Genomic DNA, 72,089 nt, shown 5'->3' with positions numbered 1-72,089 from the left:
TTTCATAATAAATCCATGAAGAGATCCTAAACTCCTTGCTCTGAAACCATGTAGAATTTAGGATCTCATGAAAGGAACTTTAGATCAACAAGAAAGAAGAAGAGAGAATGAGAAGAGAAGAAGAACGTGGAAGGAGAGAGTTTGGATTAAGGAAGAAGAGGGTTGCAGCAAAAATAAAAATGAGGGCTGGACGAATTTGTGGAAAGAGAGGAGAGTGCCTCAATGCCCTACCTCTTAGCCAATGCCTTTATTTATAGTTTTACAATGCCCTTAGGGCTACAACTTGATAAAACAAAAGACATAAAAGGAACACATATTTACACATCTATGCCATCTTTATGGAAAGTACCATATTTTACACATATGCCACTCCTTTGACGTGTGGGCTTCTTGTCTTGAGCTCGTGGGCTTGAGCCCACTTTCCAACAAAAACCCATCCAAAAACTAAACCTCACAACCCGAGTTCTTGCATCTGCCAATAGTGAACCCACAACTGTCACTCAAGCTCTCACCAATCCCAAATGGCGTCAGACTATGTCTGATGAGTATGATGCTCTTGTTCGGAATGGTACATGAGACTTTGTTCCCTCAGATCCCTCGCAGAATCTGGTTGGTTGCAAATGGATTTTTCATACTAAATATCTTTCTGATGGTTCTATTGACAGGTACAAAGCTCGTTTAGTTGTCAAAGGGTTTCACCAACACCCTAGAGTTGATTATCATGAAACATTCAGTCTTGTTGCCAAGCCTACCACTATTCGCATTGTTCTTAGCCTTGCAGTAAGTCGTGGTTGGTCACTTCGCCAACTTGATGTCAATAATGCATTTCTCCAAGGCACTCTATCTGAGTATATATTTATGACACAACCACCGGGTTTCATTGATCGTGACAATCCAAATTATATTTGCAAATTTCGCAAGGCTCTCTACAGTCTTAAGTAAGCACCTCGTGCTTGGTATCATGAGTTGGGCCAATTTCTCACTATCTCGGGCTTCACCAACTCTCATGCAGACTCATCTCTATTTATCTCACACGCAGGGTCAGTTGTGTTGTATATTCTGGTTTATGTTGATGACATTATTATTACAGGAAACAATGATCAAGCTATGGCGACATTCATTCACCTACTTACTCAGAGATTCTCACTCAAGGATCTTGGCACCTTGACTTATTTTCTCGGTATTGAAGTGGTTCCTCATTCTCAAGGCTTTCTTCTGTCTCAACGTCGGTATATCTGTGATCTCCTTTCTCGCATACACATGACCAATGCAAAGCCTGTCACTACACCCCTTGCCACATCATCTACACTCACACTTCAGTCTGGCAAGACACTCTCTGATGCATCTGAATATCGAACTATTGTTGGAAGTATGCAATATTTGTCTATCACTAGCCCTGATATTGCTTATGTGGCAAATAAGTTATCTTGGTGTATGCATTGCCTCACTACTTATCATTGGGATGTTGTCAAGCTTTTGTTACGATATCTCTTTGGGAATCTGGATCATGGTATTGTCTTACATCGACAATCTTCTTTGTCCCTTCATGTGTTCTCTGATACTGATTGGGCAGGTAACAAAGATGATTTCACTTCAATCGGTGCCTATATTGTTTACCTCGATCGCAATCCTATCTCTTGGAGTTCTAAGAAGCAACGATCTGTGGCTCGATCCTCTACCGAGGCGGAATATCGATCTGTTGCAACCACTGCAGCCAAGATTCATTGGATTTCTTTCTTCTCACTGACCTTGGAGTTTTTCTTCCACAACAACCGGTCCTTTATTGTGATAACATAGGTGCTATCAATTTATGCTCCAATCAAGTTTTTCACTAGCGAATGAAACATGTAGCTTTGGTTATCACTTTATTCGAGAACACGTTCAGAGTAGTGCTCTTCGGGTGACTCATGTATCATCTACTGATCAATTAGCAGATGCTCTTACTAAACTGCTTCCCCGAACACGATTTCTCCTCTTGAAGACAAAGATTGGAATCTCCTCTCGGAGCTACATCTTGCGGGGGCATAATAGAGATCAAGATTATCAGGATAAGAGAAATTGAGATTGTCTCAACTTGTAACTCTACAGTCATGTACACTTGTAACTCTACAATCATGTAAATCCTATTCATCATTCTGTAACTATAAATACATGTATCGATAAAAGTTATACCATTGGGAAATTATTCTTTTAACTGCTTCAATAGGTAGCAGTCAGCTACGGTCACAACGACTGCTTTCGAGAAAGATTTTGAGCCTCTTGAATCCTTGGCGAAATCGAAGAAGACGGAGTGGAAGAGAGGAAGGTTTGAGAAAATTATGGTTCAGGCCCAAAATTTCTCATTAAGTAACGAGCCGGCTCATAAGCCATTGAACCGAATCGTGGTTCACTTGAGCTCAGCTTGTTTACTTAAACGACCCTAAACCTCTACTCGAATTCGGTTCGAGTTAGGGATTTATCTAGCCAGGACCGAGGTAAGCTTGAACTACTCATGAACTGGCTCGGTATGATGCCACCCCTATTCGTGACATAGATGCTTAATCTAATTACTAAATAACCATAATACCTTGCCACTAACATCTCTTCTGCAATCTTTTTTTGAAAAGAAAAGGAGAGTTTTATTTTGTTGTTTTCTTTTCTACAGGAAGCAATATTAAAAAGAGTAAATAATAGAGTTGTCTGCTGCCAACTTCATGAACAACTAGCATGATTTTGAAGGCGGCTGTTGTGGACTCAATAGCACACCGAGTCACACAACGAAGAAGACAACAACAAATCACTCAATAGGATTTAATTCTTATATTTCTTTGAGTAGGATTTATTTCTAATATTGTTTTAAGTAGGATTTATTTCTTATATTGTTTTAAGTAGGAGTTATTTCTAATTACTTTTTATGTAAGGGCATTATGGGGAATTATTGTAACCCTAACCCTAAAACTCCCTATTTAAGGGATAGGTATGAATGAAATAGGTAAGCTTTGAGATTTTAGAATAACATAGTCTAAATAGGTTGGGATCACTTCTTGATCCCGAGTTTAGGGTTTACTCCAAAAATCCAACCTATTATTCACCCTCCATTGCCATCCATCTTCACCCAAATTCATCCACCATCATCCCTACTAAGAAAAGGAGCTTCCTGCCCCTTTTCCGAGCCCAAAGAGGAGGTCTATCCTCCTTCTCGGCAGCAGCAGCAAGAGAGGCCCAATTCCTCCCTTACCAAGCAGCAAAGTGAGGATTTTTATCCTCAAATCTTGAGCAATTCCTGGTGCAATGTGGGAGCTGATCATAGCATCAAAGAAGAGGTATTAATCTATCCCAAACTCGTGTTTCAAGTTATTTAAGAAAGAAAGATTGCATTCTTAGCTAGAACAGCAACAAAGAGGGCCAAACCCTCTTTGCCGTGACCAAGAAAAGAGAGCACCTTGCTCTAGCAAGGTCAGCATTGTTGTGGGGTCTTCTACCTAGCACAACAACTCCGTAGGACCCTCAAAAGAGGATCTTTCCTCCTGGCCAAGCATTGGTTAAGGAGAAATACTCTTACACAGACCCTTGAAGTGAGGTGAGTAAATTCTGAGTGCTGGATTCACAAATCTCACGCCGTGTTACTCGATCCATGACCCGGGACCGTAACAACTTGGTATCAGAGCAGGGTAACATGGGGGATAATATCAACAATGAAGAAATCCAAATCAGGATACAAAAGATAGAAGATAGCCTTGAAACAGCACAACCAGTGTTGGGAAAGGTTTGTGGTTTGGAAGAAGAGATGAGCCGAATCATTAGCATGCTACAGGAGTTCAGGACAGAGAGACATCAGAGTCCAGAGGTGAGAGAGATTGCTCAACCATATCACAGAAGAGGGGAGCAGTGGCCTGGGTGCACTGCTGTCCAAGCACCTCAGCATGGAGGCACAATCCCAAGGTACACCAAGTTAGAGTTTCCCTCTTTCAATGGTTCTGTGGATCCCGTAATTTGGTTGCATAGATGTAAAAAAAAAATTTTGAACCAAGGGACTATTGAATGGGATAAGGTGCAACTAGCCTCTTTCCATATGACAGATGAAGCCATGTTATGGGTGACTCAAGTAGAGAAAGAGAGACCGGGAATGACTTGGGGAGAATTTAAAAATCTATGCACAGTTAGATTTGGGCCTCCCGCCAACCGCAACCCCTTGGGAGAGTTAGTCCTATTGAGACAAAATGGTTCAGTGGAACACTATCAAAAACTCTTCCAGGAAAAGTTGGCTCATGCTGGACAGATGGTATTGGTTGACCAGTAGGTCTCCTTATTCACAGCAGGTCTCAATGAGTATTTACGACTAGAGGTAGAACTCCTTATGCCCACGGATCTAGCTCATGCCATGAATATGGCCCGAGCAATCGAACAACGACAACAGTTGCAGCAACGTAAGCCGGGTTGGTCGAGTGAAAGGAACACTTCCTCCACGTGGCAAGGGCGCCGCTATAATTCATCTCAGGGAGCATCTACAGCAGCACCATCCAGACACACTCCGACTACGACTCAGGTAGCCGATCCCCGCCCTGGTAATTCCCTACCGAGCTTTATAAAAAAATTAACGAGTGCGGAGATGGCAGAAAGGCGGTCTAAAAATCTCTGTTATAACTGCGATGAGCAGTATCGGGTCGGACACCAATGTAAACGATTATTTTGGCTCGAGATGGAGGATTCAGAGGAACCAGAGGATATTATCGAGGAGGAACCACCAGAGATATCCTTGCATGCTATTACTAGACAGAAATCGCCTACTACAATGCAAGTCCGAGCTCATGTCATCGACCGAGAACTGGTGGGACTAATCGACTCGGGGAGTACATACAATTTTCTGAGTTTGACAGCCGCACAGCATCTCCAGCTCCAGATACACACTCATCTGACAGCCACCGTCTCAGTGGCCAATGGCGAGAAGGTCCCTAGCTATGGGATTAGTAAGGCGGTAACTTTTTTCATTGGATTTACTTCATTTAATGCGGAATTTTTTGTTATTCCCCTAGCGGGATTTGATATGGTTTTAGGCATTAAATGGTTACAAACATTGGGGCCCATTCTGTGGGACTTTTCGGCTTTAACCATGAGCTTTGATTTCGCCGAAAGTCGGGTGCTCTTACAGGGCTGTCAAGTGGACAGGGCCCACCGCATACACACTTTGCAGACACAGGATCAGCCTGACAGTACTAGTGATGGTCTGGTTGAGGAGTTCTATGACCTCTTCCAGGAGCCTTCGGGGTTGCCTCCCATGAGGCACTGTGACCACAGGATCTGTCTGAAACCAAGTTCTGAGGTAGTGGTCGTGCGACCATACCATTACCCACACCTTCAGAAGGACGAGATAGAGCGTCAGTGCCATGAGATGTTGAAACAAGGTCTTATTCGTCCCAGCCGCTCCCCATTCTCTTCACCCGTCTTACTTGTGAAGAAACATGATGGGACATGGAGGTTCTGCGTGGATTATCTGGAGTTGAACGTGCAGACAGTAAAAGACAAGTTCCCAATTCCGGTAGTGGATGAGCTTCTAGATGAGTTACATGGGTCGTGGTTATTCACTAAACTCGACCTCCGTTCGGGATACCATCAGGTCCGGATGCACCCCTCTGATATCGAGAAGACGGCGTTCCGCACGCACCATGGCCACTTTGAGTTCGTCGTCATGCCGTTCGGGTTATCCAATGCACCCTCCACTTTTCAAGCTTTGATGAACGAGGTATTTAGCCCCTATCTTCAAAATTTTGTTCTTGTATTTTTCGATGATATTTTGATATATAGCAAGTCGGTTGAGGAGCACTTGGCACACTTGAGGATTGTTTTCGACTTGTTAAGAGCACATCAACTCTTTTTGAAACACTCCAAGTGTTCTTTTGCGGCTTCACACGTGGGATATCTGGGACACATTATCTCACATGTGGGGGTTACGGTGGATCCCGAGAAGATCCGAGCTATTCACGAGTGGCCGCAACCACAGTCGTGTTTTGCATTACGGGGTTTTCTGGGTCTTGTGGGCTACTACCGTAAATTTATTCAGAACTATGGGCCAGTGGCAGCACCATTGACGAGTTTACTCAAGAAAAATTCCTTTATTTGGAATAAGGGGGCCACCACGTCGTTTGTGGCACTCAAAGCTGCCCTCGCATCCGCGCCAGTATTAAAACTTCCCAACTTTGACGAATTATTCGTGGTAGAGTGCGACGCTTCGGGCGTGGGCATGGGGGCCGTTTTACAGCAGCTGGCCATCCTATTGCTTATTTTAGTAGACAGTTGGCAGTCCGCCATCACAAACTGGCAGCCTATGAGCGCGAATTGATTGGGTTAGCCAAAGCGGTCTAACATTGGAGGCCTTATCTCTGGGGTCGGGACGCACGGATCACTATAGCCTTAAATTCTTACTAGAACAGCGTTTGACGACGTTGCCACAACAGCACTGGATCAGTAAGTTGTTGGGGTTTGACTTCTCGGTGGAGTATCGTGCGGGGAGATTAAATAAGGCGACAAATGCCTTGTCACGGTGTTTTGAAGATCAGCGGTCGGTCTATTCTATCAGCCAGCCGAGATTTCTCATTATGGACTTGGTGCGAGAAGCACATGCTACTAACCCTGCACTGCAGGAACTGCATCAGCAGATCTCAGAAGGGACAATGAATGTGAAGTGATCCATCCAGGATTCACTTATTTATTATAAGCATCGGATTTTCCTTCCACCTGAGTCCGAGTTGATTCCAGCTATTCTCTCGGCCTACCACGACAGTACACACGAGGGGATCCAGAAGACCTTGCATAGAATTCGAGCTGATTTTTACTGGCAAGCCATGAAAGCCTCTATTGCGACTTATGTTGGTGACTGTCAGGTATGCCAGCGCAACAAAGCCGAGCACTTGAGTCCAGCCGGTCTTCTCCAGCCTCTGGCCCTTCCAACGCAGGTTTGGGCCGACATTTCAATGGATTTTGTGGAAGGCCTACCCCAGTCAGCCGACAAATCCGTACTTTTCGTAGTGGTTGATCGATTCTCCAAGTACGGGCATTTTATACCGATGGCTCATCCGTATACAGCAACACGGGTTGCTCAGACTTTCCTGGAGTAGATAGTCCGCTTACATGGCATTCCAGAATCCATTGTGAGTGACAAAGATGCAGTTTTCACGAGCACCTTTTGGCGGGAACTGTTTCGCTTGAGTGGGACGAAATTGAAGTTCTCCTCCGCCTATCATCCACAGACAGACGGGCAGACTGAGGTGGTGAACCGCACCATCGATATGTATCTACGGTGCTTGGTGGGGGATCGTCCGCGGCAATGGGTTCAATGGCTTCCGTGGGCCAAATATTGTTACAACACTTCGTTCCACTCTGCATTGCAATCCACTCCTTTTCGGGTTATATATGGCTGGGATCCACCTCGCCTCCTCTCGTACAACCCAGGGTCCACCCGCGTGGACACGATTGATCAGGCACTCATAGACAGGGATCTACTGCTACAAAATATCACAGAACGGCTACGACGTGCCCAAGCTCGGATGAAGGATGTATACGACAGAGGCCACCGTGAGGTCTCTTTTGAGGTTGGAAAGTATGTGTGGCTACGGCTCCAGCCCTACCGTCAGCAGTCTCTAGCGGGACCTCCACGTCATAAGCTCTCACCCAGATTTTTTGGGCCGTTTCCCATTCTTTGACGCGTGGGACCACTCGCCTATCAACTCAAATTATCGAACACAACCAAAATTCACGATGTGTTTCATGTCTCTCTTTTGAAGCCGCATTCCAGAGCACAGCCTACATCCACTCCATTCCTACCACCAGTTGATCATGGTGAGGTTATTCTTAACCCATCTGCGGTGTTACGCGCACGACTGACCAATGATCATTGGGAGATTCTCGTTCAGTGGACGGACACTGACCCCGACGCTGCAACATGGGAACGTGTGGACATCTTCAAACAAGTCTACCCAGCTTTTGAGCTTGAGGACAAGCTCTTTCTCCATGGGGAGGCAGATGTTGTGGACTCAATAGCACACCGAGTCACACGACGAAGAAGACAACAACAACTCACTCAATAGGATTTAATTCTTATATTTCTTTGAGTAGGATTTATTTCTAATATTGTTTTAAGTAGGATCTATTTCTTATATTGTTTTAAGTAGGAGTTATTTCTAATTACTTTTTATGTAAGGACATTATGGGGAATTATTGTAACCCTAACCCTAAAACTCCCTATTTAAGGGATAGGTATGAATGAAATAGGTAAGCTTTGAGATTTTAGAATAACATAGTCTAAATAGGTTGGGATCACCTCTTGATCCCGAGTTTAGGGTTTACTCCAAAAATCCAACCTATCATTCACCCTCCATTGCCATCCATCTTCACCCAAATTCATCCACCATCATCCCTACTAAGAAAAGGAGCTTCCTGCCCCTTTTCCGAGCCCAAAGAGGAGGTCTATCCTCCTTCTCGGCAGCAGTAGCAAGAGAGGCCCAATTCCTCCCTTACCAAGCAGCAAAGTGAGGATTTTTATCCTCAAATCTTGAGCAATTCCTGGTGCAACGTGGGAGTTGATCATAGCATCAAAGAAGAGGTATTAATCTATCCCAAACTCGTGTTTCAAGTTATTTAAGAAAGAAGGATTGCATTCTTAGCTAGAACAGCAACAAAGAGGGCCAAACCCTCTTTGCCGTGACCAAGAAAAGAGAGCACCTTGCTCTAGCAAGGTCAGCAATGCTGTGGGGTCTTCTGCCTAGCACAACAACTCCGTAGGACCCTCAAAAGAGGATCTTTCCTCCTGGCCAAGCATTGGTTAAGGAGAAATACTCATACACAGACCCTTGACGTGAAGTGAGTAAATTCTGAGTGCTGGATTCACAAATCCCACGCCGTGTTACTCGATCCATGACCCGGGACCGTAACAGCGGCCTTAAATCTCATACCTTGATTGCCTTTTTTTTCTTCTCCTTTCACCTTCTGTAATTCGTCTTCCATTAATCTCTTTCACAACAACTCGTGGTTGTTTTCGACTCTACCTCTCTCTCAACTGCCCTCGTGGAATATATTTATGTTGTGTATGTTTTTGTGCCTTGAACAGCTTCGGCTTCAGTGTTTTAGCTATGTTCTTCACCGTTGGAAGATGTTGTAATGCTCGTCGCCTGATCGGTGAATTATGGGTTCGAGAGAAATTGAAGAGTTGGTACCGGTCACAATCGCACTTGTAAGAACGAAGGCTACTAAAGATGGTGAAAGGCTAGAAGAAGGAGGCGAATTCTGCACGCCCAAGTCGGAAGATCAGATGATCCGGCCAGTTCTAGTGTGTCCGCCGCTGTGACGGCCGTGGAAACCCCGAGGGTTGAAGTGGAAATCCTTCTCGCTACCCGGAGTTTCTTTTCTCGCTCCCAATGTGTCAAACAGAGTAACACCAAAGAAAGGTTTGAAAGAATGATTTTTCCGATATATTCTTCTCTCAAACGGAGGCTATTTAATATACACTTACAACCTAAAATTAGGTCCAATTTAGATCCTAAATTAGGGAAATAAATTGTTTCCTATAATTACGCTAATTATACAACTCACAATTTTACATTACAACTTTGCATACACTCCCCCTCAAGTTGGTGCATAGATGTCGATCATGCCCAACTTGTCAATTATACCATGAAATGCCTTCCCTGATACTGCCTTCGTGAGCATATCAGCCAGCTGACTCTCGGGTTGAATAAAAGGAAATTGTATAATATTTTCATCCAGGTTCTTCTTGATGAAATGACGGTCAACTTCAACATGTTTAGTGTGATCATGTTGAACAGGATTTTGTGCAATTGCGATGGTTGCCTTATTATCACAATGGAGATTCATAGGTTTAGCGTATTCAATCCCTAAGTCCCTCAATATATTCCTTATCCATAACAACACGCATACACCATAAGCCATGCCTCGAAATTCAACTTCAGCACTTAATCTTGATACTACCTTTTGTTTTTTTCTTTTCGAATTGACAAGATTTCCTTTCACAAAGTAAAGTAACCAAACGTAGATCTTCTGGTTGTCTAATCACCCGCCCAATTGAATTTGTATATCCTTCAATGTTAGAGATACCTTTTTTTTAGAATAACAAGCTTTTTCCTAGAGCACTCTTTAAGTATCTCAAGATCCGATGGACCGTTTCCATATGTTCTTCACTTGGTGCATACATGAACTGATTCACAATGCTCACTTCATACACGACATTTGGCCATGCGTGTGGCAGGTAGATTAATCTTCCAATTAATCGATGATAACACCCTTTGTCTACTGGGGTTTGATCTTGGAGAATTCTGGGCTTATGATTAATTTCCATGGGCAGCTCTACTGGTTTATAATGAAGCATTCCGATTTTGGCTAGAAGCAACACATATTTTTGTTGTGAAAGGAAGACTCCATGTTTCGATCTTGTAACCTCAATTCCCAAAAAATATTTGCGTTGTCCGAAATCCTTAATTTCAAATTTAGTGGCTAAATACTCTTGTAAACTTGCATTTTCGCATAGGTCATCTCCTATCAAGACCATATCATCAACATACACAATTAAAGCTATTATTTTTCCTTCTTTGTGTTTTATAAACAAAGTATGATCTAAGTTAATTTGCTTATAGCCAAACTCCTTCATCGTAGCTGAGAATCTCCCAAACCACACTCTAGGTGACTGTTTTAACCTATACAATGACTTTTTCAATTTACAGACTTCACCTTGACACAAAGAACTAATTTTAACTCCGGGTGGTAGCTCCATGTAATCTTCTTCTTCTTAGTCTCCTTTGAGAAAGACATTTTTAATATCAAATTGTTGTAGAGGCCAGTCTCAATTTGCTGCTATAGATATAAGAATGCAAATTGTATTGATCTTAGCTACTAGTGCAAAAGTATCATGTAGTCTATCCCATACCTTTGCGTATATCCATTTGCAACTAACCGAGCTTTATATCTTTAAATACTTCTATCCGATTTGAGTTTCACCGTGAACACCCATCGACAACAAATTGTCTTCACTCCTTTAGGATGTGGAACAAGTTCCCAAGTGGCATTCTTTTGTAGAACCTCCATCTCTTCATTCATCGTTTTTTTTCCATTTTGGATTAGCTAATGCATCCTACACATTACTAGGAATAGAAACCCTGGATAATTGATCAATAGTAAATGCATATGATTTAGTCAACCTATGGGAGGACACATAGTTGTTGATTGAGTATTTGGTCTTGGCTTCAAGATCAGGTTCATACTGTTTCTTTGGAACTCCCCTATTCAATCTTTGTGGTATCTAGGAGTTATATTTTCTGTAGGAACACATGTTTCATTAAACTCATCAAACACAGGATTCATATTTACCTGAGGAAGAACATTTTGGGTTGATTCTTCAATTGACGGTGCAAGCAGAGTCAACTATGAGGGTTCTTCAAGAGAAATTAATGATTCACTCTCGGCTTCATGGTTGTGATCAGTCTTGTTGCACATCATGATTGCCTGGTTGCTTAAAAAATTCATTCACCGCTTCTAACTCAATAAACTCAGCACATCCGCTATTCTCTTGTTGATTAAAAAATTCATTCACCTCTTCTAACTCTATAAACTCAGCTCTTCAGTTATTCTCTTGTTGAACATTCTCTTCACTTGAGCTCTCCCCCTGAAGAGAATTCTGAGAGACTCCCCCTAAGTAATAAGACGTTAATTCATGAAAAGAGGCATCTAGAGTCACATGGAGTTTTCGGGTGTGTGGATCATAACACCGATATCCTTTTTGAAAATCAGAATAGCCAACAAAAACACATCGTTTGGCACATGGATCAAGTTTATTTCACAAGACTTTTGGGATATGTACATATAAGGTACACCCACAACTCCGGGGGTTCAAGATTCAGAAAATGAGGAATTGAAATTAGGGAGTGCAGTTTTTTTTAGGAGTTTGAAAGTCTATAACTCGAGAAGGTGTTCAATTGATAAGGAAGGCAGTAGATTTGGTAGCTTCATCCTAATAAAATCGAGGCATGTTCATGCTAAAGAGGGAGGCACACACTACTTCCAAAAGTTGTCTATTCTTCCTCTGCTAATCCATTTTGTTGGGGAGTATAGGTGCATGAGGTCTGATGATGAATTCCATGACTGTTCATAAAATTACCGAGAGAAGCGTTGACAAACTCAGTACCATTGTCAAATGGCAAAACACAAATATGCTTTTGGTACTAAGTATGTACCATTTGGTGAAATTTTTGAAAAGCTAAACGCACAACTTTTTTTTCTAAGAGAGGATACCCAAGTTATTCTAGTGATTCGCCAATAAATGTCGCAAAGTAATGAGCACTAAAAATAGAGGGAACCTTCGTAGGACCCTAATCATCAGAATGAATAACCTCAAAAGGTTCGGAACTCTTATTCAAACTCGGTAAATAAGAGATACGGTGGATCTTAGCCAATTCACAAGTGTCACAATTAAAATCCAAATTATTCAAACCTGAAAAAAGTTGTGGACGCAATTTCCTAAGATAACCAAAGGAAAGATGACTGAGTCTTCGATACCATAACCATATAGTTGCTTGAGCATTGTCTTCACTACTAGTTTGATTTGCCTGACTGATTTTTTATCCCCAATTCTTTTTCAACTCCAAATAGTAAGAGTTTGCCCTGTCTAACACCATAACCAAGAATCTTTCAGGTTAGAATGTCCTGAAAGACACAAAATGAGGGCCAGAAAGTTACAATAGAAGCAAGAGTTGAAGTAATTTGGCTAACAGACAAAAGATTGTATTCAAGAGATGGAACAACAAGGATAATATTTAATTAAAGATTATTCAATAAGATAATTGATCCTTCCTTAGTAATAGGAGAAGTACTACCATTGGCAGTGGAAATAACAGATTGAGGAGAAGGTAGGACAAATTTTAACTGATTGGAATCCCTCGTCATGTGATTGGATATACCTATATCAATAGTCCAAGTTTTATTCTTAGAATATGCAGATAATACTGATGTTTTATTGATAATACCTGGAAGGGCAACATTTGCCAATAGGCAGCTGATTTTCTTCAGTGGATGTCATCATGGTTTTCCCTATAATATTTTTTTGAGGTTTTTTTTAGAAATCCCACCACTCCAGATAGCCAATAATCTAGTAACAACGTTGTTGCAAATGACCTTTTTTCCCCGTAGTGAATGCATACCCGATTGTTAGCTTTTCCATAGGGTTGAGTGTTTCGATTGTGTGATGATCCTTGTCGAGAGTGATCCATTTCAATTTTTTTTTTAGGTCCAATCCAGTCTAGGAACTGGTCCGGTCTGCCGCTGGGTTGACCTGATTTGGGTCTCTGATTTTGGTCCAGTCCGAGAACTGGTTCGGTCCATTGTCTATTTGCTGTGTTGACCCGATTTGGGTCTCTTATTCTGGTCGGGTCTGAGCCCAGGTCGCTTGGCAGAATAATAAAAAAAACGAGCCTAAGTTAACGAAAACGAAATTTTTTTTTCATACCTTCGTCTTCTTGCTTGAGACGATGCGGATTTTTCTTCGACAATCGGTGGTGAAGTCTGCTTGAAGGCCGAGTGGTGGCTCGGCTGTTCACGGTGATGTTCAGAATGCCGCCAGACTTCTCTGACGGTGGATTTGGTCACAAATATGACAACGAAGAATACGGTGTTCACGGAGATAAAGAGAGTCTTCGGCAACGACAGAGCATCTCTTCATTTCACGGCGACGACAGAGCATCTTCGGTTTTGTGGTACGGTCGTCGGCGACGTTCAAGCTGGTGGTGAGGTCGTCGGCGATGTTTGGAAGCTAGTTTAAACCAGCTCTTCATTCACGACAACTACAGAGCAAACCTACTCTGTGTTATGCACGTGATAACATTATTATTTTAATTATTTTTATTTAATTTACTTTATTTTATTTCAGTTAAATATAGGCCACAAGGGTATTTTGAAATATTTTATTTACTTGGGTATTTTTGTAATATTTTATCTTAAACCTTATAAGGGTGAACCCTATTTAAGGGGTAAGAGTAATGAGAAAGATAAACATTGATTTAGGTTAAACAGGGTTTTGAGTTCTCCTCAACAAGCTCAGGGGTGTGTGTTCTCCTCAAAGAACCTAGGGTTTTCAAGCTTCCCTTTGGCTTGATTTTTGTCTTTCTCTTCTTCTTCCCTACAAATCCAAGTGTTAGATCTTGGACCATAACAACTGGTATCAGAGCGGGAACACAATGAGCGATTTTACATCCCAAGAAAAATGGATTGACATGCCCGATCAATTGGAAGAAATACGTTCATGGTGTAGAGCATTTGACGAAAGACGGCATGCTTCTTCCATTAAAATTTCTGCAATAGAGACATCCGTTACCGCAGAAAAGGTCATACGACCTCAACTCATTTCTACAATAGAGAAACTCGCTGCCACAGTCGTTCGAGATGCTATCTCGGACAGGCAGGAGACGCAAGAAATCCGAGAGCCCTCTGTCTCTCTAATGGCTGGGACATTGTTACGGTCCCGGATCTGACACTTGGATTCTTTGGGAGGATCTGGAGTCTGCCAAAGGTTACGGGTCTTCCAAGCATTACCGTAGGGGTAGTAGGAAGACATGGGGAAGACGAAAACGAAAGATCAAGCCTAAGGGAAGCTTGAAAACCCTAGAGCTCATTGAGGAGAACTCTAAGCCTCTTTACGCTATGCGTGCATAACAGACATACGTAATTGGGGACGCAAATCCAAAATCGGAGTCTAATACATCAAATCCGAAATTGTCCAAAATCACATCGACACTAGACGATTTGGGTGTGACCTCAAATCCAAAATTGGGGACAATGGAAATCTCTGAGCAGGGATGTCGTGCGCAAAAATCCCGAGCAGGGCAATGGGACCAAGAAATTCCGAAATCAAACCAACCTTGCTCACGACAAGCAACACTCAGTCCTGATCAGGAGAAGGAAATTTTTACGGTGACTGTTTTGACCAGGAAATATTTTCGAGAGTCCTCTGTCTCAAAAAATCTCCAAGCAGCGAAGCCCCAAAGGGTTGTTGTTTGCCACCGGAGAAAAAGGAGACCCCGCCGGCTCTGTCAGACAAAATTCCGCTCAATCTCGCCCTCAGCAGCCCAACGGAAAACAAATTTCAATGCCTTTTGGGGTAAGTTTCCGAATTGCCATCGATTTTTAGGTCAAAATGAGTCTTTCATGGCGTTGATGTGGCTCCAAGGGGCTGAACAACAGCAACGCTGCTCTAAAATGGGGGACAGAGGTTCTCTGTTCCGTGAAGCAGAGAAATAGTGCACAAATTGATGGAATTCCGACTTATGTGTATGAATTCTGAAATGGAATTTTTTTGGGGATGCCGGAATTGATAGAAAAATTTTTATGGGTGCTGTTTTATTTTTCTACTACTGAGTACAGCAGCAGTGAGTCTATTCCTTATCAATTTGGCAAAGTTGGGCATAATTTTTTGGGTTCCATAATTGTTGCTCAAGCACTATTCGTGAAAATGTTTCAATTCAGTGGGAGTTCTGAATACGAGATTGAAGTGTTTATTTTTTTGGATGATATGGATGTTGCTCGTATAGATTCTGAGGTGCATTTACTTGAACTTGGTAATGAAAAACACTGTAACCAAACGACAACAAATTCCCTCCAAGAAAATTTCACCAAAGACTCTGAACTACATGTAGCTGCCTCACCGACTCGATCACCTCATAATGCTGACAAGAATTTCAGGCAAATGAAAGAAATGGGGCTCATCCCCAATACCGTTGCAGTGATAGATGGCCTATGCAAGGACGGTTTGATTCAAGAAGCTATGAAGTTATTTGGGTTAATGCGTAAAAAGGGTAAAATCCCAAAAATTGTAATCTATATGGTGGAAGGCTGCTGCAAGGCACTAAAGTTTGAAGATGAAAAAGGGGTTTTCAGGAAATTGAAGAACAATGGTATATCTCCTAATGCTTTCAGCTATACAGTTTTTGTTCAAAGATTGTGTAAAGGGAAGCAACTGGAAGATGGGATTGGGTTTTGCATTGAGATGTTGAAGGTTGGGCATTCACCAATTGTTGCTACTTATATTGGGTTGGTTGAAAAGAGATCAGAAGAAGCTCAATGTGTCATTCAGAGGTTGTGAGAGAAAGGGCAGAGGGCAGGGGCTCAAGTAGATAGATTGGTTAGATTATCAGTCTGGACTTTAGTTGTTGTTGTAGTGGCAATGCAAAAATGAACTCAAAAAAAAAAAAAATAGAAAACAGAAAACTTATAGGTCCATCTTTAGGCCAACAGCATAACAATGTTTGTTGGAAGAATGGAAGTTCTACCTATTGTTCCAACTCAATCCAATGCATTGCTGGATTGTACGACGCTATTTTGACACTACAGAACACAGTGCTGCCAACAGTGCCACTATTGAAAACAGTGCGGATAATTCTACGAGTAGTAGCAGCAGTGACTTATGGCGCACAATTATCTGTTGTTGTGGACACAACAGATACTCCTCTGCAAGTTGTAGCTAATTCTGGCCGGACAAGGACAGCAACACAAATACTTTTTGTTACTACTGCATGTCCCATTAGTGGAGCTCTTAAGCCCAAGAGGATGCTGACATTTAAAATTGATGCTGCTATTGCAGTGAAGATAAGGGCACCCCAGCAGCAATTACAAACTGAAACATATAATGCAGTTGAGCACCACCTGGAAAATTCTGACTTTAACCAAATGAGACAAGACTTGAATGTGCTTGTGCATGGGGGGAACATTGATGCTGCTCGTGGTGTATTTAATGGATTACCATCCATTGATTTCATCTCAATTGACACCATAGGTGGTAGAGGGGTTGTCTTTGGGAAAGATTGTCTTAATACCATTGATTTTGAGAAGTTGTTGGCAGATAGGGAGACTCTCAATGATGAAGGTTCTCTTGGCCATATTATGAATGTTATGCTGTTGACGGGAAAACTATTAAATTCTAGGTGGCGTCTGAACAACGTATCAGTGTTGTTGCTGTTTTGACACTGCAGACCATAGTGCCACTACTCAAAACAATGCTGATAGTCCTGAGGGTAGAACCAGTAGTGCCTTATGCAGTCCATGATGTTTTCTATTTGGGAGAGGCTCATGGGTTCTTCCACCAACAACAGTGTTGTTGTGCCAAGGACCCATTGCTACTAGACAGCCAAGGACACAGGCTGCTATTGTAGTGCAAAAAAATATTGCTGCTAGCTAGCCAGAAACCAGTTCTGAAAATTGTGGCAGTGCAACAACAATTGTTGCTAGACAGCCAGCAACCAGTGCTGAAAACGGTGACAATGCAACAAAACTTGCTACTAGACAACCAGAAACCACTGTTGAAAATAGTGATTTTTATGCTTCGCAGATGGGTTTTTCTAGAAATGGTGGAGAATATACTGTGGAGAATGATTTTTCATACTATGCATAGAACACAAATCAATTTTTGGACAGTCTCATGGACAACAATGTTGTTGGGCTCTACATAGGTTTTCAGAGGCTTATTCATTGTCTTCAACAAAGGGAGCTAATGGTCATCACCTTGTGGCAGCTGGGACAGTTGAAGCAATCCTTACTGTCCTTTTGATAGCAATAGCAATGCCATACATGGCAAGGATTGCCAACTTCCACGTTGCTGCTACATAAATTACCCCGAGCGCACTAGTTGCTCTTTGTGACTCTATTCAGCAGATTTCCCGCAATGTTGCTGCTGCCAACACAAGCCACCATATTGGTCTACGGCTGCAACAAAAACTTCAACAACGGAAGTATGTTGCTCTTTGTGCGAACTTTATCAGTAACGGATCCATAAATAAAGCTATTGGTTTTGCAACACAGGGGTTATTCACATCTTCACTAGAACTGTTTGGTTCAATGGAAACTCATGTCATTGGACAAGATGAGGTCACTTACCTACGTCTATTCAGTGCTTACACTCATGGTACTTTAGTCAAGAATGTTGAGCACTTTGCTGAACATGGACTGGATCATAAGACTGATGTTACCGGGGATATGTTGCGTTTTGCCAATGAGGCAACCGTTGGGGCAGATCACACAAGGGTTGTTCATATAAAAGCAGAAGTTACCAGTTTGATGCAGGTGATAGTTCAACTTGTTGTTCGGTTGCTTATCCGTATTGGGGTATGTTACAGCAAATTATGCTAGCAGTGTCGACAATAAAATAAAATAAAAATTGTTTCTCTGGTTGGATGCTCCAGTTTTTTAGTCCAAAGGGCTGACACAGATACCGCGGGTGCTACTTGAGAACAGGTGGATACGTCGGCACGGACAAGCAAACACTACCGTCGAGCTTGAGGACCAGCTCTTTCTCCCAGGGGTGTAATGTTATGCACGCAATAATATTATTATTTTAATTTTTTTCTTTAATTTACTTTATTTTATTTCAGTTAAAGAATTAATAGGCCAGAGGGGTATTTTTGGAATATTTTTTTACACAGGTATTTTTGCAATATTTTATTTTAAACCTTGTAAGGGTGAACCCTATTTAGGGGGTAAGAGTAATGAGAAAGACAAGCATTGATTTAGGTTAAACAGGATTTTGAGTTCTCCTCAACGAGCTCAACGGTGTGCGTTCTCCTCAAAGAACCTAGGGTTTTCAAGCTTCCCTTTGGCTTGTTTTGGTCTTTCTCTTCTTCTTCTCTACGAATCCATGTGTCAAATCTGGGACCATAACACTCTGGTTTTTTTTCGGCGACAGAGTTGCTGCTCTGCACTTCGACTACAAGACAAAGCTTCTTCTGCTCTGTTCTTCAGTTATGGGATAGCTTCTTTGTTCACGGCGACGGCAAAAGACTTTTCCCATTCTGATACCATGTCAAATAGAGTAACACCAAAGAAAGGTTTCAAAGAATGATTTTTCGATATATTTTTCTCTCAAACGGAGGCTATTTAACATACACTTACAACTTAAATTAGGTCCAATTTAGATCCTAAAATCAGGGAACGAATCAGGGAAACAAATCATTTCCTATAATTACGCTAATTATACAACTCATAATTTTACGTTACAGCTTTGCACACACAATAATCTCAGTTCTGTGTTTGTTGGACACTACTCGTCTCCAAAGAAGGTCAAAGCAAGTTGAAGACGGATTTGTTTTATTAGTGTTGAAGTATATGGCTCATACATGATGTTGGGGGGTATTTTTGTACAAGGGTATTTGTGTATTTTATACACAAATATGTCTAGGGTTTAGTATAAATACGCATTATGTAACCCTAATTGAAATTAGTGATAATTTACAGGCCGTCGCTCCGGTGGACGTAGGCACACTACCGAACCACCATAAAACTCTTTGCCGTCTTTGTTATTCCTTGATTTCTTCGTTAATCACATTGTTATAGCCAAGAAGTAAGAGATTTTTTGCACAACACTTGGTATCAGAAAAAGGGGGGAAAATTCAAGGCTCATCTTCTTCTCTGTGGTCAGACACACCTCCATCAGGGCAGTGTTGGCGTTAGTAGCACATTCAGACATGCAGTTGGAGCAGATAAATGTAAAGACAAATTTCCTTCATAATGACTTGGAGGAACAAATTTACATGGTATAACCAGAAGGGTTTAGTCACCCTAGAGAGGAACATTGGGTGTACAATTTGAAGAAATCACTTTATGGGATGAAGGAGTCTCCGAGGCAATGGTACAAGCGATTGGACTCTTACATGATCCGGATTGGCTACAAAAGGTGTGAGTATGATTTTTGTATTTATTTGAAAAGCCTTGATGATGATTCTTTTATTTTTCTGCTACTTTATGTGGATGATATGTTGATTGCTGCAAAGAGTATGAGTAAGGTCAACAAGTTGAAGATTTTATTGATCAGAGAATTTGACATGAAAGATTTAGGTGCGGCTAAGAAGATTCTTGGGATGGAGATTCGCAAGGACAGAACTTCTAGGAGATTATGACTATCTCAGAATAACTATGTTGAGAAGGTGTTGGACAGGTTCTGCATGGGTAATGCAAAACCAGTAAGTACAACTTTGGCGAATCATTTCAGATTGTCTACGGCTCAGTGCTCGCAGACAGATGATGAAGTTCATGACATGTCAAAGGTCTCATATGCCAGTGCAGTGGGTGTATAATGTATGCTATGGTTTGTAAAAGACCAGATTTGGCACAAACTATCAGCGTGATTAGCAAGTTTCTTTCAAATTCGGGTTGACAGCATTGGGATGCAGTCAAGTGGATTTTCAGATACTTGAGGGGTACTACAGACTATGGTATGATGTTTAGCAGACAACAGAGTGTTCCTTCGATTGTGGGATATGTAGATGCAAACTATGCAGGGGACTTGGATGACATGAGATCTACCACAGGTTATGTATTTACTTTTGTGGGAGGGTCTATTTGTTGGAAGTTCATGGTACAGTCTATAGTTGAACTATCTACTACTGAGTCAGAGTATATGGCAGTAGTTGAGGCTGCCAAGGAGGCTTTGTGGCTTACATGGTTGGTCAAGGAGTTGGGTGTCCAGCAAGGTGGAGTTCAGTTGCATTGTGATAGTCAGAGTGTCATTTATTTGGCCAAGAAACCAGGTATCATGCGAGGACCAAACACATAGAGGTGAGGTTTCACAGGTTCAGGGAATTGGTTTCATTAGGTGAACTACTACTTGAAAAAGTTCACACTTTTGAGAATGCAGCAGACATGTTGACAAAGCCGGTTACTATAGATAAGTTCAAGCATTGCTTGTAGGACTGGCATCAAATCGAGCCGGTTCGTGAGAGGCTCGAGCTTGGCTCGGTTCGATTCAATTTATCTAGATCTCGAACCGAGTTTGAGATCCAGATATAGCTCGTTTGAGTTAACGAGCCAAGCTCGACCGAACCATGGTTCGGTTCAAAAGCTCGCAAGTCGGCTCATTAATGGGCTCGACAATTAGGAACGGGAGAGAAAGCGAGGTGGGGGAGGGGGAAAATTCTTCCTCTACTCGTCAACGCCGAGCCCCTCCCATCCGTTGTTGTGGCCGCCTTTGTCGTTGTCGAAAACTGCCTCGTCGGCCGCCTTCGTCGCTGCTCGGTTTAACTTCTTTCTCCTCGTCTGCCTTTGCCTTTGTTTCCATTGCCGCCGCTTCTGTCACTACCGCCTCTGTAGTAGCCGTCATCCCCGATGAAAGTTCCTCGCCAGCACCGCTAGAGTTTTTCCCTCCAACGTCGTCCTCGGCAAAACCCAGAGGACCTAAGTTAAAAGGGAGAATTAATTTCACCACCCCCCTCCCCCTCCCCCCCCCCCCCCCCCCCCCCCCCGCGAGAAGACGAATTTGCACATGCGAGATCATAAACAAGCAAAAAAAAATTCTAGGGACTATTAATGGTTTTTTTAATAAATATTGAAAAAACATTTTTAGTAGAAATACGTTTCTAGGGACTATTAGTGCCTCATATTTTTTTGAAATATTTTTTTAATTAGAAATTCTTATTAAAAGATCATATAATTTTCTAAGTAAGATTATCCTGCCAAGATGGGTTAGAAAACCGTATAGAAATTTTTTGAATAAGTATTTGATAATTTATGCTGTAATACTTTTAGCATGACGCATTTTTCATAGCAATTTTGTGGTTGACATTTTATTTCATTAAAAATTTATCGATAAGTATAGTAATACATTAGATTGATTATTAATTTTTATTTATTTCCCTAGAAGAAGGCAATAAGAGGTCCATTTAACTTTCCTAAGAAAATTTTAAAAGATTTCTTGTAATTTTCTAGTAAGTCACTAATAGTAATAAGATTTTATTTAAAGTTTTTTTTGGAAATATGTATCCTAGGAAAAACAATTCTAGTTTTTTCCTAAAATATAAATTTTCAACCAAGGGCATTAAGGAGACCATAGTAAACTTATGGCCAAATTCAAAAATTACAAAATAAGCTAGACAACTTTTGGGGTAAAAAAGATTAATATTGGTACGTTGTAATTCATTATCGAGATTCAATCCCGAACCTCCCCTATCATTCTTTTTATAAATGTAGGTTAAACTCGAACTCAGCTAGAGGTTGAGCATGAATTCGGTTAAAATTATTAGGCTCGAGCTCGATTACAATTTTAGGTTTGAGGCTAGGGTCGGCTCGAGCTCGAGTTCAAAATATTTAAATCAAACTCGACTCGAACATAGGAAGGTTCGGGCTCAACTCAATTAAATGCCACCCTTATACCCAATTTTAAGTAGAGGTCATGCCTAACTTTATGTAGAGGTCATGCCCAATTTTATGTAGAGTTCATGCCCAACTTTATGTAAAACGTATGCATAATTTTATATAAAATTTATTTAACAAGTATTTTTGAAAAGTTTTAAATGTATGTTGGAGCTCAAACTCGAAACATATATTTTTTGAAAAGTTTTAAATGAATGTTGAAGCTCGAGCTCGGTTAAAATTATTGGGTTCAAGATCGATAACAAATTTAGGCTCAAGGCTAGGCTAGGCTCGATGCTTGGACTTGATAAATGTCTCGAGTTGCTAGATTAGAGATGACCCAACCTATTGTTCCAAGTGGAGTCCTAGGTTATGATTTTTTTTCCCTTAAGGGGTGAATATTCGCCAAGGTGGAGATTGTTGAAGTATATGGCTCATACATGAGGTTGAGGGGTATTTTTGTATAGGGGTATTTTTTTTCTTTTATACAGATACATTTAGGGTTTGGTAACCCTAATTGAAATTAGTGATAATTTACTGGTAGTCGCTCCGGTGGACTTTGGCACACTGCCGAACCATAATAAAACTCTTTGTTGTCTTCGTTATTTCTTGATTTCTTCATTAATCACATCGTTATAGCCACGAAGTAAGGGATTTTCGCACAATAATTAGTTATTATTTTTTTAATTATTGATTGTTTATCTTTGTAATGTTATTTCTTTGTACGAGTTCCACGGGAGAAGTGATCGGAATTGGTCCTTTTGAGTATTAAGATGAATAGAAGCAGAAGCACTGCAGCTCTTGAATGAAGTCCTAGTTTTTGTATTTACTGTTTTGAAATACCGTTGAGTCTCTTATTCAAATCTTGAAATATAGAAGACAAAAATACGGAGATTTGCGTAGTAACAACAGAGAGAAAAGTATGGAGAAGAAAAATGATGATGGCCCAGAAGAGGCAAATACCACAAAAGAGAACTGCATTACATTACAAACAAGCCAAGCAAATAGAATCCCTTCCATCAATAGTTCCAGGTTGCAGCTCATATCTAAGCTAATAAACATCTTCAACCCCACGAGATAAGAAGAGTAACACAAAACCACTACAATTCATGTCTGCTCTATAAGGGGGAAGGAAATGATCTCCGAAGTAAATAAAACTTTTTTTCAAGACGCATCTGGGATGGCACTGCTTCCATTGTCACTCTGGTCCAGCATCTGCATCACCTGGGACACACCTAAGGCCATTTCCTTCTGGATGGGACAAGCTTCGGGCAGATCAAATTTTCTCCTCTTCAATGAACCTAGTTTTCCTGGTGGCTGTGGGTCTACTGCATCAAGCATTGCCTCTAGCTCCGCCACCATGGACCTCTGTGCAGATCGAACCATATAATCCACTCCCTACAAGATTCACCCATGTATTTTTAATGATTTTAGCAATTAATTGCAATGATGAATAACAAGTGAAGCAATACATCATCTTAGACGTAACTCAAGGGTGAGCAAAACTAACCTCAATAGCATCCACAGTAAGGAGGAGAACAATGATCTTCTCTGAGAACCTTTGCCTTTCAACTGTATCGCTGGCAATTCTGCGGCGATAGGAGAAATTGTTAAAATGAGCTCGAAGCTCCTTCAACTTTGCTTTAGCTACTGCAAGCTCACGTAGCCCTCGAAGTGCTTGAGATCTGTGGACCAGATGAGCTCTGAAGTGGACTTGGATTATCAAAGCAGCATCTTGTCGAGACAGTTCCTTCTTCTTACCCTTGTCATTCTTGATGACTAAAGACCTCTTTTCAAAGATCTAACAACAGACAGTAACAAAGGATCAAACACCACTCATAACCATCCCTTATGCAAGTACATGTTACTGTGAAACAATAAGCAGTAATGTCAACCGTTCAACTTAAAGATGTAAATGAAAAAGCAGACACCTCAGCAGTCAGCTCGAAGAATAGTCACTAGTTTCCAAGTCTAGAAGAACTGCCAATCACATTTTTTATTCTTTGCGACTTTCTTGGTATGAACTGCTACTGTATATCAAACAAGTTTTAGCAAGTTGCTAGATTATGTACATGACCCTCTCGAGCACCTGCTTGATCGATCACTGCTGACGAAACATAAAACACTTTGGAAACTAATTACACTCATCATAGGTTGCAAATCATGGACCAAAAGAACGGCCTGTCCTGCTTCTCTCAGGGTTTGCTGTGCCAGAGATATTAGAATCCCAGTGGGTACATACAAGGTACATAAGTGTGATAATTTCATCCTATATAGCCAGGTGCCATCTTAAATTAGTACAGCCATTAATTCGGGGTTAAAAGGGGGTAGATTTAGTTAAGCTTCAATGGTAGCCTGAACATGAATCTAATCATGGAATAGGATTGCAATTCTTTTAAAGCAGATTTTAAACAGAAAATGTAGTGAGATCCTTTCAGAAAAATAGAAAAAAGAAAGAAAAAATGTATTCAGTGCGCTAGAGAAGTTCAAATGTGCATTACTCTTAAAATCAATTCTGACAACTCCTAGAAGAGTATCAACGAATGAACAAAATCAACACTGTAAAGCAGATAATACTAAAAGAAAATGGCAATTGCCAGCTCCAAAAAGACCCACACTGCGCAAATCTACGATTCCCAAAGACAAGGAAGAAAAAAATCACAAGAGAAACGAAAAGAAACCAGCTCCATTCTTTCTCCGGTACTGCTGTCAAAACATCATAAGTTCCAACACTAATAATATACCACTTAGGCTTCATGATCTCTTTACTGTAAAGAATTTGAGATGAAAAAAAAAAGAATAATGACCTCCCATCACAAAGATGCTTCATCACTGACTTCATTTCACCAATGGTAACACCCAGAAACATGTTAATTAGTCCTGTTGATTAAAGCCGTTGAATCAACGGGCTCAACTCAACCCCTTGCGTAAAATCAGCGACAGCGTTTAGTAGAAGACGACGACAGCAGACCTCTGAACCCGGACCAAATAACAGGGTTCGGGTTCGCAGGCAAGCCCTCTTTCTGGTTTAATAAATCGAACCGAAAATGATAAGTAAATCCGGGAAGTTAAAAAAACCATTTAAAGAGCGACTATATACCTGTTTAAGAGCGAGAGCAGCCGGATCAGCAGGTTCCTCAATCTCCACCAGGCGCGGTGACCCTTTCTTCTTCTTCGGCTTTTCGGCTGTGACGACTCCACAGGCAGGAGCCGTCGTGGACTTGAAAGTGTAGCTCTTGGAAATGGGAGCGTCCATTCCTCTCCCTTTGACCGCGCTCGTCCATTTAAAGCTCTTCTCGACCCCGCCGGTGAGCTTCCCGTCCTTGCCTTTGGCTTGTTTGATTTCCGCCAGCCACTTATACTTCTTCTCGACTCCACCATTTTGCGGCCCTTTGTACTCCGCAGTCCATTTGTACTTGCGATCTTCACTGCTGGCCTTCCTCGCGTTCAACGCCTGATCGAACCCTAGCTCAAGCGCCGAGACACGGTCGCTGAGGTACTGCAGATACAAGTCGGTGTCTCTGCGCTCCTGATACCTCTTCAATGCAGACAAAACCGGGGTTTTCTCGACCTGGATCAGATTGATCGCGGTTTCGAAGACTTCGAACGGGGAAGGAGGCGAGTAGATCAGATCAAATGGTTTAGGCTTGGGGTTTAGGAGATCAAGACTAAACCCTAACCCTAGCTCCTCTTCTTCAACCAAAAATGGCGAAGTGAATGGTAATAGAAGCGAAGGTTTCGATCCGTAAACCGCAGCTTGCCTATAGGTGTCAAATGAAGAAGGCTCGAAAAGATCCATCGTCTGAAACCTGCTCATAGCTCGCACAAGTGAGTAATGGTGAAGGAGCTGCTGCAGCAAGCGGGAGGAAGGGAGGGAAAACCAGGTTAAAAAGGGGGGAAAGATGGTAAAAAAAGGACGGGGCAAAGGCTAAAATAGGAAAGGAGAAAGTCGAAACCAGATAGGAGAAAGCAGATTGGCTCCAGGGAAAGCAAAAAACAGCGATTGCTTTCGGCGCTCTTCGTTATAAGAGCAGAGAGGACGAAAATATCCACGTCTGATACCAGTGGAAACTCGAAACCGAGAGTCACCACCATGTGCCCATGTGCAGATCTTCTCAGTTAAGTTTGTTTCGAAAGCTAATATCCCCGTTTATTGGAATTTTACCAAAATACCAATTTAAAAAAATTTATTTATGAAAACAACTACGATTTCAACTTATTTGCAAAATTACCGAACTTTGACCAGTTCAATGTACATGTAGACAGTCAAAAGCGACACGTAAGCTTTGACTGCTTACGTGTCGATACTTCATGAGTGTGGTATGGTAGTTGAACACATGGGCTACCATGTCATTATTTTTACACACATGTCATCTAACACGTCATTATCAATTTCCCTCATTGTCTTGTTATCTCTCGTCACGTCAACTTACTCCACGTAAGCCCTTTCGTTATATTTTTTTGTTATAATGTTTCTTCCTCGATCTTTCTCCTCTCCTCTCCTCTCGCCCTCACTCCTGTTACTACCGCTCAGCCACGACCGTCGCTCGGCCTCGGCTGCTGCCGCTCGGCCTCGCCATCGACGCCCCCCTCTCAACTGCTCTCTCTTCGTCCCAACCTCATCTCTCGTTCTTCTTCTTTGTTCATCCTCTCGCCGCCCCTTCTCTCAAAACCGAAGCCCTACTCACTTTCCAAATCCAAATTTGAATTTCAGAAGCCGATTTAGGAGGGTAATTTTTTAGGGTTTTTGTTAATTAAATTTAATTATTGTATTTAATTATAATGTTGATTTGAATTTAGGTGTTTAATTATTGTATTGATTTTTTTGTGATTTACTGTTTAATTTCTGATTTTATGTTAATGAAATTTCTGCCAATTTAAAATTATTGTAAAGTTTTGTAAGATTTTTAATTAAATAATATATATTTTTAATAATTTATTATTTTGTAAATAAGGTGATAAAAAATATACAAATAAATTATATTTTTAAACACTAAAATTTTTTTTTGTATATTTTTTAAATTTATAAATATTTTAAATGGATAATATATGGGTAAGACTTAAGAGTAAATTTTTTTCTATTTATAAATATTTTAAATGGATAATACATAGGTAAGACTTAAAAGTAAAATTTTTTTTATTTATAAATATTTTAAATCCATAGTAAATGGGTAAGAGTTAGATTATTTCTATTTATAAATATTTTAAATTTCTAATTATTATTATTTTGTAAATTAGGAGATAAAAAGTATACAAAATTGTATTTTTAAACTCTAAAATAACTTTTTTTATATTATTTTAAAATTTGAAATATTTTAAATCGATAATATATGGGTAAGACTTAAGAGTAAGATTTTTTAAATTTATAAATATTTTAAATCCATAATAAATGGGTAAGAGTTAGATTTTTTCTATTTATAAATATTTAAAATTTGTAAATATTATTATTTTGTAAATAAGGTGATAAAAAGTATACAAATAAATTGTATTTTTAAACTCTAAATTAATTTTTTTGTATTTTTTAATTTATAAATATTTTAAATCTAATTAATTTGCTTATTTTATTTTATTTTTTAAAATATGAAGAAATAAAAAGTGTAATGATTTTTTTAATTAATAAATATTTTAATTGATATTAAATGGTATTAAATAAGTAAGAGTTAATTTTTTAATTATTTTTTAATAGTTTATTATTTTAGATATAAGATAATAAAAAGTGTATTTGATTTTTTTAAAATTTATTCAAAATTTTATCATATAATGACATAACAGAGTACGTGCCACGATGTGCTAATCTATAGTATCGCATTGATGATGTAGCGACACGTAAGCAATCAAAGCTTACGTGTCACATTTGATTGTCTACATATACAATGAACCAGTCAAAGTTAGGTAATTTTGTAAATAAGTCTTGGTTTTTTATAAATAATTTTTTTAAACCGATATTTTGGTAAAAAACCCTCTAAAATATTGGAGATTCGATGAACCAGTCAAAGTTAGGTAATTTTGTAAATAAGTCTTGGTTTTTTATAAATAATTTTTTTAAACCGATATTTTGGTAAAAAACCCTCTAAAATATTGGAGATTCGATGAACCAGTCAAAGTTAGGTAATTTTGTAAATAAGTCTTGGTTTTTTATAAATAATTTTTTTAAACCGATATTTTGGTAAAAAACCCTCTAAAATATTGGAGATTCGATGAACCAGTCAAAGTTAGGTAATTTTGTAAATAAGTCTTGGTTTTTTATAAATAATTTTTTTAAACCGATATTTTGGTAAAAAACCCTCTAAAATATTGGAGATTCGATGAACCAGTCAAAGTTAGGTAATTTTGTAAATAAGTCTTGGTTTTTTATAAATAATTTTTTTAAACCGATATTTTGGTAAAAAACCCTCTAAAATATTGGAGATTCGATAAAGTGAGCACATCAGATTTCCACAATGAACCAGTTCACAGTTGTTTAATCATGGGTAGGACTGCGAATTATCCGAGTTAATTGCTCCAAATTTGAAGTCTACAGAAGGTGACGTGACTTTCGAAGGCCGCAGACAAAAGAGATCAGACTCCGACGGCTCTCTCCCTCGATTTTTACCGCGATCTGGGGTGAAGGGGCACCCAATGAGAAGATAAAACTTTCCACAGTGAGAAACAGTCTGGATAAGCATCTTGTAAGAAAATAGTGTAAGCTCGTAAGGGTAGAAGACAGAACGAGGACACGAAGAGGTCAGAGATTGGCCTAATCTTTTTGACGTACGGAGACAACACTCGGAAAAGCTACCAACACCTGGTTGGATCTGCAGTTTATAGTGGCAATCATGAGGAGAAAGCATTGCTGCAATTTCACCCTCGATAATCAATCTCATTGCTTCGATTGCCTGAATCACCAGTGGTCTAATGCTAAAACGGTACAGAATCTGGTCTAGTGTTCAGCCTTTGGCCCTTCAAGCGGTTTATAGTTTTTTTTTTTCACTTTCTAGTCCTAAAGAACGCAAATAGATCACCTTTTCGATTCTTTACTTTCTTTATGTACTAACTCATATAAACAAATAAGCAATGGAGGATTGATTCAAGTCTAAGCAAACTTAGGCTATTCTATTTACAAGTTTATTATTAAAATAAGAAAATATCTTAAAATGTTTGAGATAAGAAATAAATATAAACTTGAAATTTATAATTAAAAATAAAATTTTAAAGTGATTGTTAATTAAATAGATAATTGGATACGCTTACAACTACTTATATGGACTTGGATCATTGGTTTGTTAATCCGAACTCTGTGATTACAACATCCACAACAATGGAGATGGAAGAATTTTAAGCATTCACCTCCGTGTCACTCACCAAATCAAGGTCAGACAGAAGAGTCCAAGGGAAGAGCCGCAGCGTGTCCGGTTTAGAAGCTAACATTAGACAAATTTTGTCGGTTAATGCTTTACGGTTTGATCTCCCCTTCGTGTTATCTTCTCCCCGGCTGTTCTGTCAGAGGCCCGGGCCACGTCGAGGCCTGGAGCAGACAAGCGGATGGTGCGTTTTTAGTCGTCTTTGTATTTCTTTCTGGGAGGGTGAAGAGGTGATGGGGGTATTCTGGGCTATTTCCTAACCAGTGGAAGCTGTCCGCTTTACTGAGCTGAGACTGGTCGGTTCGGTCTGGTCCATACGTGACGAAAATCAGAAATTCGGAATTCAGAAGAATCAGAACAGAATTCGCTTTTTTTTTTTTATTTCTTCCTCTCATGTGTTCGCTTTCGTTTCATGGAAGGAATCGCATGACCGGCCCCGGCTTCGCGTTTGGTTTTCCCTCTCTACAGGAAACTGAAAAAGGATGGATGACTGGTACTCTCTTTCCTTTCTCTCTCGCTTTCCCCCTGTTTTTTATTCTTCTGCATCAAGTGCAGACGGATCTTCTCGCTACGCCTTGTTCGATGGGTTGATCTTCTTCGTCGTCTGGAACGTCAGTGCTTCGTGATTTCATCTTCTTTCCTGCTCTGGTTTCTTGTCTGTTCTTCTTTATTTCTCTGCTTCCGAACCCGGAAAGAAACAAGATACGAAGACTCCAAAGTCCCTTTTCATTGACGCTTACCTTATTGTTTGTTGTTTGTCTTTTTTTTTTTCTGCCCCTCATTTTCTTCTGGTGTGAACACTTCTGGGTATTTATTGAAGCCCATGGTTGGGCGCTCTATCTGGATTTCTCCGAATGTCACGTAAGTTTTCTTCTTAATTCCTCCTTGACCTGATTCTTCTTTTTGGTTCTCGCGTTTTGGTAGCATGGGCTGAATTTGGAGTGCTTGGCTGAAGGTTTCTGATATATCGGTACAGTTTCACGATGAAATGAAGATGGGTTGGGCGAATCTCCGTTATCCTGTTGTAGTTGAATCTATAACTTAAGTATCGTCGCTCCAATATAACATACAATGAAGTCTGTACGATGTTTCAACTGGTTTCTCTTTTATCTTCGTTTTTTTCTCCTTCCTTAATGCTGCCGTTATTATTTTTAACTTCTACCTCTACACGTGTAGCAAGGAAAACTGATAGTTATGCATAATTCAAATGGTGGAGGAAAATTGTTTGATTCTCTGCAAATTGCAGGAAAAAATGTAGTCTATTTCCGTTATCGATATCTTCATCTTTTGGTGATTTAGCTCTTGTTTAATTTTTGTTCATTTTTGAAAATTATCCTGCAGGAATGGGGCTTGAAATGCTGAGGGAAAGGTACGGGCCGACCTCTGTTCCCATGAAGGATCCAGATTTTATTAAGAGAAGTGATTTTTGGTCTGAATTGCATGAGAATATAATGCCGGAAGGAGGACCATCCAGTTTCAGCTCCATGCAAGCTAATGCGGGTTCTCTCAAAGAAGTTTTTAAGCGAACGATTCTCAACCATGAGGTTATATTCCGAAAACAGGTAGAAATTCTTGATGAGCGTCTGTCGTGGTGAACATTTCTCAGTGAAGTTGCAAATGGGTATTAAGGCTAAGATTTCTTCTTCAAATGCTTTAGGTTTATGAACTTCATCGACTCTACAAAGTACAACAGAGGTTGATGAAAGACCTCAGGTCCAAAGAGTTTCAAGCATGGCCAATGGATATGCAAAGAAATATAGAATCATCTGAAAAGGCAGCAGACATCTTCCGCATGTCTTGCTCTTCAATGGTAAAAGTAGCCTTGGCAAATCATTTCGAAGAGTGAGGACGGCTATCACATTTGACTTTAATAAAGCATGAAAATGTGCAGGTTGGGTCGGCTCTCAAGGACATTGGCAAGACTGCCAGGGAGTATGATGGCTCCTCTTTTCAAGTTCAGGAGAGACCATCTGTGAACCTGCAACTTCCAGCTGATGAATACATTGGTAATCCGGGTGCAGAATCACTCGATGATTGCTTCAAGTTAAAGGAATTTTTTGGTGGCAAAAATGGTACTGATGTGTATGAGATGAAGCTTCCAGTTGTTGATTCCAGTTGCAGCCTGGATAATACCATGAGAAACTTATCTCCTGAGAATATTGATTTGGATGTGGACGCCCCAGGCATCTTTGGTGGGGAAAACCGTGGGTCTCATGATCAAGCTGTCTTTGAGCCAACTTTCTCAGGCAGAACAAGAACTCTGCAGGAACATAAACAATTTAATCGTAATGATGGTGAGTATTCTATCTAAATATGTTCTCTCAAATTTTTATGTTTCTATTCTTTGAGTTTTCAAATGTTTTCAAAATGGCCACTTGGCTATTCCGTTTCATTTAATTTGATGACATACATCTTCCTCAAAAGTTGTGCTTTATCTGTATAAGCCTTGAAGCTGTATCAATTATTAAAAGATAATGTTGCTTGATAGCAGAGGATGTAGCATTGGTTCAAGGACAACATCTGGTACCTATTAATGAAAATTCTGGAGTTCAAGCCTGACTGGTGCCTTTAGTGTAAACCATCTCAAATTTTGGATGACATGGATCTATTCTGCTTTGGTGCCCATATTTGTTTCATCCAAATTCTGTAACTAGAATATCCTCCTGGTAATTGGATTGATGCTCTGTGATATCTTAGCTTTGAAGATAGTATCCCTGTGAGTATAAACAATACAGCCGAGAAAACACTGGAACATCTATCTTCAGAACTAATTAATGAAAAGTCTGGAATTCAAGCCTGACTGGTGCCTTCGTAAACAATCTCAAATTTTGGATGACATGGCTCTATTCTGCTTTGGTGCCGATATTTGTTTCATCCAAATTCTGTAATTAGAATATCCTTCTGGTAATTGGATTGATGCTCTGTGATATCTTAGCTTTGGAGACAGTATCCCTGTGAGTATAAACAATACAGCTGAGAAAACACTGGAACATATATCTTCAGAACTAATCAACGCATGGAAGTGTAATAGGGGCTTTGGGTTTCTTTTGCAGAATGCCATGAAGACAGCACTTCAATTGATATTTCTGCTAATAAAAAGAAATCTACATCCTACAAAGGTGTATCTATTGATCTGAATGAATGTCTGCCAGGCGGGCCGGTATTTGCTTCTGAAGAGCCTCTATCAGTCTTTACTTCTGCTGCCTTAGGCTCATCAGACTCCTATGAGCACCTGCATTATGGTAATTTCCATGCTTCTGAACAGAGTCCTAACCTGCTGAAAAAGATTTGGGCTTGTAATGAAGAGGAATTCGATCATATGGCTGCTAACTCACAACCTCAGAGGCATGTGGGGAAGGAATATTCACGGCTCAGTGTCTTTGGTGTGGGAGTGAAGCCAAGCGTTGAAAGGTATTCATCCGAAGTACATTTTGGCTCACAAGGAGTTAAAACTGAAAGGAACCTATCACTCGAACAGCTTAGTGACTGTCAACATGCAAATAGCCAATCAAATATCTCTTGCATTGATGTTTCCAACCAAACAGAAACACATGTATACTCATCCGTTGGAAGTACACAACTGCCACAAACAAAGAAGTCTTTGGTACCTAGAGAAACAAATTCGGAAAAAAGTGAAGAAGATACTGTATCTTCCTTCCAGCCTAGAGGGCATGTTGTTCTAGGGACTATCTCTAGTTCTTCAAACAATAAATTGGCTGAATTTGTTGAAGAACTCTGTCCAAGAGATGAATGTACTGAGGATTGTGTGTATATGGCAAAGGACTTGCAATCTGCAAGACATAAGCATGGGCAGGGGGATTCAAGATTCTCAGATAAGTCTAGAAATTCTCAACCAGAGCCACAGGTCACTGCTACTAGCTTAGATAAGCAAGAACAAGTTGTTGAAACATGTGATCATGCTTACTTACTGGAGGAAATGTGCAGTTACTCCCCATTGGATTCTTATGAGCAAAATGAACAGAGGGAGGAGGGTCCAATAGAAATAGATAGTACGGTCCGAAGAGCAGCAGAGTCACTTCTCCATATCTCACAAGAAAACTCTGCAACTTGTCTAAGTGGCATTGCTGTTGCAGGGCCAGTTGAGATGGACAGCCCCGGAAAATGCCAAGAGTATCAATGTTCTTGTGATTCTTATGAATCAATTGCATTGATGCTGGTGGAAAGCAACTATCAGGAGTACTTGTCATTGGCTAAGCCTGCAAAAGAGAAGATAACAGAGGAGACTACTTGTGTAGGTGTATCAAAATTAAGAAGAGGAATGCGAGCTAGGGATTTCCAGCGAGATGTGCTCCCAGGTATTGTATCTCTTTCAAGGCATGAAATATGTGAAGATTTGCATACAATAAATGAGGTGATTCAATCCACCGAGTCTAGAAGGAGCAAACCCCAGAGAGAAAACAGGGGAATGATCACAAGGAGCTGGCGATCAAGGGTTTATTGATTGTTCAAAGTGTAACTAAACTTCCCAGATCTGACAATTTGCAAATTGCAGAATGTCTGAGTTTTGAATTTGATCATTGTTATGATCGATGATAAGTTGCTTAACAAATTTTCTGTTGGTTGTCTATATTTAGGATATTTTATTACCAAAAATTTTCAAAAATTTACTTGCATTTCATGGTTGTTCATCAGTCACCACTAACAAGGGGCAGGCTTAGTTATGCTTCAGGTCTTAAGTATGGCAAATATATGTGAAAGGTTGCAGAAGGTACTAGAGACAAGTGGTAGTTGGCTTTACTTTGCCTAAGGGCGATCTTAACGTAGTCTTTACCATGAACCTTCTGCATTGCAATGATGTCTGGCCTCGTCGTAAACGTTTATTTGAACATTTGGAACCTGTACATTGTGTGAACTCCAGATTATTGTGTGAACCTGTACATATATTTACTGAGAATGCATCTTGACTAACTGACAGATTATCACATTTGACAGTCCTGTATGTTACATCCGTTTTAGTTGGCTACTACAGAAACTATCAATTCTATTATTCAAATTCGGAGAAAAAGTCGGCCGGCATAGGAAAGAAATGGTTGCTCTCGTATGTGTTTTTCGATATTCTCATCAGAAAAGCATACTTCTTTCTGGAGTAGTTAGCAATGGCTTCCCCTGTCTTAGTTGCTGGACTTCCCAATGTCTTAATGGGTTCTAGACATCTTATGTAGGACTGGCCAGAGGTCGGCATCTAGGGTACTCCTCATCACGCGGGAAGACGCTATCTAGCTTGGTCATTTTCACAAATGTATCACAGGTTGGTCCTCTTGAAGACGTAGCTGGTCAATCTACCTGCACCAAACAGATTTTATGTACCTCGAGGAGCAAGTTTTATGACACAAACATGCAAGGCATGGCAGTCTACATGTCAATCAAGTTCCCTCATTGCACCAGTGCCAACCCATTAGAAGCATGCGTAGTTGCAACCTTGAGTGTTGCGCGTAATCATCTTCATTCTTAGTTGACAAATCCATTAAACTATTGGAAGACATGCTTTGTGCAATTCGAAACCCACACATTAAAAGAAAAACAAATAAGAGTCAAGACCCATTTACAGTTGGATTAAGAAATCTGGAGTGAGGATGACAGACAGTGCCGCAAGGACGGGATGAGCGGATTGGATCGGTGGATCCCAGATAAAAATAAAGAAATGGAGAACACCAAATCCACTTCGGAGGAGGAAAGAAAGATAGCTAGGTGTATATTCGGTCGATGTCAGCAGTGCGGAAATGCCAAACGGAGGCCATGATGTAGACTCCAATGCCTGTTGAGTTTGGTTGAGTGGTGGATTAGATTCATGGGCGAGTGGAATAACTCCACATACACCCAGAGAAATCCAACTAAACTTTGGATTTCTGTCTGCCCTGTTACACGGCATAATGTTGACGAGGAAAATTGGGGAGAAGAAACAAACCTGCTTGTCTTTCATATTCATTTCCTGGTTCGCCGAAGCTTATCCGACTTGATTCAACATACGTGGGAGTCCCTTAACCCGTAGTCCAACCGTGCAGTCACGGTAACTTACGTTTATAAAAATGATACAAAACCCATCATCTTCCATCTCTTCTTCTGATCTTCGATGGGTTTTATTTAAAATTTCGGGATTTCCGAAGACTGCGTTTGGAATCGGACTGTTAACCTTAAAAAGAAGGTCTGGGTAGTGGATTGCATGAATGAAAACACCTTTTGACTTTAGCGGCATGTATTTGGCACTTGCAAAGACGATCGAGTAGGTGAAGATCATCTCATCCGCACAGGTGGTGTTCTGGGTTTTGTTTCATATCCGATGAAAGTGCTGTTCTGTGATGCTTTTCCTCCTTTCTGGTCTTGGGTGCCTGAGTTGGAGGTTCATGGCTGGTTTGAGCGACCAAATCAACAGTAAGCAGATGGGTATTACCTGTTTCTTCGGTTGCTCTTCGCTTCCTTCCCCGGAACTCTGCCCGGAATGCTCTGGGTTTGAGCGTTCTTCGTCTAGTGTGTTTCGCACAGTGATTTGTTGAGCTATGTTGAGTTTTCATTGCCGCGCCATGAAGGAAGCACCAGAGATATGTTTTCCTGTGGCTTCAAGGTGGGATTTCAAAGTCCAAGAAGCTGCTCAGAGCGGCTTAAGATCAGCACACGATCTCTTTAGCACAATCTCCAGGGAAAAACAGGGGGGAAACATCCGTGAATTTAGCGCTATTGCCGAAGGAGCTATTGCAGAATTTGAGAAACTGCTCTTCCTTCTCGATACCTCCTTGCCAAATTCTAAGAGAATTAGAAAAGGTCCTCTGCCCAAATCTCCAAACATCAATCCGAGGGATTTAATGGAAAATCCGAATCCCAAGCCCCCTGTTGCCCAAACCTCACAGCAGCATCCGCCCAAGTGCCCGACGCCCAGCTTGACACTCTCCAGCAGTTTCAATTTGTATCGCCACTCGCAGCCTCCAATGTTACCGCGCCGCTTCTCTGAAACGAATCTTGACGAGCCAACGAGTTCACTCTTGCGATTGGATAGCTGCGTCCTTCAGGCTTCAACAACAATTCCGTCCAGACAATCCTTCGTTTCTTCGATTAGTATGGATGGAAATAGTTATGACAGGCGGATGTTGCAGTACTCAACATCGTCAATTCAGACTGCCCCTGATGATTTCTCGATAAAATTTGGAGGAAAGGGCGAAGAGGATGGTACTAAATGCGCCGCCTCTGCTGGAGGATGTCACTGCTCAAAGCGAAGGCAAGGCCTCCCCCGATTTCCTCCAAGTCGTTGATCCATTTACTTTTACTCTTCTTTGCTATTGTTTTCTCAGTTTAGAAAATTCTGAAGATAATGAGGAGCAAAACAATTGATAGCTGTTCATTCTATCCTGGGCTTGTTGTAATTCTGATTGAGCTGTTTCTTTTGAGTAGCCATGGTTTTCTTTCACTTCCTTCCAGTTTGTCAATCTTCCTTGTACATTGTCAAGCAGGAAGCTCAGGATAAAAAGATCTGTTAGAGTTCCGGCCGTGAGTAGCAAATTATCAGATATACCTTCTGATAACTTCTCATGGAGGAAGTATGGGCAGAAACCCATCAAAGGCTCTCCTCACCCCAGGTAATACGACCACTTCCACCTCTTTTCTGTTAAAATATAATTCTTCTACCTTCAGAGAAAACTCTATTGAGATTGAAATCTGACACTGAGAACGAAATGTTTCTTATCTGAAGGAGCTATTACAAGTGCAGCAGCATGAGGGGCTGCCCTGCAAGAAAGCACGTCGAGCGTTGCTTGGATGATCCTACCATGTTGATAGTCACCTACGAAGGAGAGCACAACCACTCCAGAATTACATTCCCTATGCCCGGCATCGTAATCCAGCAATAGCAGGATCAAAGTATAAAAGAACCCCCCTTCTCCCTCTGTCCAAGCTTGGCAACTGCGGTTAATATCAGAAATCTGTTGAGCTCGGAATTCCTAGTACTTGTACAATTTAATGTTTACTCACCTGAAAAGCTAGTATTCCACAAACAGGATCGCTCCGAATATATAAAGTGCTGTAAATATCATGAACTCCAACCTTCAGCGAATATAAGTACTTCTGAAGTTTTCAGTCGAGTTGGAATGAACGAGTCTCATATTGTTGGTGTGCACCTCTGCAGATGTTTTCTTTAGCATATATCCTTGGGAGAAATGGAACAATGGGTGTATATGCTCTTACCGCATCTGGGTAGTGTCTGGTGATTGCTCTGAAAGGGTAAACGTCTTTCATGAAATGATCATCAGCCTAGGCTTTGATGATGGCGAACCAGACAGAAGGACACCTACAGATATGACTTTCTTTCTTGTGATCCTTACAAGTCCACTTGCAAACGACAAGAGCGGTCTTGCAGCTTTTTCCGTTCAGATATCCAAGTTGCTAGCAGAGTCTTTCACACTCTTACACAGAAGAATACAAGCTTCTCCTCCGACAAAGTCGATCGACCTTGGTTCAGTCAGCTGATTTTTGTGTTCGCAGAGATGGCCAGTGGTGCTCTCTAAATTGCCGCCCTGGGATTGAGAATATACACTCTTAAGCCGCTTTTATCCTTCCGAAATAATTAATATGTTTGTCAATTTTTACAGTATATTAAAGTTATATATATATTCAGAAACAACGATATGGGTGCGATAGGGAGAGAGATAGGACTAAAAAAATCAGCCTGGTTGAACCAATCGGAAACCGACACTACCGCACAAAAAGACTGCAATCGATATTTTTAACTTTTAGCTCTAAAAACAGATAATATTATGCAATTCAAATTACACACCATTGCAACTTGTTAGACTTTGTTTGGATTCTTCAATTGGATTCTACTATTTTTTTAAGTTCAGGGTTTAATGTTTTACTTAGTATACTCCTATTCAAACAAGGAGTTTCCGTCTATTTATATGCATATGTAGAGCCTAAGTTGTATGTTGGAAGACATCTCAAAGGGGCATAAAAGTAAATATTTCCCCATGTCAAGAAGGTGGCAAAGGAGTAATTTAAAGGTCTTCTCGTAAGGATGTCACAAGGGTGTAATTAAAGTAGATTATGTATGTCTACTTATGTCTTTTCTTGTTAAGAGCTTGTAACCCTAAAAGCATCATCGTTATTATAATTTTTTTCTCAACTATAAATAATGGCTCAAGGCATTCATTAAGTATCTCCACTTTTCTCCCAAACTCTCTCTCTCTCTCTCTCTCTCTCTCTCTCTCCATCTATTTAGCCATCTGTTATGGTCCCTGATCTGACACATGGATTCATAGGGAGGCATGGAGAGGAAGACAAAGATCAAGCCAAAGAGAAGTTTGCAAACCCTAGGTTCGTAAGGAGAACGCACACCCTTGAGCTCGTTGAGGAGAACTCAAAACCCTGTTGAACCTAAAATCAATGTTTGTCTTTCTCATTACTCTTACCCCTTAAATAGGGTTCACCCTTACAAGGTTTATGATAAAATATTATAAAAATAACTCTATAAATAAAATATTCCAAAAATACCCCTATAGCCTAAAACTGAATTAAAATAAAGAAAATTAACGACAAATAATTAAAATAATAATGTTATTGTTTGCATAACATTACACCCCCCCCTGGAAGAACGAGCTTGTCCTCAAACTCGGAAGTAGGGTTTGTATGCCGACGTCTCTACCTGTTCCCAAGTAGCATCCGCGAGAGCTATGTCTGCCCTCTGAAAGCCCAAAACTGAAGCATTCTCTCTAGAAACATTTTTTTTATGGTCGAATGTAGGAATGCATGCCAAATGTCGCTATATCTCCCCAAGCAACATCTCTGCCCTCCCTCGGTCCTGGACTGGTGTGAAACAACACCTCACGACGGCCCCCCATTGGCAAGGGTGCACTGCCTACACTTTGTCAGCATGGCAGCAACAACATCATGACCAATCCCCTGGGATTGAGAAGACTCAACAGCACTAACCCCCTCCCTTTGCTGCACCTTGAAACACTCGGAGGCCTACAACCATCACGAAAAACAGGAGCAACATGGTGACGATGTATGGTTGGTTGAGCCATTTCGTAGTGAAGTGCCAAGAGCATGATTGCTTCCCCCGTAGAACTAGCCAGGCCACACGTTTCCTGTAATTCAGACAAGCAGTCTGGTAACTGAACAGAACTAGGAAGCCCACTGCATGGTTTTTCCTCATCACCATCATCAACAGAAACCCCAGCTTGGCATGAATCCAACTAGCAATTCCTTCTAAAAAATCCAGACCGCACAAGCTACTGCTCACTATCCTGAATGACAGCAAATACCACAACATATGTACATTCCATGTTATTTGAGTTCTCTACCGCTGCTGTTGGAATCCATTTCGGATGAAATTGGTCATTAAATTCCACATTCAGAGGGAAGTGATGAAAGGAAACCACCACGCTGACTGCAAGAGCATCAACAAGTTGAAATGGCATCACCCTCTCACATAGAACCAAAGTCTCGTTAAGACAACCCTCTTGACAGAACCCATCAAAGATAACGGTAATAAAAAAATCCCCCCTACCATATTTTGCACCAATTTCAAAAACCCCAAACTGCTAAATAGGAAATTGCAGTATTCCCCCTGTCGTCCTGGCATTTCATCAAACCGCTGGCTGTCCTCTGCCAATTTGTTGATCACCTCTGAATTAGCTCCAACCTAACTATCTAGTGGAGCCCATTTCTGTACTAGAATAGCAGCAACACACAAATTTTTTTGGAAGAACCCAAGTGCTGCAAGATACCCCCGAATCCAGTGTCCCAACGTGATTGTTGTCCAACACGTTAATGTCCGTTGTGCAACCAAAGAAGCAACGGTAGACTCCTCTGCACCACTGGAATCATACTTCCCTTTTCCAGCACTCATGGTTATTGCCTTGATGACATGCAAAATAGCCAACTGCATCCTCAAGAATCACCTCGGGTTGGCTAGCGAGCAGCAGTGTATGCTGGACTGCCACAACAGCCTTGTTTGCTTGGCTGCCTAGCAGCAGTGTATGCTGGACTGCCACATCACTCAATTGGGTTAAGGGAGCCTTTTCTGGGTTTAAAGAATTCAATGGAGTGGAACTTCCTCTCTGCCCATAAACACTGCCATACAGGTGGCCTAAATATGGACCTATCAGTAGTCTTGTTTCCAACTTGTTTTCACAGAGCTGGACAACAGTAGTCACTGCAGTATGTCCCTGATTCTCATCAGCTATAGATGCACCCTGTGATTCGTTTCCATTTTCTTCAACATATTCCAGGTGTTGCTTATCTTCATCACTTGTAACCGGTTTGATTTTTTCTGTTGCCATTGCTGCATTGCCACCCCAGCAACAATTTGAAAAATTGGAAGTGGCTCTCCTGCCCACCCCAAGAATGCAATAGCAGCAGAAATTTGAAACTGTTGAACCCATTGCTACATTGCCACCACATCAGCAATGTGAAAAATTGGAAGTGGCTCTCCTTTTCTCATTACTACAGCACTTGTAGTTTTTCTAGATTCGCCAAATAGTTTCTTCAAATCTTCATCCCCAAAAGGCTCACCAGGTTGAAGAATTATGACAAACAATGGTCGAACATCATATAATTCATCCAAAAAAAAGAACACAACTTTTTTAAATGGACTGTCTGGAAAAATGACCCGAAATAGCCACGTTGCTGTTGTATTCATTCACCACGCATGCAATCTTATTATTAGATACAACACTAATGCATACTTCTGCCTTCTCACAATGAACAAAGCTAAAATATTGGGAATTCCCATCTCCTTCTCTCATGACTATAGACATGGGACCCAAAAAATTAAGCCCCTCAACAGTTAGAGCAGCATCTGCTACCTTCTCAAATTTAACGTGCTTATCATGCGAGAGCATCCCATTAAGCACAAACAGATACGGGACATGCACTCTGTCGGTGGTCTCATCAATAGAAAAATTAAACAGCCTCACATTATCAATTGGGCAACGAACATACAGAGTCCCCCAAATTTTTTTTTCTGAGACACGCTGCTGTTCACGGCAATAGAAAAATAAAACAGCCTCCATGCAATTTTTATTTTCCTTCCCTGAATCCCCCAAAAAAATTTCTCTTTTATTGCAGAGACTTCATCACATAGCTGCACAAATTTGTTCATCTTACTGCAAGATTGAATGCAAAAATGAGGTTGCCGATACTTACCCCACCCAATTTGGAAATTGGGTTCCCTCAGTTCTGCCAAGAGGTGGATTGCGAGTGGAAGGTGGTGGCCGGAAATCAAATCCCACCGGAGTTGTTTCCGACAGCGCCGCCGGAGCATGCTCTTCCTCCGGTAGCGAATAGGAGAAATTCGTGGCATCCCTGCTGGAGGATTTTCCGTCACATGGTTCAAGAAGCGTTCTGGCGCCCCTTTTTCCCGTCTCCCTTTCTCCTTTTTGCTTCGTGCCATGCCGGCTGCCGGATCGATGGACCCCGATGGAAAGGCGTTGTGGTTGGGTGCCCGCTGAGCTTTTTCCCATGGCGAACAGCACCCCTTAGGGCCTTCTCCGCTGGGCGATTTTATTTGTGTTGCATGTGGAAGACGTCTGGTTTCCCGTGAAAGGGGGTTGTGGAATACCCCTCCGAATTCCAAAAATCAAGGTCCCACGGTTTGCTTCCCATGATCGGAAAATTAATTTTTTCTGGCATGTCGTTAGACTTCCCTGCTCGGAGGTGTTGAAATTTTTTGGCCATTGATCTTTTTGACCGTCCGAGACATCGTCTACTGCCTCTCCTTCTGAGCGGCTGTCATGCTAGGAGATTTGAGGGCGTATGAGCTTTTCTGCATTTGCAGCAAGTTGCTCCCTTGCCGAAATTTTAATGGAAATTCTACGCATTCCCTCATGATGTTTTTTTTATTTTTTATTAATTCTGCACGTATTTCTTCCAATATAAATCGAGTGTGGCAATCCAATTTTCTTGGGATAACGAATCGCTTATTGTGTTCCCGTTCTGATACCAATTTTTATGGTCCCTGATCTGACACATGGATTTGTAGGAAGGCATGGAGAGAAAGACAAAGATCAAACCAAAGTGAAGCTTGAAAACCCTAAGTTCGTAGGGAGAACGCACACCCCTAAGCTCGTTAAAGAGAACTCAAAATCCTGTTTAACCTAAAATCAATGTTTGTCTTTCTCATTACTCTTACCCCTTAAATTACAGGGTTTAAGATAAAATATTATAAAAATACCCCTATGGCCTAAAACTGAATTAAAATAAAGTAAATTAAATAAAAATAATTAAAATAATAATTTTATTGTGTGCATAATACCTCCCTCTCTCCTTTCTCATGTTTTCCTTCTTCCTCTATTTTTCTTCTCGTCTTCTTCTTTCTTTCCAATCTCACCACCTTGGTCCAGGATCTTGTCATGAGATCCTAAATCCAACATGGTATAGGATCATCAAGTTAAGATGGTGTTTAAGTTGTTTTGTTGATAAGCCTCACTCATGAAGCAAGGTACCAAGCCAACAGCAAGATAAGTTTCTATCTTCATTCTTTATCTCCTTTAATGATATGGTTGCTGAGTATTTGTTCTCTTAAAATAGATCAAGAGATGATGTTTTTTGTATAGAATCTTTCAAGGATATATCTCTTGGTTTAGAATATGTTACGATAATGCTTATTTTGCACTCGGTTTGCAAGTTTGGTTCCTATTGATCAAGATCGGTTATGATGTGGTATTTTACATGAAAAGTTGATATTTTATGTATTGAAAGTTATATGAAATCAAACTCTATCATTATTTGATTAGTATGATCAAAGAGTATCTCTTTCTTGGTTTGATGAATTTATTTAAATCGGTTGTTGTGCTGCCCTCAAAACAACTTGGATAAGTTTTTTTTTTTTGAGCATTACTGAGCCTTAAATTTTTTATTTTTTATCACAAATCTTGCATGGGATAAGTTGTCGAGTCTTAAGTTGTTTTTTCCTCTCCTCCACATTGAGATAAATAGTGGATTTTCTTGCCTCGAGATTTCAAGAAAAAAGGGCAAGTGAAAGTATTTCTTTTGGATAGATAGTTGACGCCAAGTGAAGAATGCAAGTTTCTTCTTTAGATCACCTTTCCAGCCACAAAATTTTGTCTTTTGAGCCATCTCAAGATCCTTGATAGTTGGAAAGATCTCAAATAGTTCTGATTTACTTTGATTGGGGATCCTTGCCAAAAATAAATAAGGTAAGTTAAGATTGAGATCTTCCTGAAGTGGTGCCTATTACAAAAGGAAAGTTTCTGCTGAATTTACGGAAAAGAGAAATACTTCATTGATTTATTATAATAAGAGTAAAGTACATTTGTCCAATTATAATAAGAGTAAAGTACATAGAGGAAAGTAGTAAAGTCCAATTACAATAAAACTACATTTGTCCCAATTACACCCAAACTCTAACACTTAATGATAAGTCCTATCATAATTAAACAAGTCCATATAGATAAAAGACAAACATAACTCAAATTAGAACTCTTCTAGGACGTAACCATAAGATAAAGATACCTTCGTGAGTCCTTGATCTTCCAACCAGTTTGTGGTTATCTTTGTGAGTCCTTCTTGATATTCCAACTTATGTGATAAGGATGTGCAGCTCGTAGTAATCATGATGGGTCCTACTTTTTATGGGTTTGGGCCCATCTTCCAATACTCTTAGATATGTGGGTCTTCCAACACTCCCCCTCAAGTTGGGGGTGAGAGATCATCATGAACTCTATATCTTCCAACACTCCCCCTCACGTTGGTGCTCTCTTCCAAGAGGCCCAGCTAGCAAATTCAGGGAAGGGGGAGGGGGAGGGTTCCTACTTTTTATGGGTTTGGGCCCATCTTCCAACACTCTTAGATATGTGGGTCTTCCTTGGTCGTGTGGGCTAGGGCCCATCTTCCAACACTCCCCCTCAAGTTGGGGGTGAGAGATCATCATGAACTCCTTATCTTTCAATACTCCCCCTCAAGTTGGGGGTGAGAGATCATCATGAACTCCATATCTTCCAATACTCCCCCTCACGTTGGTGCTCTCTTCCAAGAGGCCCAGGTAGCCAATTTAGGGAAGGGGGGGGGGAGTTCCTCTGTCATGGAATCCCAACCATCGATATTTTTTATATATTTTATGGTCTATTAAGTTCCTCCGTCATGGAATCCCAATAGTTGATATTTTTTATGGGGTATTAAGTTCCTCCGTCGGGGAAGGGGGGGGGGGGGGGTGGCGGGGGGTGGCACCGACTATCACTAGTAGATATTTTCTACGGGGTATCAAGTTCCTCTGTCACGGTGTCCCAACCGTTGATATTTTTAAGTTCCTCTGCCATGGAATCTCAACCATCGATATTTTTTATATTTTTTATGGTCTATTAAGTTCCTCCGTCATGGAATCCCAATAGTTGATATTTTTTACGGGGTATTAAGTTCCTCCGTCATGGAATCCTAACCGTTGATATTTTTATATTTTTGATGGGGTATTAAGTAAATAATGGTATGAGAAAGGATATTGAGGCCACCTCTTCTTCAATAATAATGTCTCATCCAAAGAGACATAATAGCTGCAATTGAATATAACACGACCATCTTCCAACACATAATAAACTTTGTAAAAGAACCCATGAAATAATTCGATATAAAAATTTCTCCTTGGATGCATAAGCTTCATTTGTGCTCCCCCTTTCTTGAATATTTTGGTCACATAAAACTTATCCACAACATATGGAATAAAATACCTCTTCCTTGTACTTCTTCTACTTCTCCCCCTCAAGTTGGGAGGTAATGGTAGTGATCTTAACTTGAACCAAATATCATAGATGTAGCAATATGCCCAAATAACAGAGATGTATAAAAAAGCCCTCAAACTAGGAAGAAGTGAGATATTTTCCTGATATATCAACTCAAAAAGTTACGCAAAACAATGGGCTTAAATTCGGATTTTTCAATGCAACAGAATACCAGCATGACCTTTGATTCTTCCAATGCGAATATATCTTTAAATATAGATCACATTGACATGAAATTTTCTCCTTCTGAAACTAGACTTAAATATCTTTCATCTAAGTATAACTTTTCTACATAAAATATAATTATCAGAAGATAAATAATCTGATAGATTTCTGTTTTTGTCATCTGACCGAACTAAGCATTGTTTCTCCTTTTTTTTTAGCATGACCATTGACTCTTCTAAGATCAATATCTCCTTATAAAAAAATCATATCAAGAATTGGTTAAATAGGTAAGAAAATATACTTATAGATATTTCTTTTGATATATAATTCTCCATATAAAGTCTCGTTCTTTATAGCATATAATACCTCGGAAGTTGAAGCTTTTTGCTGCTACTCGAACCTTTTTTTCCAATCTGACCTTCTTTGCTTCAAATATCGATTTCTCTTTGTATATAAATCTGATTAAAAATTGGTTGAATATGTAAGAGAATAAACTTACAGATATTTTGTTATATATATATATATATATATGTATATATATATATATATTTATAAAGTCTCGTTCTTGATAGCATAAAATACCTTGGAAGTTGAAGCTTTATTCTGCTTTTGCCCGAACCACTTTTCCAATCTGACCTTCACTCATTCAAATATAGATTTCTATTTTTAGATAAATATGATTGGAAAAACTCATTTTTCCTTGGAAAGTAGAAAAAAATATCTTTTCTTCAATATATAATTTGTAATATGCAAACCTTAGTATAGAGGTGAAAAACACAAAGCAAACTATGGGTGTAGAGACTAAAAAAATAACTACGAACCTAGACATAGGGTTTAAGGTTTAGAGAAATGGATCTCATTATCTCTATGGGTTGGCCAACTCAACTCACAGAACCTGCTCTGATACCATGTTGAATTTATGGAAAAGATAAATACTTCATTGACTTATTATAATACGAGAAAGTAGTAGAGTCCAATTACACTAAAACTATCTTTGTCCCAATTATACCCAAACTCTAACACTTAAAGATAAGTCCTAGCATAATTAAATAACTTAATATAGATAAAAGACAAACATAACTCAAACTAGAACTCTTCTAGGATGTGACCATAAGATAAAGATGCCTTTGTAACTCCTTCTTGATCTTCCAATCAGCTTGTGGTTATCTTTGTGAGTCCTTCTTGATATTCCAACCTGCTTGTGGTTATCTTTGTGAGTCCTTCTTGATATTCCAACCTGCTTGTGGGTATCTTTGTGAGTCCTTCTTAATCTTCCAATTTATGTGATAAGGATGTTAGCTCGTGGTAATCATGGTGGGTCCTACTTCTTATGGGTTTGGGCCCATCTTCTAACACTCATAGATATGTGGGTCTTCCTTAGTCATGTGGGTTGGAACCCATCTTCCAACAATTTCCTTTTTCTATCTTTGGAAGTGGCTGATTTAAGGGGAAATCTTCCATGGTTACCTTGATACCCTTTCTTAATCAAGATATATATATAGATATATATCTAATTGATATTGATCTACATGAGGGATTTTCATTGATTTATGTTTGGGTTGGCTCCTCTTGAATTTTTCTGTATCCCTTAGTTTTTTTTTTTATAAGTTTGTTCAGCCTTTGGCTCGTGTTGATGGCTTCGCTCTAGTTTTAGTCATTTGAGAAGTGCATTAATATATGGTCAAGACTTATATATATTAAAGTTGAGACTTTCATTTGACAAGTGTCTCTTTTTGGATATTGAAATTGATAGTTTATTAAGATATGGATTATATCAATTGTTTTAGCTTCCTCTATATTGCATAAGCAAATTACCATTGATATCTCATGGCTGAAGACTATATGGGAAGTAAAGTGACTTCCTCAAAATATACCCTTAAGAAGGTTGTTTAATTACTTTAGTTTGTCACAATCGGTTAGGAGGTTTTTCATTACCAAAGATCTCTTAGGACATCTAACCAAATCAGCTCCACTTGTTGATGAGGAGGACACATCCTATATTAAATGGTTGAAGAATGATACATAGGTTATTAGTTGGCTCATAAACAGCATGGAGGAGTATGTGCCCAAAAATGTAATTCACCTAGAAACTGCCAAATAGATATGGTTTACTTGTGTCAAGTTTTACTCAAGAACACAGAACTTACAAAAATTACATGATGTTTTTCAAAGCATGTTCAATACAAAGAAATGAGACAACTTACATGAGTACTTGGCATGGTTCAGAAGGCTGATTCAGGAGTAGAAAATTGTTCAACCCTATTACACTGATATATAGTTAAAAAAAAACAATTGGAAGCCTTAACAACTGCTATTTGATTGTCAAATATCAAACCATATCTTGAAGTGGCCAAAACCCAACTCCTTAGCTCCTCCGCACTTCCATCATTCAATGACATAAATGCAACATTACTACAAATGCCAGATCCTTCCTCCACCTCTCATATTGAAGTATCATCTACTATGTACTCAAGAAATAAGGATACATCTTCTACCACCCGAGGGTGTGGTAGAAATTATATAGATCGAGCAAGATGTGGTAGAATTGATTCTGGTTCTTTAAGGTTTGATAACCAGGTGTTCTCTCCCATACCTATTGGAAGCTTCATTGCAAACCAAATTGAGTCACTGCTAATCAAACCTCGGCTAATAATGAGAAAAATACAGACAAATCTAAGTCACAAAGAGGCAAGAAGACTATCACCGATGATGATTATGAACTCTTACAGAGAATGAAAACTCTTATGCTATCCCCTCCATTTGCATCTTCAATTGCTGCTACCACCACTAATTTAGGTATGATTTATGCTACTTCCTCCTCTTCATCTTGGATCATCGATTCAGAGGCCTCCAAGCATCTTACATGTAATAAAAGTCCATTACGTTCCACATCTCATGTCTACCAAACAAATTAGTTACCATAGCCAAAGGATCCCAAACCAAAGTTCTTGGGAAAGGATCCTCCTTTGTTACTTATTGATGTCTTATTTGTCCCTCAATTCCCCTTAAATTAGTTATTTTTTAGCCAGTTAACAAAATGGTTTAATTGCTCCATTACTTTCTCACCTTGTTCTTATGTTTTCTAGGATCTAACAACGAACTAGGTGATTGGTGGCGGCTATGAATAAGGGTGTCTTTATTACTTAAACTTGCCTCCAGTCACTATTGTTTCAGAGGCAAGGTTATGGCATAACTGGTTTGGACATCATGTGCCTACACCCCTCAACAAAATGGTGTAACCGAAAGAAAAACCGACATCTCCTTGAGGTAGCTCGCAGCCTACTCTACTCTATGAAGGTGCCCTACTTTACTGACCTCTTGCCATTCTTACCTCTTGCTTCCTTATTAATGGACTACCATCTTTAGTACTTATCTATAAATCCCCATACTCATTGTTATTTAAGTCTCTTAAGTTTATTTTTTTAGGATACTCTCATATCCAAAAAGCTTATGTCTATTATACTCCTCTTCAAAATTTAATTGTTTCTAGGGATGTCACTTTTTGTGAAGACACATCCTTTTATTCCTCAAAAGATGCTCCTCCAGGTCTTTCATCAATTTAGGCGGCTTTGAAGCCCGTTGTGCCACTTGATGTGGATCTACTTTAGGCCCATGAAGCCTCGACAGACACCACACCTGTGAAGTTTACAGATTCCTCTGAGGTAAGCATGTCTTTCCCTATTGCATTTGGCCCTCAATTTGACACTCGAGCCATAACTCTATGGAAGGAGCCTCGGACTTGCACAAGGCCCTCCACTTCTCATCCCGTATCCAATTTTGTTTCTCACCATCGCTTGTCTTCTTCATGCTGTCAATTTCTTGTCTCTATTTCTTCCATCTCCATTCTACAATCATATCAAGAGGCTCTGAGACATCTAAGAAAGAAGGCGGCCATGGAAGAAGAAATGCAAGCACTAAATGAAAATTAGACTTAGGCCCTAGTTCCTCTTCTTCCTAGCATGAAACCCATGGGTTGTAAATGGGTTTTCACTATCAAACCCAATCTAGATGGTTTTGTTGCTCGCCTCAAAGCCCGACTCGTTGGAAAGGGGCGCACTCAGTGCTTTGGAGAGGATTATGAGGAAAAATCTCCCTAATGGCTAAATTAAACTCAATATGCATCTTATTATCTCTAGCCACTAATTCCTCTTGACCGGTATATCAATTGGAAGTCAAAAATGCCTTTTTGAATGGGGACATTAAAGAAGAGATATATATACATCAACCACCTAGTTTTGTGGTTGAGGGGGAGTTAATATGCGAAATAAGGAAATCTTTATATGGGCTTAAACAGTTTACTCGGGGGCTTGGTTTAACAAATTTAGCCAATCAATGTTGCAGTTTGGATTCAGTCGGTGCTCAGTAGATCATTATGTCTTTGTCAAGAATACCTTAAAGGGAAAAATATTACTAGCAATTTATGTGTATAATATCGCCTTAACTGGCATTGATGCAAATAGTAAGAAAGAAGTTAAAAAGAAGATATGTCAAGAATTTAAATCGAAGGACCTTGGACTTCCAAATTATTTTCTCAGTATTGATGTATTCCTATCAAAACATGAAACTGTATTATCTCAGAGAAAGTATGTCTTGGATCTACTAGAGGACACATGGATAACGTGGTGTTGACCAACAAACACTCCTATGAATGCCAATACAAAGCTATGTGCAAGCTCTAGAGAAGATATTGATATAAGTAAATATCAGAGGTTTTTGGGAAAACTTATTTATCTAACATTCACTAGACCAAATACATCATATGTAGTAAGTGTGGTGAGTTAGTATATGCACAAACCACAATTTACCTATTGGCAAGCATCGGAGAGGATATTGAGATATTTAAAATGAGCTCCAAGGAAAAGGAATTATCTATAAGAATCATGGCCACTTCAACATAGAAGGTTTTTTAGATGCAGATTGGCCTGGATCATTTAATGACAGGAAGTCCACTTTAGGGTATTGACCTTAGTTGGAGGTAATTTGGTTACATAGATAAGCAAAAAGTAGATAGCAAAGCTATGACCCACACAGTCAGTGAGCTTCTATAGATCAGATCTAACATTCTATGAAGGAGATTTTATTGAATTATATTGCGACAACTAGGTGGTTATTCATATCACTTCAAATCATGTCTTCCACGAGAGGACAAAACATATTGAGGTAAATTTCCACTTTATACGGGAGAATTTTCAAGCTGGTATCTTATCTCTCAGACATGTTTCATCACCAGGGTAGTTGGCAAGCATTCTTATGAAACCAGTCACATTCAAGATTTATCCACTATATGCAACAAACTTGGTATCTACAATATTTTTTCTCCCCCAACTTGAGGGGGAGTGCTGGAAGACATCTCTAAGTGGTATCAAGGTAAATACTTTCTCTACGTCAAGGAGGTGGCAAATGATATAATTTAAAAGACTTTTTTGTAAGGATATCACAAGGGTGTAATTACAGAAAATGATGTATGTCTACTTATGTCTTTTCTTGTTGAGAACTTGTTGATTTTCAAGACTCCATGGAGAAAAGGAGAGACGACATATTGGGAGAAAACACGAGGAAGAAGAGGTTACAGATTTGTGTCCTAACCCTTCTCCTGAAGCTCAATTTATAGATTAATAATACTATATTATTACAAGTATGCCCCTAGAATGTAAACTAATTACATTAATGTCATATTTATGAGATGACTCTTTATTTACCGTAATGCCATTACTTGTGGGCATGTGGGCATGTGGGCATGTGGGCCTTCTCCTTGGTTTGTGAGCCTTGAGCCCCATCTTCTAACACACTTGGATGTGTGGGCTTGGGCCCATCATCCAACACTCCCCTTCAAGCTAGGGTGAGAGAACATCATGCATGCCCAACTGGCTGCAAATGGTATATAGGATCTTCCAATATAAAGTGACAGTCTACCATATCTTCCAACACTGCCCCTCAAGCTAGTACTCTTTTTTTTTTAAGAGACTCAGCAGGCATAATATAAGAGAGAATAAAATCACTCCTAGCCGTAAGACATCTCTCCATACTCCAGTCAAATAGTCATAGTCAAAAATATTTTCCGCTAAATTTCATAAGCAAAAAGTAGCCCTATTGTGGGGCACAAAGTCTACCTGCTTTCTCAGGGTAGCTCAAAAAATACCTCTTGGTGATTAATAGACTTGACTCACGTTGGATATTGGGCATACTCCTATCCTCTATAGGTAGTGGGTCTATAGGCATTGCTCAAAAGGGTAGTAATAAACTCCTCCATTACAGTTAGGGTTTGTATTTATTTTTTCTCTTTTGTCCACTCCTTACACCCATTAGTAGTTTTATGTTTTTCACCTCTATACTAATTTTTCATATTGAAAAATATATATTGATGGAAAGATATTTGAGTCTACTTTCCAAGGAAAAATGAATTTTTCTAATAGGAGTTATCTACGAAGAGAAATTGATATTTGAACTAGTAAACGATCAGATTGAAAAAAAAGGGTTCGAGCAATAGTAGAAAGCTTCAAATTTCGAGGTATTTTATGATGTCAAGAACAAGAATTTATATGGAGAATTTTATATCAAACGAAATATCTATAAGTAAATTTCCTTACCTATTCAATAAATTCTCGATCTGATTTATCTACAAAGAGAAATCGATATTTGAAGCAGATAAGGTCAGATTGCAAAAGAGGTTCGAGCAGTAGCAGAAAGCTTCAACTGAGGTATTTTATGCTATCAAGAACAAGAATTTATATGAATAATTATATATAAAAAATATCTGTAAATCTATTTTTTTACCTATTCAAGAAATTCTCGATTTGAGTTTTTTATAAGGAGATATTGATTGTGGAAGAAGTAATGGTCATGTTGGCAAAAAAGGAAAAACAGTACTTAGTTCGACTAGATTACAGAGACCAAAATCTATTAGATTATTGATCTCCTGATAATTATATTTTATAAGAGAAGTTATACTTGGATGAAAGGTATTTAAGTCTAGTTTCATAAGGAGAAAATTTCATGTCAATCTAATATGTATTTAAAGATATATTTGTAATGGAAGAATCAAAGGTCATGCTAGTATCCTGTTGCATTAAAAAATCCGAATTTAAGCCAATTGTTTTGCGTCACTTTTTGAGTTGCTATATCAAGAAAATATCTCACTTATCTTCCAATCGGCTTATTACTACATCTACTACCCATGAGAGTCGGTGCCTAGGTTGGGACACCGTGATGAGCGAGCTTATTACTACATTTATGTTATTTGGGTTTATTGTTATATCTATGATATTTGGTTCAAGTTGAAATCACCACCATTACCTCCCAACTTGAGGGGGAGAAGTAGAAGAAGTACAAGAAAGAGGTATTTTATTCCATATGTTGTGGATAAGTTTTATGTGACCAAAATATTCAAGAAAGGGGGAGCACAAATGAAGCTTGTGCATCTAAGAATAAATTTTTATATTGGATTATTTCATGGGTCCTTTTACAAGGTTTATTATTTTGGTTCGTGTTGTATATGTTAGAAGATGGTCGTATTATATGTGACTAAACCCATTTCAGTTGCAGTTATTGTGTCTCTTTGGATGAGACATTATTATTGAAGAAGAGGTGACCTCAGTATATATGTTACATCATCGTGATAGAGGAGCTTATTACTACATCTTCTACCCGTGAGAGTCAGTGCCCGGGTTGGGACACCGTGATGAACGAGCTTATTACTACATCTATGTTACATTACTGTGATGGAAGAGCTTATTACTACATCTATATTATACCCCTCTGAATTGATATTTATTACTCCTACCACTTGAGAGTCATTGTCCTATGGAGGGACACTGTGATGGAGGAATTTTATTACACTTTTGAGCATTGCATGTAGACCCACTACCTATAGAAGATAGGAGTGTGCTCGAAGCACTGTCATACGGCTTGGAGTGATTTTACTCTCACTTATCTTATGCCAGCTGGGCCTCATGGAAAAACAAATGGAGGACTAGAAAAACCACCAGCATGAGGGGGAGTATTGGAAGATATGGAGGACTGCCATTTTATACAAAAAGATCTTTTACATCATTTGCAGCAAGTTAGGAGTTTATGATGTTCTCTTACCCTCGGCTTGAGGGAGAGTGTTGGAAGAACCCACATATCTAAGAGTATTATAAGGTGGGTCACATGACCAAGGAAGGCCCACATTTCTAAGAGTATTATAAAATGGGTCACATGACCAAGGAAAACCCACATATCTAGGAGCATTGTAAGATGGGCCACACGATCAAGGAAGGCCCACATTTTTAAGAGTATTGTAAGATGAGCTACACGACCAAGGAAGGTCCACATATATAAGAGTATTGTAAGATGGGCCCAAGCACATAAGAAGTAGGATCCACCATGATTACCATGAGTTGGCATCCTTATCACATAAGTTGGAAGATCAAGGACTCTCAAAGATAACCACAAGCTAGTTAGAAGATCAAGAAGGACTCATAAAGATAGCCACGAGCGGGTATCTTTATCTTATGGTCACGTCTTCAAAGAAGAGTTCTAGTTTGAGTTATGTTTGTCTTCTGTTTATATTGAGTTATTTAAGTATGCTAGGACTTATCTTTAAGTGTTAGAGTTTGGGTGTAATTAGGACAAAGGTAGTTTTATTGTAATTGGATTCTACTACTTTTCTCTATTATAAATAGAGGTTCATATACTTTGATTATAATAGTTCAATGAAGTATTTCTCTTTTCCATAAATTCAACAAGACACGTATAGCCGAGGCAAAACAAAAGTGGGCTGAGTCAGGTTGGCCCGGACCTGAGTTGACCCAAACTAAGTTGGCTTGAGTTAATCCAAGTGGGACAGAAGTAGAAGCAGTTAACCCAAATGGGTCGCTGGTTCGCTAGGTTAACTCGGCCAGACCCGGGTCTTGGTCAGAATAGGCTTGATTCAGTTTTAATCCAATGCTTCCTAACTTAGAAAGTTTTTTAATCAAGAAACATGCCATCTTCTTCTCCGCCTGCTTGCTCCTAAACAGCGCAGAAGAGTAGTCGTCTTCCAAAAATATCCAGGAAAATCCTCAGGCCGTGATTGCAGCTCGGGATATCAAATGGCAAGATAGCTACGAGACTTGCTGGTGTACTGGTTCATCGCCAAAGTTCCCGAGTGAATATGCCAGCGGGAAGATTTATTGCTGATTCGAAAACTTCTCACTCCATTGAAGGAGACTGCCACAAACTTTTCGAACAGAGATAAAGATAACTTACGGTAGAAAAAGAAACGAAAAAACAATCTAGCTGGCATCTTCGTGCTCCCAAAATGGCAACCCAATTGGCGCTCGAAAAAAAAAACAAACAAATAGAGGAGAAGGCCGGTGAAGGACAACTATGAATCAACTACTCCCAAAAATAGAATATCTAGAAAAAATGATCATGTTGTCGTGATGAGCTGTTGGAGCAGTTTTAGTAGATTTGGAGATACTAGGGTTTAGGAGAGATGCTCGACGGGGAGAAACTCCCGCTCATTGAACGATCTTGCGGGCTCGTCAACGAACACTTCGTCATTCGAATTCTCGAAGGTCTGCCTCTAGACGTGGCAACACAGCTCCTCTGCACCGCTCAAATACTTGGGCCTCTCTAAGCCCGGCCTTTTGGGGTTGTTGGTCTCGGTGGCCTTGGCCACGTTGCCATCAAATTTTCCAAGGCCTTTGGCGCCAAGGTCTGCGCCGGATTTAGCCTCGAGCTGAGAGATTTTCTCATCTATTGTAATCTGAGAAATAAGGTCCCTCACTCTTTCGTTGATGGGAAGAGAAGTCTTACAAAACCCGTAAGAATGATTCAATGGGTTAGACACATCCCATGCATGCAATGGTAGCATGGAGAAAACAGAGCCAAAGAAAGCCAGTGGAGAATTATGGACCATCTATCCGAACATAAGTAGACTACGTGGAGGCACATGCCCAATATAAAAAACTAGAAATTCTAAAAACCATAGCTACGAGTCTCGAAAATCAATGTTTTGATACCATGTTGATTTTCACGACTCCATAGATTTAGCTCATGGAGAAAAGGAGAAACAACATATTGGGAGAAATCAAGAGGAAGAAGAGGTTATGGACTTTTGTCCTAACCCTTCCCTTGAAGCGCAATTTATAGATTACTAATCCTACAATATTATAATTATACTTCTAGAACTTAAACTAAGTACATCAATGTGATCTTTATGAAATTACTCTTTATTTACCATAATCTCTTGTATGAGTGGGTCTTCCTTTGTCTTATGGGTTTGAGCCCATCTTCTACATCTCTTAGATGTGTGGGTCTTCCTTTGTCTTATGGGTCTGAACCTATCTTCTAACACACTTGGATGTGTGGGTCTTCCTTGGTCGTGTGGGCTTGGGCCCGTCTTCCAACAAAGCTTATAGCCCTAAGGTCATTACAATCATTGTAAACTTCCTTCCTCAACTATAAATAGAGGCTCAAAGCATGGGTAGATCATTAAGTCTCCATTCTTTTCTCCCAAATTTGTCGTTAGACTTGTCTCCCATACTCTCTCTCTGTCTCTTTAGTTGTCCCTCTCTCCTTCTCCTTTCTTCCTTCTTCCTCTCATTTTCTTCTCTTCTTCTTTCCCTCCTCTCTTACCACATTAGTTGAGGACCTTGTCATGGGATCCTAAATCCAATATTGTATTATATAAATTTGATTATTTTTGTAAAAGTTTTACTTTCTTCTTCCATGGAGAAACCAAGTTCAACCTCTACTACTTTCAAATTTTATAGTGACCCGTAAGGCTCACTCGTTATCTTTTGTGGGTGTTGGTATTCAAAGCCCATGAGAAGATGGAAGGCCTTGTGACATTGGTTCCCTCTCTGTTGCTCGGGTGAACTTGAAATGGAATTACACTTGTATACAGAGATTAAAGTTATGAGGTATAACATTCTCTAACAAGTCTTTACATGTTGAAAGAATTTGCAAACCTAGTGACTCAACACATCTCGCTATGAACAGCAAAAGAGATAAAATAGTATTGTTTGCAAGCCTGTAATGAGCTGGTTGTAAATTGATTAACGTGATTGTAGGAAACGGATTATTTCCTTGATCTTGTAATTTATTCCTTGATTTTAGGATCTAAATTGATCCTAAAATCAGTATGTAATGTATTATAAATTCCCTCCTAAACGGAAAAGAATACATCATCGAAAAATCATTATTTGAATCTCTGTTATTGTTTTTCGGTTCTCTCTATTTCACATGGTATCGGAGCAGGAGAATTATCCTCTCTTTTTTGTCACCGAAAGTCGGAGCTAAGTGCTCCCGTAATCGCCGAAGGAGGAAGCCGGAAGAAGAAAAAAATCGTCGGAGTTGCGGAACTCTGTTTTTGTTTTCTGCAACTCCGTATTCCGGCTGTCCCGAAGCCAAAGAAACGTCGTCGACGATCGACGACGATCACTGAAGACCTTAGACGACCGCCGAGGACCGTTCCACCTGCCCATTATTGCCGTCGATCACCATTGTCGCCGATGGAAGCTGAATTGCCGAAAACAGAGTTCTGCGACTACGGTTTTGTAGCCGAAATCACGTCGCTGACGATTGCCCACAAGCGCTGACGATCGTTGACGACGGCACCACCACCCCGTTGTCGCTGCCAACCACCATCGTTGCCAAAGGAAGCCAAAGCTCCGTTGCCGCTGCCGAAGAAGACATGTATTTTTTCGAAACTTAGGAACTACTATTCCTTTATTTTTCTGCCGACTGAACCGACCCAGACCAGCAGGTCAACCGAATCGAACTAAACCCGAACTGGACCGGACCAGCATCAGACTATAACTGAACAGAATCGGACCAGTATTGGACCGGACCAGAATTGAACCAGACCATATCGTACCGAACCGGACCAGATCAAACTGAACCAGACTAGACTGAACCGAATCGGATCGGATTAGACAAGACCGGACCAAACTTTCATATTGATGGCCACCACTATAGGCGCATCTACCAAACTTATCCCATCACCACAGATTATAGTCCATCAAGACAATTCTGCATTTCCAACTGGAATTATCCTCGATGAGACCAATTATTTATTATGGTCCCAACTCATGGAGATGCAAATTGGCGCACGCAACAAATCTGGATACCTCACCGGCGAAACAAAAAAACCACCATCTGGCGATGCCAATCTTGGAGCATGGATTACTGAAAAATCAAAGAGTCAAAAGTTGGTTTATTGACTCCATGAGTCCATTGCTCATGCATCGATTTATTCGCCTCTCCACTGCCAAGGAGATATGGGAAGCAGTATCAAAAATGTTCTATGATGGATCAGATGAAACTTGTATATTTGAGCTGAACCAGAGATCTTTTTCTACCAAACAAAATGGTAGACCGTTATCCACGTACTACAATGAACTGGTTGCTATTTTCCAAGAGATTGATCATAGAACTATATCTCAGGAAGGAACATTCAAATGGCTAATCCAGTTGCACTCTGCAATGGCTAGGCTTCGGGTTCATATTTTTCTCAATGGGCTTGACTCCGAGTTTGATCAAGTTCGTGGAGAAATTTTGCGAAAAGACCCCAAACTTGATTTGGAGAGTACATATGCATATGTCAGGCGCGAATATCAACAGAGACAAACAATGGGGAACTATCGTCCAATCTTAGAGAACTCAGCGATGTTGGTCAACCAAAATCGACAAGGATCATCAAGCAGTCGGAACCATGAATCCTCTGGCAAAGGTAACAATCGTGTATGTACTCATTGCGGAGAAAAAGGACATTCACAACACCGGTGTTATGAGATTATTGGTTATCCGGAGTGGTGGGATTTCTCAAAAAAACTCCGTAAAAAGATTGCTGGGAAAGCTATGGTGACATCCATGGAAGATAATCAGGAGCTACTTACTGCAAATGTTGCCCATCCATGTATTCTCGATAATGCATTAGTATTTTCTATACATTCTAAGAATAGACCTTGGATTATTGATACAGGTGCATCTAATCACATGACAAGGGATCCCAGTCAGTTAGAATCTATCCTACCTTCTCCACAATCTGTTATTTCAACAGCCAATGGTAGTACCTCTCCTATTACTGGGGAAGGATCTGTTATATTATCCAATAATCTAACATTAGATACTGTCCTTGTGGTTCCCTCTCTTGAATATAACAAGTTGTCTGTTAGCCAACTTACTTCCACTCTTGCTTGTACTGTAACTTTTTGGCCCTCATTTTGTGTCTTTGAGGACATTTTAACCTAGAAGATTCTTGGTTATGGTGTTAGACGGGGCAAACTCTACTATTTGGAGTTGACAGAGAACGGGGGATCGAAAATCAGTCAGACAAATCATGCTAGTAGTGAAGATAATGCTCAAACAACTGTATGGTTATGGCACCGACGATTAGGCCACCTTTCCTTGTGTTATCTTAAGAAATTGCGATCAAATTTTTTCAGGTTTGAATGATGTGCATTTTCATTGTGACACATGTGAATTGGCTAAGAGCCACCGTATTACTTATTTACCGAGTTTGAATAAAAGTTTTGAACCTTTTGAGGTTATTCATTCTGATGTTTGGGGTCCAGCCAAGGTTCCATCTATTTCTAGAGCTCGTTACTTTGTGACATTTATTGATGAATGCACTAGAATGACTTAGGTATCTCTACTTATACAAAAGAATGATGTGTGTCTTGCATTTCAGAAATTCCATACAATGATATATACTCAATACCAAAAGCAGATTCGTGTTTTGCAATCTGACAATGGTACTGAGTTTGTTAATGCTTATCTCAAAAAATTTCTGACCACTCATGGAATTCGTTATCAGACTTCTTGTACCTATACTCCTCAACATAATGGATTGGCAAAAAGAAGGAATAGACAACTTTTGGAAGTAGTGCGTGTCTCTCTCTTTGGCATGAACATGCCTCGATTTTATTGGGGCGAAGCTATCACATCTGCTGCCTACCTCATCAATCGAACACCTTCTAGAGTACTTGATTTTCAAACTCCTCTACGCAAGCTACAATCCCTAATTTCAATTCTCCATCTTCCGGATCTTGAACCCCGAATTTTTGGGTGTACCACTTATGTTCATATCCCAAAGATTTGCGCAATAAACTTGATCCATGTGCCAAGCGATGTGTATTTGTTGGCTACTCTGACTTTCAAAAAGGATATCGGTGTTATGATCCACACACCAACAAACTCCATGTGACTCTAGATATCTCCTTCCATGAATCAGTACCTTATTATTCAGGGGGAGTTTCTTGGACATCTCTTTAGGAGGAGAGTTCAAATGAAGAGAATGTTCCACATGAAACTAACGGAGGTGCTGAGTTTATTGAGTTAGAAGCGGTGAATGAATTTTTCAAGTGTCATGATGTGCAACAAGACTGTGATTCAGTAATTTTACTTGAAGAACCCCCAGAATTGCCCCCGTCGCACCAACAACTGAAGAATCAACCCGGAATGTTCCTCCTCAGGTAAATATGAATCCTATGTTTGATGAGTCTAATGAAACATGTCTTCCTACAGAAAACATAACCCCTAAATATCCACAAAAATTGAATAGGGGAGTTCCAAAAAAACAGTATGAACCTGATCTTAAAGCCAAGACCAAATACTCAATCAATAATTATGTGTCCTCCGATAGGTTGACTAAATCGTATGCATTTACTATTGATCAATTATCTAGGGTTTTTATTCCTAGTAATGTGCAGGATGCATTAGCTGATCCAAAATGGAAAAAAATGATGAACGAGAGATAGAGGCTCTACAAAAAAATGTCACTTGGGAACTTGTTCCCCAACCTAAAGGAGTAAAAACAATTAGATATCGATGGGTATTCACATTGAAACTCGAACCGGATGGAAGTATTGACAGATATAAAGCTCGGCTAGTTGCAAAGGGATATACGCAAAGGTATGGGATAGACTATCAGGATACTTTTGCACCAGTAGCTAAGATCAATACAATTCGTATTCTTATATCTATAGCAGCAAATCGAGACTGGCCTCTACAACAATTTGACGTTAAAAATGTCTTCCTCAATGGAGACTTAGAAGAACAAGTCTACATGGAGCTACCACCCGACGTAAAAGGTGGTTCTTTGTCTCAAGGTAAAGTCTGTAAATTGAAGAAGTCATTGTATGGGCTGAAACAGTCACCTAGAGCATGGTTTGGGAGATTCTCGGCTACAATGAAGGAGTTTGGTTATAAAGACATTAACTTAGATCATACTTTGTTTATAAAACACAAAGAAGGAAAGGTAACAGCTTTAATTGTATATGTTGATGATATGGTCGTGACAGGAGATGACCCAGGTGAAATGCAAGCTTTATAGGAGTATTTAGCCACTAAATTCGAAATGAAGGATCTCAGACAACTTAAATATTTTTTGGGAATGGAAGTTGCAAGATCGAAACATGGAGTCTTCCTTTCACAACGAAAATATGTGTTAGATCTTCTAGCCGAAACCGGAATACTTGACTGTAAACCAATAGAGACACCCATGGAAATGCATCATAAACTCAGAATTCTTCCAAATCAAATCCCAGCAGACAAAGGTCGTTATCGGCGATTAGTTGGAAGATTAATCTACCTATCACACACAAGGCCCGATGTAGCATATGCAGTAAGCGTTGTGAGTCAGTTCATGCATGCACCAAGTGAAGAACATATGGAAGTAGTCTATCGGATCTTGAGATACTTGAAGGGTGCTAGGAAAAGGTTTGTTATTCTCAAAAAATGGTATCTCTAGTATTGAAGGATACACAGATTCTGATTGGGCAGGTGATCAGACAACTAGAAGATCCACGTCGGGTTACTTTACTTTTGTGGAAGGGAACCTGGTCACTTGGAAAAGCAAAAAACAGAAGGTAGTATCACGATCAAGTGCTGAAGCTGAATTTTGAGGCATGGCTCGTGGTGTATGCGAGTTGTTATAGATAAAGAATATACTGAGGGATTTAGGGATTGAATACTCCAAGCCGATGAATCTCCACTGTGATAACAAGGCAACCATCGCCATTGCACAGAATCCGGTTCAACATGATCGCACTAAACATGTTGAAGTTGATCGTCATTTCATCAAGGAAAACATCGATGCAAAAATCATACAATTCCCCTTCATTCAATCTGAGAGTCAGCTGACTGATATGCTCACGAAGGCAGTATCAGGGAAGGCATTTCATGGTATAATTGACAAGTTAGGTATGACCGATATCTATGCACCAACTTGAGGGGGAGTGTTTGCAAGCCCGTAATGAGCTGGTTGTAATTTGATTAACATGATTGTAGGAAACATACTGATTGTTTCCTTGATCTTGTAATTTATTCCTTGATTTTAGGATCTAAATTGATCCTAAATCAGTATGTAATGTATTATAAATTGCCTCCTATAAGGAGAAGAATACATCATCGGAAAATCATTCTTTGAATCTCTATTATTGTTTTTCGGTTCTCTCTGTTTCACAAATACATACAAGTAACTCCTTTCAGCCTTTAGGTTTGCTCTATTCTTGCATTGGTGTTGAAGTTAAAAGTCCCTTTTAGTGACATGCAATGGGTGAAAATGATACCGGTCTCTTTATATGATTAAAAAAACTTATTAGCGGGAGACATAAACTGAAAAGCAAGGAATTCATCCGTCTCAATGTAAACAGCAAAGGAGATATAATAGTATGTTCAAGCAGTAATTTCAGTATTTAAATTTACTGGTTTTGTGGATTAGTATTGAAACTGACATCTGGGAGAGACGATGATTCATATCTCCCTATGATTGGAAGAAGTTATTACAGTAAAGAATATCATTACAGTAGACGTAATGAACCCCAGCTTAGATGGAGAAGCAAAAGACTAATCTAATTACGAGGATGTTGGAGTGAGACACCGATCCTTATTTTCTCTAGTTCAATTACTACAGCTCCCATCCGCTCCTTCTCACCTCATAATCCAAATCATGCTAACCTCATCAGAAAGAAGATAAAGCTCGACTCGCAGTTGCAGACCAAAATTCTATATTTATCACTCTTGTCTTTACGAAAAAGTAAAATTCCAACACAGCTTACGTCACCCGCATCGATCTCCCTTGTGGTGTCGGGACCCCACCTCTTCTAGATCCTCATTAGTCTTTCCAAGCAGACGAAGTGGACGAACACTCCCTGCAATCATTCCCCTTCTCTCTTTCAGGATCTCTCCTCTGCATTTCTCAAATTTTGTGACTGTAAAGGTGGCCACTTTGTAAAAGGCAAGGCCAAAAAGTGTCGGCCAGCTTTCATTTTGTGTTGCGGTGAGCACCATCAATGGAGGGTTGATTGGTGGGTGCGTGCAGAGACGCGCCCGCCGAGCTGCTGCTTCTCCTTCTTCTTCAATCATGTCCTCTGCCGAAAATTGGAAGCGGATGACTGGGTGAGGTACAGCCGCTTTAGTTCTTTAAATTGGGACTGAATGATTGGGTGGAAGAAGCGAGGGATGATTTTTTTTCCTCAAAGTGACGGCTTTAATGGCGGAAAGAGACAAGGAGAAGTCTGTCTTGTTCAAAGATGGATTGCAACTGAATTGAAAACCCAGGTGGGAGACCATACTATACTTGCTCATTTGACATAGTGATAAGATGATGACATGAGGCTTACATCCTCCCAGTCTGAATCACCTGTTTACATCTCTGGAAGAGACAATGTGTAGACTGAGACACTTGAGTAGAAAAACTCGCAACTTGCACTCAGTCTTTCTACTTTCGTTTTCTTACATTCACTATGCTTGTCCCATCTCCTCTCTCCTGCCCTCTCCATTACTGATACCTGTATCACCCTCTAAAGTTGGAAAATATTTGTTCGAATAGGATTAGGTGAGGAATGGAGACCTGTGGATTTGACCCGAACCCATTTCAAGGTGAGAATGGAGTTCTTGAGTATTTCTTTCTTCTGTCTTATCCTATTCCAGATTCATAAGGAATCGGCATAAGATTAAGTTACTTTTTGGAACAAATTGGTAAAAAAATTGATGTTTATCTAGTTTGCATGATGATGGAGACTCATGGTTGCTCAATTAAATTGGTGAACCATGTAGTTTTAACTTGTACACATAAAGAGCATGAATTTTAATCATATCTCATAAAAAAATTGTTTAGATTGCGGATAACACTTATCGGTTATCTCTAAGATAATCCTTATCTTGTAGCACTTATCATGTAACCGATAAACCCTTATTATGTAATAAGCAAACTCTACATACCTGTGACTTAATATAATACATACCAAAATATTATTTGTTCTAGTTTCTAAATGGTATTAGATCTTTCGATCAGCAATCTCCCTTCCTGTCACTGAAGACCCATCAAAGCTCTTAATCAACAATCCCCTTCCCTGTTGCTAAAGACCTGATTTGAGCAGCATCGCACATCGTTGGAAACTGCCACCATAGTTGGACCCTGAGGATTGTCCAAAGCTGTTGCTGCCACTGGTACTTGGTACTTTTCTCTCCCACTTCTCTATCACTCTAAATCCCTCTCAATTTTCCTATAAAATCTTCACCAAAGCCGTCACCGTTAGCTTTGACGACAACCGCACCGATCGCTCCCAAAGATTCCCTCCCATGCGTCTCAGCAGAACCACATCAAACGAGACTTAAGTCTAGGTGAAGAAATTATTTTGCCTCATATGCTGCCTTTTTTAGCACTCATACAAGCTCACACGTGCGAAAGAAACCTTGCTTCTTGAAGTCCCGTCCGACTTTGTACTCATGACTCCTGAAGAAACTTAAACCTCTATTCCTAATGCCCATGACCCAACCAAACCTCTTACAGTGCTCAACATCCATAATTTTGTCGAACTCACATCCACCAATTATCTTTGATGGAAGCTTCAAATAGAAGCTAATCTTATTGGTTAAGATCTCTACAAGTTCGTTGATGGTTCTTATCCACCGCTCCCAGCCACAAAGACAGTTAATAATCTCGCTGCTCTCAATCCCGAATACCATACATGACTTCGTTAGGACAATCTTATTTTTGGTGCTTTTGTTGACTCTCTCATACTATCTCTCATTCCGTTTATCACTCAATCAAGGACCTCTCATGAAGCTTAGAATACTCTGGCCAGTACTTAAGCTCGGCTTTCACTCGGTCACATCAAGCAGATCAATGAACAACTCAAACATATCACTAAGGGATCTCAAAAAATTTTCGAGTATATGCAATTTATTAAATCACTTGTTGATGAACTTGCGGCCCTAGGAAAACCTATGGATGCAGAGGATCTCACTAAGAAATTTTTGGATGGACTCGATGATGATTACAAACCACTTGTTGGTATTATCAATGGTCGAGAGACACCAATTTATTTTGATGAACTGCATGAAAACTCATCAACAAGGAACTCTCGCTATGTGTCCGTCAAGCTCACTCTTCTCCACTTCCAACTTCTACAAATCCCACCAGCTCTTGCTCCAATTCAAGCAAATCAGGTAATCGTAATCATCGACAACATGAGACGCCCTTCTATGGCCCACAACCAGCTCCTGCCTCAGGTCTCACCAACACCGTCACTCCGGATGATCAATCTCAGCCTCGACCCTACCTCAGACGTTGTCAGTGGTACCGTGAAAAAGGATGTGTCGTTCCACAATGTCTTGTTTTTAATCAGATGAAATTGACCCAGGCTCCTCGCCAACCCCTTCACTGGCCACCTCACCCTTCTGCATCATGGCAACCACGAGCATCTGCCAACTCTCCTACTGGTTCTACTAGGTTTCTGGATAGTGAAGCATCACACCATGTTAGCACCAACTTACTCATTATGATGCCACTGACGACATTATGATTGGTGATGAGACATTTCTTCCTATTACTCATAGTAGTTACAAATCTCTTTCTACACCCTTACACAATTTTTCCTTAAATAATGTTCTTTGTGTTCCTACCATGCAAAATAGTCTTATTTTTATTTCTCAGCTCTGTAAATCTAATAATACTTTCATTGAATTCTTACATATTTCTTTTCGTATGAAAGATCTTTGAATGGGGGTAACACTTTCGCAGGGTTGAATTAAGGATGGTGTGTACGAATGGTCGTCGTCCTTAGTCCAATCTTTGACATAACTGCCTTCTTCAGTGTCAAGACCACTTCGTCTGCGTAGCATCATCGCTATTATCCTTCGTCTACAGTTCTCAGGCACATCTTGTCCACCTTTCAGTTAGATTTATCACACCCTCTGAATTTTAACTTTAATTGCAATTCTTGTCAATGCAATAAAAGTTACAAACTATCATTCTCCCACTCCACCCTTGTCTCTTCTTCCCCTCTTGACATTATATTCTCGGATGTCTGAATTTCTCCTATTTATTCTATTGATGATTAAAATTATTATATTATTTTTGTTGATCACTTTGTAAAGAATATCTGGTTTTACCCTCTCAAATGAAAATCACATGTATTTGATACATTTATTCGGTTTAAATCTCTTGTTGAAAACTTATTTGGTAAACGGATTAAGACACTCTATTCTGATAATGGGGGGGAATATAAATCAATATCTTCTTTTCTGGCAACCAATGACATTTCTCATCTCATGTCTCCTCCACATACACTCACAGTGGGTATTCTGAACACCAATATCATCATTATTATCAAAATAGGCCTGTTTCTTCTTTCTCATGTCTCCATACCTCTATCTTACAGGTCATATGCCTTCTCCATTACTGTCTATCTCATCAACCGTTTACTTACTCCCACACTTAATCTTCTTTCACCATATGCCTAACTTTTTGGCACTACTCTAAACTCCGCAGTTTTGGTTGTCTCTATTATCCATGGCTTAGGCCATACTTCTCTCACAAACTCACTCCACATTCCTCTCCACGTGTCTTTCTTGGGTACTCTACCACTCAATGTGCCTATTTATGTCTTGAACCCACTATCTCTTGTATTTATGCATCACATCATGTTAAATTCGTTGAGTCTATCTATCCCTTCACTATACTTCAGTCTCACCTTGATAGTCATTCGTCTGACACACTCTCCCACTAGTGTTCTTTTGTGTCCTTACTTTTGGTTATCGCCACATCCACCGTAGCTTCGATCCATGACCCTCTACAAGCTCCATTCAAGACCTCACATCTAACCCCACTCCAACACCTAACCACAATCAAACATCAGACGACTCACACTCATCATCCCTACTTGCTTCCTCCCCTCTCTATGTTATTGTCACCATATCCAAGAACAACATCTCTAAGCCCATACAAAAACTTAAACCTTACAGCCCAACTTCCTCTCTCTACAGACTGTGACTTAAACTCTCACCAATCCCAAATGGCAGCAGACTATGTCTGATGAGTATGATGCTCTTGTTCGGAATGGACATGAGAACTTGTTACCTCGAATTCCTCGTAGAATCTGGTTAGTTACAAATGAATTTTTCGTAATAAATATCTATCTGATAGCTCTATTGATAGGTACAAGACTCGCTTAGTTGTCAAAGGGATTCATAAGCACCCATGGATTGATTATCATGAAATCTTTAGTCCTGTTGTCAAGCCTAACACTATTTGCATTATTCTTAGCTTTGCTGTAAGTCGTCGTTGGTCGCTTCAACAACTTGATGTCAATAATGCATTTCTCCAAGGTACCCTATCTGAGGATATTTTTATGGCATAACCACCGGGCTTCATTGATTGTGATCATTCCCACCATGTCTGCAAACTTCTCAAGGCTATCTACGATCTCAATCAAGCTCCACTTACTTGGTATCATGAGTTGCACCAATTTTTGTCACCTTTGGCTTCAACAACTCTCATGCAAATTCTTCTCTATTTATCTCTTACACAGATACTGTTATGCTATATATTTTGGTCTATGTGGATGACACCGTTATTACAAGAGACGATGATCAAACTATGACAACATTCATCCACCTTCTTTCTCAACGATTTTCACTCAAAGAACTTGGCTCCTTGACTTACTTCCTTGGAATTGAAGTTGTTTCTCATTTTCAAGGATAACTTATGTATTAACGACAATATATTTTTTATCTCCTTGTTTTCACACATGTGACAAATGCAAAGTCCGTAGCTATGCCTCTTGCTACGATATCTACACTCACACTTCAGTCTGGCACGACACTCTCTGATCCATCTGAATATTGAGCTGTTGTTGGTAGTCTCCAATGTTTGTCTCTTACCCTCCCTAACATTGTTTATGTGGTGAATAAGTTGTCTCAGTTTATGCATTGCCCTACTACTGACCACTGAGATGTTGTCAAGTGATTGTTGCACTATCTTTATGGGACTCTAGGCCATGGTATTGTACTATATCGATAATCTTGTTTGTCTCTTTATGTTTTCTCTGATGCTAATTGGGCAAGAAATAAGGATGATTTCACTTTCACAAGTGCCTATCTTGTTTACTTAGGTTGCAATCCTATATTTTAGAGTTCTAAGAAGCAACGAACTATGACTCGATCATCTACTAAAGTAGAATATGACTCTGTTGCAACCATTGTAGTTGAGATCCATTGGATCTGCTCTCTTCTCACTGAACTTGGTATTTTTTTCCGCAACAATCGGTGCTTTATTATGATAATGTCGTTGCTATAAATCTGTGCTCCAATCTAGTATTTCACTCTCGCATAAAAATATATAGTTTTGGATTACCACTTCCTACTAGAACAAGTTTAGAGTGACACTATTCGGGTTACTCATGTCTCCTATGCTGATCAATTAGCATATGCTCTCACCAAACCGCTTCCATGAACATGCTTCATCCTCTTGAAACTCCATCTTGCGGAAGCATGATAGAAATAATAGATAACACTTATCCGTTATCTCTAAGATAATCTTTATCTTGCAACACTAATCATGTAATCGATAAACCCTTATTATGTAATATGTAAATGCCCGTGATTCCTAAATGTAACGCAAGGCAAAATATTATTCCTTCTAGTTTCTAAAGTGCCGTTATGTCGAAGCACATGACAATCCTTTATGCCATTTCCATTTACAACTTTAATAAAAAATGTTTCTTTTCCCTTAAAAACAATGTTATTTTTTAAATAGTTTTGTTTCTTAAAATAGTATTTTTTTAATGTAAGACACTTGTGTGAAAGAGAAAAAATGACAGAAAAAACCAATCTGACGGCGTCAACGATTTTAAGTTTATTAGTTGAAAAAAGATTTAATAAGTTGGTAATCATTTTAAGATAAGGTTTAAGATAAGGTTAGACCCACGGAATATACCGAGGAACAGAGTAGGCCACGGAAGGGGTGGTATCTCGTATCTGCCTTCTGCGGCCGTCGTCGATATTGCCCTCCGCAAAAAACGTACCGAAAGGGTGTGCCTTTATCTGCGGCCCATGTATTCGTGCAATTAAATGGGGAGCAGCCGGATCTCTTGGAAGTTTCCCACGAAAAGATGCTTCGTCTTCTCCCTTTCGTACCTCCTGTACCTGGTGGAACGGGCTGCCACCCACCAAACACCCTGCCCCCTGCACGCCACTTCCCGACGCTAAACCTGTGCCCACCCACCTCCCGCTGGGGCCAGGCAGGCTGGGCATTCCCTCTCCCAGCTCTCTCCGCTTATCCCACAATGCGTTTGTACAAATGTCGAAGTGGTTCCGTTCACCTCCAAAACACTGCCGACAACGGCGAGACGCCCCATTCCCTCCCCAAAATTCAATTCACTGCCATCCTACGTCAAGTACGTTTTCTGTCTCTGCAAAACGGAGATCCATGGTCTGCCATTCAGGTAGCCGAAGGGGGTCTACGGAATTGCAAATCGCCCAGCTGCCTTCACTGTTCCGTGGTCTCCCACATGTGGCTCCTACTGAAAAAAATAAATATCTTAACCTAAATATTATAGCGATGGGCATAATAATCTCCTCGCGGGTTGAACCTTAGCGTACACATCACTCCCACCTCCTAGTTGTTGGTGCCGTGGGCCCCCCCAATTGACGAATATTTTAATCCCCCCCAAGAGGAGATTTCACGCATAAGCACACTTTGGTTTTTCCTTCTTAGCATCAATGCTGCATGTGGGCCTTCATCTCTCTTTATAAGACCTCCGCGTAGGGCCCGCCATTTGGCTGATATGATAGGTGGTCTTGCACCTTGCCTATGAGACAGGAACAAACAACTGATCCTGACCGTGGATCCGGTATAAAATATCCTGATGCCTGCCTGGTAACACGATGAGACAGAGACAAAATTACACTGCCTCGTGTCGGTCCTCTTTGTACGGTTTTGTATCTCTGTTTCGAATTTCATCTTCGTGACTCGTGTCCTGTGAGAACGGGCTCAGCCGGTTTAGCATGGAAGTAGTTACATAGCATGCAGGTTAGCGGCTAAGCCGGCTACCAAGCCGTATGCTTTTTTACATAAGACAGGACATTAATTCCTTCTAATATGACAGAAAGCGACCTTCAATCTTTTTTATCTTCTCTAAATACGGGCCAAATCTACCGTGCAGATTCTGAAAGATTTCCTTTTCACGTATGACAATACGACACGGGGCCACGACGTTTTCGGTAACAAATCTTTGAGCCGGGTTACGGAGGTAATTTCATAGGTAGCGGTGTGTTTCACGTCCCGGTATTTTCCCCGGAGCTAACCGGGTAATCAGGTCTGGAGATCCGATTAAGTTTTAACCAATTTTTCCACTTAAAAGCTGCGAGTGCAGGAAGATCTTGGTACTGAATCGAGGAGATCTCCTCCTAGAAATCGTCCGCTACTGAGGCCTCGTGCAGAGAGCTCACCGAACGCATACTATAAATATCCTGCTGCTGTTGCTGCTGCTTTACTTCCTGTCTTAATTGCGCTGCTTCATTATTTAGCTGATTCTCTGTTGCAGAGAACAGCCGTTGAGGCAGCGAGGAGAGGGAGACTGGGAGTGTTTACGAAGAAGAGAGAGAGAGGGAGCGTTCTCTGTTGCTTCTACAATGTCGGCTTGGAAGGACAAGGATCCTCGTATCAACGGCATCGCGTCTTCTATTCGAGTGGTTCCTGATTTTCCCAAGCCAGGTTGGTTTATTCGGTCGAACAGATTGTGGAAATAAACCTTTGGGGACAACTGCTTGGTTCTTTTTGGTCGTGATCGCTGTCCTAGTGGCTATCTTGACATTTTTCTTTTAAACTGATTTGCTTCTTTACTTTCTGCAGGGACTAGGATTTGGTCTCTAGTGTTTTCCATACGTTTTTTTTTTTCTCTCTAGTTGCTTTTTGAAGGCTTCTTGTACAAAATTATTTTCTATTATTTCGTTCGGTAGGCTGTGTCAGCTGGCATTTGGAGTTGTCTTCGATTGTTTTGCATTTTTGTTTTTGGAGGTTGCGGCAGAGCTCTTACTTTCGTGGTCTTTCATTTTTGAACTGGCGATGATGATTTAGTGAATAATCATTGTCATTTAAAAAAGAGTTTTTTTTTTCCGTGAAAAATAATCATTTACTATTTCGTGTTGTCCGTGGCAGGGATTATGTTTCAAGACATCACGACGCTGCTTCTTGAACCGAAAGCCTTCAAAAATACGATCGATTTGTTTGTCGAGAGATACAAGGGAAAGAACATATCCGTCGTTGCGGGTAATCATACTTACGATTTTGTTTAATGTTCTCAAATTCCATGCTTTCGGCGGTGGTGTATTATCTTCGCGTAAAAAGTAAAAGACGCCTGCTTTGAACAATGGAGCCTGTAATGTTCTAAGGAAATAGTACTTCAATAACCTCGCTATTTTCTTCCGGAAGTTTTTTGTAACCTGTGAAACTTTTTGCTAGTATGTTAGTCAAGTATGCGTAAAGAAACTGGAATTCTAGTCATGATTGGTAGCTGTAAGCGTTAAGTATATACAGTGACTGCTCGTATCTGCTCCATGTATAGTTCTGGTGTTGGCGTATTTGTAGGAAGAAATGAGAAGTGCAAAACAATGGTACATTGGCTGGACAAAGAATGTCCACATTTCTACCCCTATCAGGTGTCAATTAGTCGTGCCAATGCGAGTCGTATTCAGTTATACAGGCATCTTTCACTTCCTGTCTTTACGACTTGTTCTAAGAATTTCGGTCCATTTGCCCTTTTGCATAGCTGATAAATTATTTCTAAGGAGACTTTTTAAAAGTTAAACCTGTCATGCACTGTGATGCCCATCACGGGGACTGCAGAAAGGTTTGTTATACATACGAAGCTTCAATCTGCGGTCATTGATTTATCAATTTTGGCAAGAGTTTAAAGATTCTATTCTCAACAGTACAAACCTATCCACATGCCTGCATTTAGGTTTTCTTTCTTCTTGAACAGGCATAGATACATATGGATAAAAATACCTGTTTATTAGAAGCTTCATCATCCTGAATGAACAATGCATCCTAGGGTTTTCTTCTGCTCATGACTTGCTGTGCAAGAATTTTGTTACTTAATTTCATAGTTTAACCTGACATGCAGTGTTATAAGCATTCAATAAATACAGTCTGGCTCTGCTCTAAGTCAATCTGCCATTTAAGCATGTTTATTATTTATTCCATATGTTATTAAAGCTTTTCACTATTGCTTCTTTCATCCAATTCACAGAGGAATAATTTGGCTGCATTATGTTTTAATAGAGTGCTATAGTTCTGTTGTAGTTATGATACGTACCCATGGGTGATGTGTGCTTTCTCTGTTTTCGTATTTTTAATACCCAGTTGTATTTAATTAGCTATGGCTGAGAAATCTTTTCCTCTTGTCATTTCATTGAATCAGATTGAAATTTTTTCGTTGCATACTTGGTC

The 72,089-nt window shown here is 40.0% G+C and overlaps 5 protein-coding genes across 5 annotated transcripts in view; 4 read left to right on the top strand and 1 right to left on the bottom strand.

Moving 5' to 3' along the window:
- Positions 1 to 23,097: 23,097 nt before the first annotated feature.
- LOC137949011 (BAG family molecular chaperone regulator 7-like) lies at positions 23,098 to 26,010 on the bottom strand. Its single transcript, XM_068795267.1, has 3 exons — positions 25,238 to 26,010; positions 23,648 to 23,938; positions 23,098 to 23,535 (listed from the first exon to the last, which is right to left on the bottom strand). The coding sequence occupies exons 1-3, from the start codon at positions 25,952 to 25,954 to the stop codon at positions 23,302 to 23,304; spliced, it is 1,242 nt and encodes a 413-aa protein (XP_068651368.1). The 5' UTR covers positions 25,955 to 26,010; the 3' UTR covers positions 23,098 to 23,301.
- Positions 26,011 to 30,928: 4,918 nt separating this feature from the next.
- On the top strand, positions 30,929 to 31,788 carry LOC137947607 (uncharacterized). The gene is made up of 3 exons (XM_068793412.1): positions 30,929 to 31,039; positions 31,135 to 31,287; positions 31,369 to 31,788. Exons 1-3 carry the CDS (start codon positions 30,929 to 30,931, stop codon positions 31,786 to 31,788), a joined length of 684 nt encoding a protein of 227 aa, XP_068649513.1.
- A 1,000-nt stretch (positions 31,789 to 32,788) lies between these two features.
- On the top strand, positions 32,789 to 34,047 carry LOC137949071 (uncharacterized). The gene has a single exon (XM_068795341.1). The coding sequence runs from the start codon at positions 32,797 to 32,799 to the stop codon at positions 33,937 to 33,939; it is 1,143 nt and encodes a 380-aa protein (XP_068651442.1). The 5' UTR covers positions 32,789 to 32,796; the 3' UTR covers positions 33,940 to 34,047.
- Positions 34,048 to 35,569: 1,522 nt separating this feature from the next.
- On the top strand, positions 35,570 to 37,587 carry LOC137948832 (probable WRKY transcription factor 11). Its single transcript, XM_068795011.1, has 3 exons — positions 35,570 to 36,705; positions 36,938 to 37,063; positions 37,177 to 37,587. The coding sequence occupies exons 1-3, from the start codon at positions 35,993 to 35,995 to the stop codon at positions 37,331 to 37,333; spliced, it is 996 nt and encodes a 331-aa protein (XP_068651112.1). The 5' UTR covers positions 35,570 to 35,992; the 3' UTR covers positions 37,334 to 37,587.
- Positions 37,588 to 70,039: 32,452 nt separating this feature from the next.
- Positions 70,040 to 72,089, top strand: part of LOC137948155 (adenine phosphoribosyltransferase 3-like) — a 4,474-nt gene continuing 2,424 nt past the window's right edge. Inside the window, exons 1-2 of the mRNA XM_068794126.1 lie at positions 70,040 to 70,352; positions 70,797 to 70,907. Coding sequence (XP_068650227.1) covers positions 70,271 to 70,352; positions 70,797 to 70,907 — 193 coding nt within the window. The 5' untranslated portion in view covers positions 70,040 to 70,270. The remainder of the gene's footprint in view (positions 70,353 to 70,796; positions 70,908 to 72,089) is intronic.

This window comes from Aristolochia californica, unplaced genomic scaffold (assembly GCF_029961685.1).
Source record: "Aristolochia californica isolate CCGP_79_NKW_82.1479 unplaced genomic scaffold, dmAriCali1.0.hap1 SCAF_13, whole genome shotgun sequence".
NCBI classification, from domain to species: domain Eukaryota; kingdom Viridiplantae; phylum Streptophyta; class Magnoliopsida; order Piperales; family Aristolochiaceae; genus Aristolochia; species Aristolochia californica.
This window is presented reverse-complemented; position numbering and strand designations above follow the sequence as displayed.

Bases quoted from the DNA above. Each gene is read 5' to 3' on its own strand.
- LOC137949011 (XM_068795267.1), bottom strand. From the start codon at position 25,954: ATGAGCAGGTTTCAGACGATGGATCTTTTCGAGCCTTCTTCATTTGAC. The intron at 23,939-25,237 runs GTATATAGTCGC...GTCTGTTGTTAG, and splicing joins CTGCTCTCGCTCTTAAACAG to ATCTTTGAAAAGAGGTCTTT. The intron at 23,536-23,647 runs GTTAGTTTTGCT...TGAATCTTGTAG, and splicing joins TTACTGTGGATGCTATTGAG to GGAGTGGATTATATGGTTCG.
- LOC137947607 (XM_068793412.1), top strand. From the start codon at position 30,929: ATGCCGGAAGGAGGACCATCCAGTTTCAGCTCCATGCAAGCTAATGCG. The intron at 31,040-31,134 runs GTAGAAATTCTT...CAAATGCTTTAG, and splicing joins AGGTTATATTCCGAAAACAG to GTTTATGAACTTCATCGACT. The intron at 31,288-31,368 runs GTAAAAGTAGCC...GAAAATGTGCAG, and splicing joins GCATGTCTTGCTCTTCAATG to GTTGGGTCGGCTCTCAAGGA.
- LOC137949071 (XM_068795341.1), top strand. From the start codon at position 32,797: ATGGCTGCTAACTCACAACCTCAGAGGCATGTGGGGAAGGAATATTCA.
- LOC137948832 (XM_068795011.1), top strand. From the start codon at position 35,993: ATGTTGAGTTTTCATTGCCGCGCCATGAAGGAAGCACCAGAGATATGT. The intron at 36,706-36,937 runs GCAAGGCCTCCC...ATTGTCAAGCAG, and splicing joins TGTCACTGCTCAAAGCGAAG to GAAGCTCAGGATAAAAAGAT. The intron at 37,064-37,176 runs GTAATACGACCA...TCTTATCTGAAG, and splicing joins AAAGGCTCTCCTCACCCCAG to GAGCTATTACAAGTGCAGCA.